Source organism: Budorcas taxicolor, chromosome 22, assembly GCF_023091745.1.
Source record: "Budorcas taxicolor isolate Tak-1 chromosome 22, Takin1.1, whole genome shotgun sequence".
NCBI classification, from domain to species: Eukaryota; Metazoa; Chordata; class Mammalia; order Artiodactyla; family Bovidae; genus Budorcas; species Budorcas taxicolor.
The window spans coordinates 54,216,489-54,279,121 of NC_068931.1; the positions used below are offsets into that span (position 1 = coordinate 54,216,489).

The 62,633-nt window shown below is 38.7% G+C and overlaps 2 protein-coding genes across 2 annotated transcripts; one reads left to right on the top strand and one right to left on the bottom strand.

Annotated features, from left to right (window-relative positions):
* Positions 1-2,422: 2,422 nt before the first annotated feature.
* Positions 2,423-19,504, bottom strand: STARD6 (StAR related lipid transfer domain containing 6). Its single transcript, XM_052660384.1, has 6 exons — positions 19,415-19,504; positions 19,168-19,217; positions 15,854-15,980; positions 12,341-12,458; positions 8,734-8,827; positions 2,423-2,624 (listed from the first exon to the last, which is right to left on the bottom strand). The coding sequence occupies exons 1-6, from the start codon at positions 19,502-19,504 to the stop codon at positions 2,423-2,425; spliced, it is 681 nt and encodes a 226-aa protein (XP_052516344.1).
* Positions 19,505-25,464: 5,960 nt separating this feature from the next.
* C22H18orf54 (chromosome 22 C18orf54 homolog) lies at positions 25,465-43,009 on the top strand. Its single transcript, XM_052660573.1, has 7 exons — positions 25,465-25,741; positions 27,010-27,255; positions 28,127-28,277; positions 30,744-30,846; positions 37,200-37,331; positions 37,685-37,755; positions 42,937-43,009. The coding sequence occupies exons 1-7, from the start codon at positions 25,465-25,467 to the stop codon at positions 43,007-43,009; spliced, it is 1,053 nt and encodes a 350-aa protein (XP_052516533.1).
* Positions 43,010-62,633: the final 19,624 nt, after the last annotated feature.

Below are 62,633 nucleotides of genomic sequence, written 5' to 3' on the forward strand. Positions count from 1 at the left end.
TAGCAAGCATGTGTTCCACTCTTGGCTAATGAGATGTGAGCATCTTTGACTAAATGAGGGGGTTTCCAAAAAAGCTACCATAACAGGGTGAAATCAAGTAAAATGTCTTAGCTTTTACCCTTCTTTGTCCTGCTTGTAACACTGGGGCAGAAAGGAGCTGCAAGCAAAGCAGAATTGATGTAGAGAGCCTCCCCGGTCTCAATTATCACTAGTTTTGTACTGTTCATTCCCAGACTTCTTGTATGAGAGCTGACTGGTGAGCAGCCCTTCCTTGAACTAGCTGGTAATTCATGGTGCTGCCAGGTGGGGCTGAAAGCTCATTTTGCCACTGGCTGTCACTGCCACCACCCCGGCCGGGATACCAAGGCTCGGAACCTGCCTCTGCCGGTGAAGGTGGACAGGGAGCTCCTGCTCAACCTTGCAGATGCCAGGAGGCGGGGCGGCTGTGGTTTTTAGGTTGCTGTTTGGCTACAGTTCTATGGACCAGCCTTCTGTGTGTGGTCACTGCTACATGAGGAGCAGGGTAACAGGCTCTTTCCTAAAGTCTCCCCCACCTCTTCTGATTTCTACCTGCCGTTAAGCAGTGCCAGGTTGGAGGCTTCTGCAGTGTCCCGTTTCGAATATACAGATGGTAATAAGGGAACCCAGAGAACTCTCTGCTAGGACATTCCTCAGGTTCCCAGGTCCTTGACCAGTTTGCAGCCTTCTTTCCATCTAAGCTGGAGTCTTCCTATGCTTGTCTGGTGAGTGCACGGTCATCTAATTTTAGGAGGAAAGACTTAGGAGGAACGGGCTGCTACATTCTGGCCAGACCAGAAATTGATTCATGATTCAGCTCCTGATGCCAGATTGTTGTTGTTTGGTCACTGTTGGGGTCCTTTAATGGACCGGGACCTGGCGGTCTGGAGGCGACGATAAGAAAGTGAAAGAGAGAAAGAGGCTGATACTCCTTGTTTTGTGCAGAAAACTGACAAAGTCCTTGACACAGGACTTAAGTCTCTCATGAAGGCAACAGGCGCCCTCTTGACGAGGGGTAAAGGCACAGGGCGCCTTCTCGAGAGAGTCTTAGAAGCCCGGGCAGGAGAGTGAGCGAGATGGGTCTCTGCGCTCCAAGGAATCAGCCAAAGACAGCGAGAGAGAAAGAAAGAAAGAAAGATATGGGGACCCAAGCTCTGATGGAGCAAAGTTTCTTTAATGATTTTTCTGAGTATATATAGGCTGTAGTACAAGAAGTTTCTTTCGTCAGTGATAAAGATCAGAAAACCAAACGTACAGTAACTGTTACCAAGGGAAGAAGGGATGATGATCACAAGGTCAGGAGACAATCCATATCTCAAGAAAGAGGATCAGAACTGAGCGGTTTTGTCGTAAAGAGAATGTTTACTAAAGGAGATTCAAGCCTGTCTCACACAATGACCGCAGGTCCTGGGAGCAGCCTGCTGTTCCGCTTAAAAAGAAACAAAGGACTTGTGAGAAACAGCACGCAGGATCCTCCTGTTAAACATTCCCCGACAGGTCACTAAGAGGTGTCCGAGATTTTTGTGACCTCATTAATAGCAGCCCGCTAGGCTTTTCTGTCCATAGGATTTCCCAGGCAAGAATACTGAAGTGAGTTGCCATGCAATCCTCCAGGGGATCTACCTGACCCAGGGATCGAACCAGCGTCTCCAATTGGTAGGTGGATTCTTTACCACTGATTCAGTAGGGAAGCCTGCACGTTCCAGACATCAACTGTCAAACATTCTAGCGGCTTCTTTTCAATTCTTACGTTCATGTTTCCTACAGTTATCGGTTTATGCAGTAAGTAAAACAATTTAACGGAGAAGGCGATGGCACCCCACTCCAGCACTCTTGCCGGGAAAATCCCATGGACGGAGGAGCCTGGTGGGCTGCAGTCCATGGGGTTGCGAAGAGTCAGACACGACTGAACGACTTCCCTTTCACTTTTCAATTCATGCATTGGAGAAGGAAATGGCAGCCCACTCCAGTGTTCTTGCCTGGAGAATCCCAAGGACGGGGGAGCCTGGTGGGCTGCCGTCTATGGGGTTGCAGAGAGCTGGACACGACTGAAGTGACTTAGCAGCAGCAATAGCAGCAAAACAATTTAAAGTATATTTTAATCTTTAATTAATGCTGACTTCTGATTGTATATGCTTTCTTACTGATGCTTTTTGCAGAGAATTTTCCAGGGCAAAAAGCAAAAGATAAAAGTGCATTAAGAACCCTTGTTATTTAACATTATTCTTATATGAGATTAAAAACTATATTTAATGCTGTTGTCTTGTACAACTGTGTGGTCTTATTTTCACAAAGTACCTTCAGTAATTTGTTCAAGAATACTGTTCAGAAGAGTGTCAGAGTATTTATGCATATTGACTTAAAAGCAAAAGGCTGTAACTGCCACACATGATTTTAAATGGCCTCATTTCTTCTTTAGGAATGATGAATGCCCATTATGATGATATCCACGTCTTGATGGAATTTTTTGTGTCTTTATTCCATCTTTTACATTGAGCATGAAGCTTACTAAATTGGAAGGCATGGTTGCTTCAATTATCGATGGGGCCAATTTTCCTCTCATTTCTGTCTGAACAAACATCACTAGTTTGGAATATGCTGGATTCCTGTAAACAAAGGAAGAGTTAAAAAATATAAAGAATTTTTAAGTTTATCTATTGAATTTAAAGTTTATAAGGAGCAGGATTCTTATTTACCATTGATTGCCAACACTGTGCTTATGACAGGGGAAATAGTGACTGAAGGAAGGAAAAAACGTGGAATGATTTGCACACTCAAAATTATTTTACATAAAAATATTAAGTAGTCAAACTATATCTTAAAGTCTTCAGTTTTAGTTATCATTTCTTTCTTGTCATTTATTGACTTTTTAAAATTATAAAAGTAATATATGCTTATGAAAATTTAAACAGTAGAGCATTTTCATAATTCCCCTTCATTCTGTTCCCCAGTCACTATTTATAGTGTTGACTGTATCTTTTCAGATTATTATCTATGGATATACAAAGATAACATGTGTGTACACATATGTTTATGTACCCTATATACATGTACATATACATTCTTACTTTTGCAAAAATGAGACATTTATTTTTCTGGAACTAGTTTCATTTTCCTCTTAGTATGATACATGCACCTCTGTGTCTGTACAGATCAGCTTATTGTTTTTAATGATTGCATATGGTATTTCATACTCTATTAACCAGTCCTCTGTTGACTATCATGGAGTTATTTCTTACTTTTTGCCACAATAAATAAAGCTGTAATAAAACATCTTGTAATATATCCATTTGCACCTCTAGAAATATTTATATTGAGTTTCTAGGTCAATGTTTTTGTGTATTTAACATTTTGAAATGTTATCTCCAAGAAGACTGTAGTATTTTATATTCTAACCCAGTGAACTTCAAACTAGAGGATATGAAGACTTTCCAAGGGGTATGAGAGGCTGAATAACATTTAAGGGAATAAGTTTTCAAATCTCTGACTTCCATGTACCTTTTCCTTAAACTGATCTGAGAATATCTCTCTGATGGACATGCCAGCTTTTGTTCCACCAGCCTGATCACACCAGCCTTCTTTATAGAACCTTCTGCTTTATAGAACCAAGGGATGTCTCTCATCTCCCCCAGCTAAGACTGAATAGTACTAAGGTGCTTTATCCTGGCATATAAATATAAACATGAGTTGCTAGAGGAAAAATTCAATCAATTGGAAGTGAGTTAAGAAAGTGAATGACGGATGATGGTAATAAAACCTTACCATGTCAATTCTTTCCTTTAAATAAAATTTAAGGATCTAATTGAGTTGTCAGCTGATAAGTCATTACAAACAATTTTTTATTATAGGTCACTACGTAATATGGAATATAACTCAAAAGAATGTCAAGGGATTGCATGATGGCACTAGCGTTCTACTCTCCAGTTTAACCCACCTGTTCATGTGAACAAAGTTTCTTACACTTACATTCATAAAAATGCAAAGTAGAAGTAGACTTGATGTTGCTCTATCTGATGGGATATCTAGAGTAGGCCTTTTGTCCCACGTTTTTTAGTTAAGTGAGTGTAAGTGATAGAAGCATGAACTCTAAAACCAGAATGCATAGTTTGAAGCTAAGCTTTGCTGTTACCTATGTGTGACCTTGAGAAAGTTACTTAATTTCTCTGGGTTTCCATTTTCTTTTCTGAAAAATAGGGATAGTAAGAGGACTACTTTATGGAGTTCTTGTGAGGATCAAATAGTTGACACTTGGTATCTGTAAATTGTAACAATGTCTCAGTTCAGTTCAGTTCAGTTGCTCAGTCATGTCTGACTCTTTGCGACCCCATGAATTGCAGCACGCCAGGCCTCCCTGTCCATCACCAACTCCTGGCCTTTATCCTAACTCATGTCCATTAAGTTGGTGATGACATCCAACCATCTCATCCTCTGTCGTCCCCTTCTCCTCCTGCCCTCAATCTTTCCCAGCATCAGGGTCTTTCCAAATGAGTCATCTCTTCGCATCAGGTGGCCAAAGTATTTGAGTTTCAGCTTCAACATCATTCCTTCCAATGAACACCCAAGACTGATCTCCTTTAGGATGGACTGGTTGGATCTCCTTGCAGTCCAAGCAACTCTCAAGAGTCTTCTCCAACACCACAGTTCAAAAGCATCAATTATTCGGCGCTCAGCTTTCTTTATAGTCCAACTCTCACATCTATACATGACCACTGGAAAAACCATAGCCTTGACTAGACGGACCTTTGTTGGCAAAGTAACGTCTCTGCTTTTCAATATGCTGTCTAGGTTGTCATAACTTTCCTTCCAAGGAGTAAGCGTCTTTTAATTTCATGGCTGCAGTCACCACCTGCAGTGATTTTGGAGCCCCCAAAAATAAAGTCTGACACTGTTTCTACTGTTTCCCCATCTATTTGTCATGAAGTGATGGGACCAGATGCCATGATCTTCGTTTTCTGAATGTCGAGCTTTAAGCCAACTTTTTCACTCTCCTCTTTCACTTTCATCAAGAGGTTCTTTAGTTCTTCTTCACTTTCTGCCATAAGGGTGATGTCATCTGCATATCTGAGGTGATTGATATTTCTCCCAGCAATCTTGATTCCAGCTTGTGCTTCCTCCAGCCCAGCATTTCTCTTGATGTACTCTGCATAGAAGTTAAATAAGCAGGGTGACAATATACAGGCTTGACGTACTCCTTTTCCTATTTGGAACCAGTCTGTTGTTCCATGTCCAGTTCTAATTGTTTCCTCCTAACCTGCATACAGGTTTCTCAAAAGACAGGTCAGGTGGTCTGATATGCCCATCTCTTTCAGAATTTTCCACAGTTTGTTGTGATTCACACAGTCAAAGGCTTTGGCATAGTCAATAAAGCAGAAATAGATGTTTTTCTGGAATTCTCTTGCTTTTTCAATCATCCAGCAGATGTTGGCAATTTTATCTCAGGTTCCTTTGCCTTTCCTAAAACAAGCTTGAACATCAGGAAGTTCACGGTTCATGTATTGCTGAAGCCTGGCTTGGAGAATTTTGAGCATTACTTTACTAGCGTGTGAGATGAGTGCAATTGTGCGGGAGTTTGAACATTCTTTGGCATTGCTTTTCTTTGCGATTGGAATGAAAACTGACCTTTTCCAGTCCTGTGGCCACTGCTGAGTTTTCCAAATTTGCTGGCATATTGAGTGCAGCACTTTCACAGCATCATCTTTTAGGATTTGAAATTGCTCAACTGGAATTCCATCACCTCCACTAGCTTTGTTTGTAGTGATGCTTCCTAAGACCCACCTCACTTCACATTCCAGAATGTCTGGCTCAAGGTGAGTGATCACACTATCGTGATTATCTGGGTCGTGTAGATCTTTTTTGTACAGTTTTTCTGTGTATTCTTGCCACCTCTTCTTAATATCTTCTGCTTCTTTTAAGTCTTTGCTGTTTTTGTCCTTATTGTACCCACCTTTGCATGAAATGTTCCCTTGGTATCTCTAATTTTCTTGAAGAGCTCTCTAGTCTTTCCCATTCTGTTGTTTTCCTCTGTTTCTTTGCACTGATCACTGAGGAAGGCTTTCTTACCTCTCCTTGCTATTCTTTGGAACTCTGCGTTCAAATGGGTATATCTTTTCTTTCCTCCTTTGCTTTTCACTTCTCTTCTTTTCACAGCTATTTGTAAGGCCTCCTCAGACAGCCTTTTTTGCATTTCTTTTTCTTGGGGATGGTCTTGATCCCTGTCTCCTGTACAGTGCCACGAACCTCATTCCATAGTTCATCGGGCACTCTATCAGATGTAGTCCCTTAAATCTATTTCTCACTTCTACTGTATAATCATAAGGGATTTGATTTAGGTCATACCTGAATGGTCTAGTGGTTTTCCCTACTTTCTTCAATTTAAGTCTGAATTTGGGAATAAGGAGTTCATGATCCGAGCCACAGTCAGCTCCTGGTCTTGTTTTTGCTGACCGTATAGAGCTTCTCCATCTTTGGCTGCAAAGAATACAATCAATCTGATTTTGGTGTTGACCATCTGGTGATGTCCATGTGTAGAGTCTTCTCTTGTGTTGTTGGAAGATGGTGTTTGCTTTGACTAGTGTGTTTTCTTGGCAAAACTCTATTAGCCTTTGCCCTGCTTCATTCTGTACTCCAAGGCCAATTTTGCCTGTTACTCCAGGCATTTCTTGACTTCCTACTTTTGTATTCCAGTCCCCTATAATGAAAAGGACATCGTTTTTGGGTGTTAGTTCTAAAAGGTCTTGTAGGTCTTCACAGGACTGTTCAGCTTCTTCAGTGTTAGATACTTAGGGTCACAGAAATTAAAACAAATTTTAAAAATTAGGTACTTATTCTTATAGAGGTATGATAGAAAATAAACAGTGATTGATAAAAGAACCCAAAGCATAAACACTGATTGACAAAAGAACCCAAAGCTTAAACACTGATTGATAAAAGAACCCAAAGCATAAAATATATTTTATTTGGATAAAATTATGCAAGGGAAAAAGAGTAAAAATATCAGATCAAGGAGAAAAGAAATGATATAATATTTCTGATTGTTAAAGGTTATATGTATTTTGAAACTGATAATGTAGTGGTAGGTTTCAAGTTGTTACGGTATTTAGGTTCTGATGAATGCACTTAAAAGGGTGATACAAGCATTTTTTTAAAGTGTCAAGATTTATAGTATGCTGGAAATTTCACCCTCTTGATATAATGCTATGCAAAATTTTAATATCAACTTAAAAATGTGCAAGGCAATATATGACTTTACAAAATTCTCTTAGAGGGGTTTGAAGACCACTGCTCCAACCAACCATATGAGCATCTATTTTCTTAAACCCTTTTCCATGCAGAGTTTAGACTGTTTTTACATTGTTGTAAATGGCTGGACTCATTAGCAATTTGTATGGCCTTAAATCTCTATGTGAATTTACTAGGGCTTTACACAGTTAACAAAGCTTTTTCAAGATTTATTGGAGAGTACGCTTACTGTAGATAATATGTTTTATAAATTTACTATAGGACTTGAGCTGCACAGAAGGAAAAGGTACAGAAGAATCACTTTTTTGTCAGTATCCTTCTCCAGCAGGTTGCTAGGCAGAGTTCCCACTCTGGGTAGAATATCTAAATTAGTTTCTCTCTCTCTCTCTCTCTTTTTTTTTTTTTTTTGCAGTGGAAAGGGAATGGTGACAAGGTGCAAGAAGGGGACTTTACCCGTGAAGCACACTTTAGGTGGTGTAACTTCCCAACCAGAGTCTCCACTAGCAGCTGATTCACCTACCTGATACGGAGTAATAATCTTTCCCTTGTTTTATCCTTTCCTGCTGTGGAGAATACAGTCTTGGCTATATGATCAAAATTGATAGATGGGGAGAAACACTACATTGTCATTGTCATCATCCTCTGAACCAATGATCCTGTCCATCAATGTAGATATTTGTGGATTTCTTTCAGTTCTCTAATTCAGTAGAAAATACTAAGGAATATGGGTCTAAATGTCATTTTATTTTGACTTCCTTCACATACACGTTTTTCTCCTACTGAGTGGTTTACATCTGACCAATATAAAGTTTTACATGTCGTTTTCGGTGCCAGTATCTTTTATTAAATGTAAACTCATTTAGCAAATATGTAAGGAAGCTGTAGAGTGATATATAATGAATTAATATATATATGCATTTACAGAATATGTGTATTGGATGTCACCATCTTATCCAGTGGCTGGCCACCTGTGGGCAGAGACTCATCTCTAATTTCTCCAGCTCTTCCCTCTCTGAATTTACCTACTGGGTGGCTTATTCTGCAGGTATCTGTTCACAGTAAGTAGTCCATTGGAAAGAATATATTCAAAGTAAAGCATGATTCATTGCTGATAAATGGAACTATTATACTTCTAGAGAAATTTATTTTTCATTTGCAAAAATCCTTTAATAATTCACAGAAGTGACTAATGGAGAAACACAAAGCATCAGGGTAAGGTTAACTGGAGGGCACGATGATGTCTGTGAACATGTGACTAGTGCCAGAAACCGCAAATTATACTTTACAGGGAATTATCTATTCTGATTATACTTAAGATGAAAAATACTTGAAAAATTATTTTAAAAATTGTATTTAGGGGCATTTTTTCCCCCCCACAACAGGATATACCAGAAAATATTTCTGGTGAGTTAGTTAGCAAGTTACAAACTGAACTAAAAAATGGTTAAACAATAAATATATGGAAATGACACTTACTCTTGCACAGGTAAACATATATAGCCACAAGCATGGTTATAACCTCGGATGTAACTTGAGGATGGAGGATATGCTGGAAAATCCACACTAGTAGCTAAGTGATCAAAAGAAACATTAAAATGAAACCTATGTCACAAAGATGAAAAATTCTGTTTCCAGTAGCATATTTTCAAAAATGTGTGACACAGCATTTGATTTGACACTGACATTAATTTTAACATAGGTATGCACGTTTGCACACTTGAGTGTGTACACAGGCCAAAAATGAAAAAGTACCATGCTACAAGTACTAGCATGAAAAAGGATCACTGCTGTCCTCTCCAACTTTTTCATGCTAGCACTTCTCAAGATGCTGCTACCTTTTACATACAGGAAGAGCTGTTAAAAGTATGATTTATTTACTTTCTGAGATCTGAAGCAGAAGTTACAAAGAAAAAAACTCATCTACTAGGATAGATTGTTTAGGTTTATCATTTTTAAAATAAAATATTTGATGTGTTATTTAGCCTGTCAATGGAGGCAGTTTAAATGCTCTTTTCTGCCAATTCCCTGTAGCTAACTTCACTGTATGATTAAAAATCAGTAGATTTTGTTTTAGGAGTTATGCAGTGTAGCTGCAATACTCCATGTGAAGGTAGAAGGGAGAAGATCTGATTATCATCACGTTTATGGTAATTATAGATACTCGTCCTAAAACCATTTTAAAATATGTATTTCTTTAGTCTGTGCAACTGAATCCTGCTCATCAGAGAATTTTCCTATATGATTTTAATATACATAATCACTTCAGTAGGAAATACAACATTAAGCTCTAGTTAGGAGACAAAATGTGGGAAATGTGTATGCATTTCCCATTTTCATGATCTGTTCCATCATCTTAATAGAGCCAGTGATGTTGGCAAAATGGTACTGCCAGAATTGATATTAACATATTTTTTCTCTGTTTAAAATATGGAGATTATATTTGTCTTTTTTTTTTTTTAATTTTGTTACATTCCACAAACAAGTATGGGTCTTTTGTGAGGCACACAGTGTGGTAGTTAGCACAGATTCCGGAAAATCAGAAAGACTTGAGCTGCTGATTAGCTATGTAACTTGATTTCTGTGAACTTCAGTTTCCTCACTGGTGAGAAAATGAATGCAAAACATTTAGCTAAAAGCAAAGTACACAGTAAGCTAAACAACAGTGGAAACATTAAGAAGAAAACTATCAGTGTTCATCAAAAACTCATTCAAAGAAAATCACTTAAAAGCAAATTCAGTAGTGATCACTGAATGACTGATTATAACTATTCATGGATTTTATCCTCTATACTTCTTTTTGACCTTCCCTCTGACCATCAAAAATGAGACACAAATAGAATGGTTTCAAGATAGACAATAAAAGATCAATAAGACATTTGACTGTGTGGATCACAATAAACTGTGGAAAATTCTGAGAGAGATGGGAATACCAGACCACCTGACCTGCCTCTTGAGAAATCTGTATGCAGGTCAGGAAGCAACAGTTAGAACTGGGCATGGAACAACAGACTGGTTCCAAATAGGAAAAGGAGTACATCAAGGCTGTATATTGTCATCTTGCTTATTTAACTTCTATGCAGAGTACATCAAGATAAACGCTGGACTGGAAGAAACTCAAGCTGGAATCAAGATTGCTGGGAGAAATATCAGTTACCTCAGATATGCAGATGACACCACCCTTATGGCAGAAAGTGAAGAGGAGCTAAAAAGCCTCTTGATGAAAGTGAAAGAGGAGAGTGAAAAAGTTGGCTTAAAGCTCAACATTCAGAAAACAAAGATCATGGCATCCAGTCCCGTCACTTTATGGGAAATAAATGGGGAAACAGTGGAAACAGTATCAGACTTTATTTTTTGGGGCTCCAAAATCACTGCAGGTGGTGACTGCAGCCATGAAATTAAAAGACGCTTACTCCTTGGAAGAAAAGTTATGACCAACCTAGATAGCATATTCAAAAGCAGAGACATTACTTTGCTGACTAAGGTCCATCTAGTCAAGGCTATGGTTTTTCCTGTAGTCATGTATGGATATGAGAGTTGGACTGTGAAGAAGGCTGAGCGCCAAAGAATTGATGTGTTTGAACTGTGGTGTTGGAGAAGACTCTTGAGAGTCTTCTTGGACTGCAAAGAGATCCAACCAGTCCATTCTGAAGGAGATGAGCCCTGGGATTTCTTTGGAAGGAATGATGCTAAAGCTGAAACTCCAGTACTTTGGCCACCTCATGCGAAGAGTTGCCTCATTGGAAAAGATTCTGATGCTGGGAGGGATTTGGGGCAGGAGAAGGGGATGACAGAGGATGAGATGGCTGGATGGCATCACTGACTCGATGGACGTGAGTCTGAGTGAACTCCGGGAGATGGTGATGGACAGGGAGGCCTGGCGTGCTGTGATTCAGGGGGTCGCAAAGAGTCGGAGACGACTGAGTGACTGAACTGAACTGAGCTGAAGAGATCTCTGATTCAAATGGACAGTATTTTGTGTTATAGGCAGTGAATAAGTTTTTAGGTGCCCTCATTTGAAAATGAGATGATTAAGGAAAGCTGTATGAAAATATGTGACACAAATATGTGAAAGTGGTGAACATCAGTCCCCAGTGGTATATATGGTCAACAGAGCTAATTGTGCGCGTGAGTGCTATTAGCAGAGCTATTACTCAGACTTGTACTCCGAAGCTTAAAGAGTCCTACAAGTGGAAAAGAGTAATTAGCAACAGTTAACTGTCCCTGTCCCCAAGTAGTTACAGTAGGGGAAACTGTTCACATAGGAATAGCGAGATTAAATTGAATTGCAGAGGAAAGAAAAGGACCCTAGTGTACTACTGTCCTACCAGAGTTCCTTCACCATAAATTATCTTGAGTTCTAGGAGTCCAAAGATCTCTGGGGTGTAAACTGGTATGTTTTAAGTGAATAATGCAAATAGGAAGTGGTTACACATTTGCATTTTACAGAGTGACACATTTTTGGCTGGGGGTGGGGGTAGGATAAGGACTGGAGAAGTAAATGGCAACCCACTCCAGTATTCTTGCCTGGGAAATCCCACGGACAGAGGAGCCTGGTGGGCTACAGTCCATGGGATCACGAAGAGTTGAACACAACTTAGTGACTGAGCAACAAGCAATGGATAAGAGTATGTTAAAACTTTCAGTTTTTAAAGGAATTGTAAGCACATTTATGAGAGCTATCTAGTGGAATTTTCTTCTGGAGTTTTATCAGTTTTTAGATATACCCATTCTACATATTCAAATAGAGAAGTATATATCCAAAGATCCATTTTGTTTCTTGCTAGTTTTGTGATGTATGCCGTGAAGGTTTAGCCTGCAAGTATCTATCTATATTCAGTGCTGCAGGGTATATGCTGCAAAAAGGCCAGGAGATGCCACAGTCTTTGGCTATGATGTAAATGGCATCTCCAGAATTAGGTTAAAAACTTCAGGCTTACCTACATTACACATGTATTTATTGGACTCACCAAATAAATATAAGAATAATTAATTGAAAATATTCTTTCAAACTGTGAGTTAAAAGAAAAAAAATTATTAATGACTCATAGTAATTCCCAAGTGTGGGCAAATTGTTTCAACTTACAACTGATAACATCCATATTTCTTTCGTAGTGCTTCAAAGAGACTAAGTCGATAAAGTCTCTGGGGGAAATTGAGCCCATGGCAAAACTTTGTGTAATGGTATGACACAGGAATGTATCCTGAAACAAATCAAATCATAAAGATTACAACAATTATTTAATATCTGTTCTTTGTACTGCTCCCCAAAGACTTTCACTGCCTAAGGTTGGCCTGTTTTTGGAAAAAGCAGGGCTTTGAGGTTTTAAGAATTTACCACCAAGTCAGCTTGCATTTTCAGTGTTAAAGAAATATTAGATGTGTAATTATAAATGCAAGGCAACAAAAGCAAAAATAAAAGAGTGGCACTACATTAAACTAAAATGCCTCTGCATAGCAAAGGAAACCATTAACAAAATGAAAAGGCGACCCACAGAGTGGGAGAAAATATTTGCAAATCATATATCTAACAAGGGGTTAATATAAATTGCAAATACAATAAAGTTAGAAAAGAATCTTGATATTAGCTACTATTTGAATTTTTAGATGAAGAAATTGAAGCCTAACATTAAGTTACATGTAGAACTAGAGAGATGTACAGAACTAGAACCCAGGTTTCCAGATTTCCAGTACAATAGTGTGTCTGCTACTCCACACTGACTAGGTAATATATTCAGAATAATATATTGACTTAGCAGCCTGTGGTGTAAAGCCTAAAATTAAAGACCAGTATATCGCTGCTTTGACATCTGTTAAATTTGGGTCTTGAATGGCCAAACGGCAAGATCCTCTCTTCACTCTGTTCCCATAGACAAGAGCCCTTAGTCCAACAACCCTCCTTATCAGCAGGACAAGACACAGCTCCTACTTATACCTGAGTAGTGGGTTTTAGTTCCCTGCTACCCTGTAGAATTAGTCCAACAATGAATCAGCTCCTCCTGCAAGAATCAGGGGTCACCTCAGCTTCCTGATACTACAGAGCCTGCCGTGCACAACCCCTGGTTATTAACTCTGTTCCTGAATGCAGCTCCCCGGTCACACTGCGGGGCATGGTGTGTCCTGGAGCACTTAGCTGAGCTACTCCATGTACTGCTGCCCCAGCTTCCATTTTGTTTGGCCAAGCAGCCTGCAGGGGATTAAACAAACACCAGCTCTCTCACGTTTAAGCATAGCCTAGATAATAGCCTGCAGAGTCACAAGCAAATGTAAGTTCCTGATATGACTTCCCCAACAGCCCTTCTGATCAGCAGTCTCCCACACTTCCCAGGACCTTCCCCTTGTGAGCCCCTTAGAGCAGACCCCCTGTGTTTACCAAAATCCTGTCCTGTTTGGTTCCAAATGATCAATCTGGCCTTAGCCTAGGAACCCCAAAGCACTCTACCCACAGACCCTAATAAAGGCGTGAGTCCACCTCTGTCTACACCCTGCCTTGACCTCCCCACGTGGGGCCCTTGATGTGTGCTGTGCACTTCCTCCAGGACTGTAATAAACTTCTCTATTTCAATTTCTTTTGTGGTCATTTGTTGAACCTGGCTCACCACTGGCATCCTGTGGCCCACCAACAAATGTTAATTTAACAAAGTCTTAACAGTCTTCCTTTCCTGGGCTGTAATTAGTATTAATAAATGGCTGTAGATCTTATTTGTCTAAGTGCTGGTGTCGAGTGTTTGTTTGACCACCGCCATAACCCTAGAGCAGGAATCCCTTCCTCACCAGTGGGGTGAATGAGTCAATTAAAATGCACCCTTGCAAAATGAATGCTACAAACATTCATAAGAAGGCAGGAAAAGTCTTCTCATTATGTAATGTGATTCAGAGATATTATGGTATACTGAAAAAGACATAAATCTGAATCAGGAGACCAGTATAAGTCCTGGTTCTACCATACACTGTGTTGACCTTGGGCAAATCTAAATTTCTCTGGCCACCTGATGTGAAGAACTGACTCATTTGAAAAGACCCTGATGCTGGGAAAGATTGAAGGCAGGAGGAGAAGGAGACGACAGAGGATGAGATGGTTGCGTGTCATCACTGACTCAATGGACATGAGTTTAAGTAAACTCTGGGAATTGGTGATGGACAGGGAGGCCTGGCGTGCTGCGATTCATGGGGTGGCAAAGAGTCAGACACGACTGAGTGACTGCACTGAACTGAACTGAAATTTCTCTGAATATGTTTTCAAGTCTTTTGATGCCAAATCTACTATACTTTCCATTATTGTAGCTGACTTGCAGCAAAAACTGAATATCTGAAAAAAACCTGAAATATCTGAAATGCTAATGAAACTATAATTAGTATCATACAATTATGAATGAAACAATACAATGTTTGCATTTTCATTTGTGATAGACCAAGTTCATATCCCAAGAGGGTCACAGACATGTGTTCTCTGTGGACAAGAACTCCAGAGCCTTTCTACAAGATGAAACTACTTTACCTTCCCGGGGTTTTCTACAACCTCACCCTCATCCCACATTTTAAAATCAGTTTAATAGAAGGAGGTACAGTTAATCTACAGAGTTCTAAATAAACGGTAAAATTATGGCAGTTATGTGGGACATTTGTCTGATGAGTGAAATGGGCTTGGAGACTTGAAGAACCAGACTCAGTAATCTGGAATATTACAAATGCAACTGTTTGTAAAAATCATAAAAGTTTGCATTCCACCAACATTCTTCACCTTTACCATTTCCTTCTAATAAAATTATTATTAGCCAAAATATAGAAGTCACTTTTTAAAAACAGCCTACTAAGGTGTAATTTACGTATCGTGACGTCTAGCAGGCTTCATAAGTACTGGAGTGACACGGTATTGCAGCAGAGTTCCGAGTCCCTCAGCGACTCCCATCTTCTGTTTCTCCCCCTTCCCGCCGCATCTCAGTCTCTCTCCTTTCACCCATTTCCTCTCCTCCTGTGCTCTCAGTGTGGCCTCGCCTCACCCTGCTCCTCTGCACTTCTCTGCCCTATTTGCCTCTTGCATTCTGTCTTCCTTCTCTCACCTCTAGGACTTTAACTTCCTACTCCATTACCTCTATTTTTCTTTTCTCTATTTTTATTCTTCCCTTTCATCTCTGAGATAATGTATTTGAAAGTGTTTCTAAAACCACAACCATCATAATGTTATTTCACACATGCTTTTAAAAAGTTACATGCTATTTGTTCTTAAGTCCTTAACAGTATCTACAATGTTATCTAGTGTGTTATGACTATGATAAATCTGCTGACTTCTATCAACAAGGCATGCTGAATTTTTTTTCCCCTTGATGGAGGAGACAAATCCACGAGTTCAGTCCTCTCAATAACCAAAGGCACACGTGTGCAGGAGAGCTGACCAGTTTCAGAATGTGGTATGTACTGAAAATAGAATAAAGCTAACTGGAATTGAACTCTTAATAAGGAAAAAAGTTTTAAGCTTTTTATAAAGATTTCAACTTGATTTGAATATATAAAATACAGATGTAATAAACTGAAATCACTACGATATAAAAGCTAAAAGTGCATTAATACAGTAAAAGTCCAACATTAAACAATAAATTACCGAATCAATCTTTAGTACCATGTTGTACATTTTCAATGAATTGTCCCATCTGACTCTGTTTTCAGGTTTGAAGAGGAAATCAGATAGTTTAGATGTCGATTCTGGAATCATTCCTTCAACACGATATCTATGGTTAACAAAATAAAGAAAATTCAAAATTTAATTGAATTTAGCCTAAGTTGAAAATATGGTATCACAGTATAAAGCACACTAATTTAACAATATAAAGAAAATTTGAAGGTAATATTAGCAATTTAAAATACTAATATTCAATTGTAAGTTGTTGCTTAGTTGCTAAGTCATGTCTGACTCTTTTGTGACCCCATGGACTACAGCTGGTCAGACTCCTCTGTCCATGGAATTCTCCAGGCAAGAATACTGGAGCAAGTTGCCGTTCCCTTCTCCAGGGGATCTTCCTGACCCAGAGATCAAGCCTGTGTCTCCTGCATTGGGAGGCGGATTCTTTACCACTGAGCCACCAGGGAAGCCAGTAACAGTTTTATTTAAATATGCATTGCAATAGTTAATATAAATTATTTAAAAATTCATTTTCAACAAATTTTGTTTGTACTGTTTCTATAGTTGTCTTTTTTTAAAATTATTTGGCTGCACCATGTCTTAGTCACAGCACCCAGGTGGGCTCTTTGTTGCTGTGTGTGTGTGGGCTTCCCTGTAGGTCTGGCTTGTCTCCAGAGTGCACATGCTCAGTGGTCATGGGGAGTGGGTGTAGTTGCCCTATGGCTTGTGGGATCTCAGTTCCCCAAGCAGGGATTGAACCATGTCCCCTGTATAGGGCGGTGGATGCTTAACCACTGGACTATTAGGGAAGTCCCTATCATTGTCTTTTTAAAAGGACTACTTTCATTTATAATTTTTCTAAATTCTTTCTCATAAACTTTCACGTGCTCTATTTATCATAAGCCTCAAGTAACTGACGAGACGCTTGTGTGGTTGTGCAGCATCTTGTGGCCTTAATTCTTAATTTAAGAATGTAATATGATATAAGCAGAGGTCAGAAAACTTTTCAGTAAAGAGCCAGATGGTAAATAATTTGGCTCTGCAGACTTCATGTTCTATGTTGCAATTATTCAACTTTATTAGTGCAGCAGTGAAAGAGCCATAGACAATATATATAATAAATGGGCCTGTCTGTATTATAATTAAACTGTCAGTTTTCACTCCAATCCCAAAGAAAGGCAATGCCAAAGAATGTTCAAACTACCATACAACTGCACTCATTTCACGTGCTAGCAAGGTAATGCTCAAAATCCCTCAAACTAGGCTTCAACAGTATGTGAACGGAGAACTTCAGATTTACAAGCTGGATTTAGAAAATGCAGGGTTTTAGAAAACCAGAGATCAAATTGCCAACATCTGTTGCATCAGAGAAAAAGCAAGGGAATTCCAGAAAAACATCTATTTCTGCTTCACTGCTGCTCCTACTAAGTCGCTGCAGTCGTGTCTGACTCTGTGTGACCCCATAGACGGCAACCCACCAGGCTCCCCCATCCCTGGGATTCTCTAGGCAAGAACACTGGAGAGGGTTATCATTTCCTTCTCCAATTTTCTGCTTCACTGACTTCTGCTAAAGGCTTTGACTGTGTGGATCACAACAAACTGTGGAAAATTCTTAAAGAGATGGGAATACCAGACCACTTTACCTGTCTCCTGAGAAATCTGTATGCAGGACAAGAATCAGCAGTTAGAACTGGACATGAAATGATGGACTGCTTTAAAGTTGGGAAAGGAATAAGGCAACACTGTATGTATATTGTCAGCCTGCTTATTTAACTTCTATGCAGAGTACATCATGTGAAATGGTGGGCTGGATGACTCACAAGCTCTAATCAAGATTGCTGGGAGAAATATCAACAACCTCAGATGTGCAGATGATACCACTCTAGAGGAAATTAACCCTGAATATTCATTGGAAGGATTGATGCTGAATCTGAAGCTCCAATACTTTGGCCACCTGATGGGAAGAACTGACTCATTAGAAAAGACCCTGATGCTGGGAAAGATTGAAGGCAGGAGGAGAAGGGGGTGACAGAGGATGAGATGGTTGAATGGCCTCAGTATGAGCAAGCTCCGGGAGATGGTGAAGGACCAGGAAGCCTCGCGTGCTACGGTCTGTGGGGTTGGAAAGAGTAGGACACGACTGAGCCACTGAACAACAACCATCCTCCGCCCCCTGCCCCGCCCCGCCGCCCCCGCCACCAAAAGAAACTGAATCAAATTTGGGTTTTCTAAATAACATATCATTATCAATAAATGAACAACTCTTAAAAATATGGTTTAAAAAATGTCTGCACAACTTCCCTTAGTGTATTTGAATTTGAAACAACAGGTTCCTAAAAAATATCCTTAAAAGCAGCTTACAGAAAAAATTATAAAAGAATCTGCCTGCCAATGCAAGAGACTCAGAAGACATGAGTTCGATCCCTGGGTCAGGAAGATCCCCTGGAGGAGGAAATGGCAACCCACTTCAGTATTCTTGCCAGGAAAATTCCATGGACAGAGGAGCCTAGAGGGTTACAGTTCATGGGGTTGCAAAGAGTCGGATACAACTGCGCAACTTAAATGTGCACACATGTGTACACACATACATACACAATATCCTTAAAAGCACTTACAGAAAAAATAATATCTATTTGCAAGAGAAACATATTGGGGAAATAAACTTTAAGTGGTTCACTTAATGGAAAGGTGAAATGTTGAAAAGACCACAAAATAAGAAAATACCAATCTATTTTTATAGTAATTAATTCTTGAAGTGTAAATTTCCTAGCTTTGTGAAGTATTCACTAGAAGTGATTTTTTTTTTCTACCTTCAAGTTTGAAAATTCGATGGCACATATTAGTCTATTTTTTTATCCACGTTTCAACAGTGACTTTATAAGTAATTTCTATTTCCTGTTCACTATCAAATAATGTCTTATTACTAATGAAGTAGCACTGAATTCTTGGAGAAGGCACTGGCAACCCACTCCAGAACTCTTGCCTGGAAAATCCCATCGAAGGGGGAGCCTGGTGGGCTGTAGTCCGTGGGGTCGCTAAGAGTCAGGCACGACTGAGCAACTTCACTTTCACTTTTCACTTTCATGCACTGGAGAGGGAAATGGCAACCCATTCCAGTGTTCTTGCCTGGAGAATCCCAGGGATGGGGGAGCCTGGTGGGCAGCCGTCTATGGGGCTGCACAGAGTCGGACACAACTGAAGTGATTTAGCAGCAGCAGCAGCAGCAGCAATGAATTCTAGATACATCAATGTCATTGAATTCAAAACCATGATTATAAATAGGAAATTGTACTCACAGATTTCCATGGAATTTTTTAGAAGCCTTGCTGGAAACAGTTATTTTTTTCTCAAAGAGGAATAAAAAGTCCACAAATAAATTAGCTGTCAGATACAGAAAGAAATGAAATATAAAAAACAAACAAAAAAAAAGAAAGTAAAATGTTTTTTGGTTTGTAAAAGAAAATATTTTTTAAAATGTCTTTGCAATGATTTGTTTTCCATTAAAAAACAAACTCTTGAAATATATTTAACTTGTTTTCTTACTGAATTCTTAACCACTTTCCAGCCTGATGTATCTTGATAGTAACCTAAAATTTCTTGAGCAGTTTGTTGGGCAAGTGCCTTATAGTCCATCTACCTGCAAATAGGCAAAGTATTAAAAGCAAATGACTGGTGAGAAAGAAATCATACAAAGATTTTTTAAAATGCTGTATTTCATTTTAATACTATTTCTAAATGTCTGTCACATAGCAATGAACAATAATTCTATTTTGAATGCATGCATGCATGCATCTTTTTTATTCAGTATTTCAAATGAGAAAATGTGATATATTACAAAGAGCAGGCTTTAGCTTTGGAGTCAGAGACTGGAGTCAAATCCTGTCTCTGCCACTGACAAATTGTAAACCACGTTATTTAAATATTTCTCTTTCCCCATTTTATCAAACTGTAAAACTGGGATAATACCTAACTCAGTAGAACTGATGTGAGGATTAAATGAAACAATGCACTTAAACATCTTTCCCCTTTACCTGGCACATATTATTTCTAAGAAAGTCTTGCTTCCTTTCTCCTGTGAAGCAACATAATCTGTTGATCAGGGGTTACTGGGGCTTTATCTCTTTTAAAGTGAGTGGCAGAGGCACTGAAGGACCTGACCCCTGGCTTCCTCTGCAAAGTCAACTTCTTCCTGTTTCCTTCTCTCCCTCTTAGCACCAATCATATTGAGCTTCCTGGTTGTTCCTCAGATACAACCAAGCAACTTCCTACCTCAGGGTCTTTGTACTTGCTGCTCCCTGTGCTTGTAATGTTCTTCGTCAGTGTGTTCACAACTGACTCCTCCTCATTAGTGTCTTTCCTTAAATATTCTCTTCAGAGAGGATCAAGTTCATATCCATTCAGATCAAACAGATGTATTGAACTCTTGCTAAGGGTTAAATATTGTGGTATCTGTGGCAAAAGCAGTTGAGTATGATCCTGTTTCTGCTTTGAACGAGCTCAGGAAGATGGTGTCTCATTGGTCCTTTGGCCCATCACTCAGTTTTCAGTTAAGGGAAGATGGCTGGTGTGGTGGAAAGAATGACAACACAGAAATGGATTCAAATCTTGGCTTTGCCATGTACCACCAACTTTATAATTTAGGGTAAACTGCTTAGCCTTTGGACTTCAATTTTCATTTCTATAGATGGGGGATCATAATACCTGTCTCATGGGGTTATTATGAGGATTAAGTGATTTAATATATGTAGAAGTGATTGAAACAGTGTCAGGCCCTTCTTGGTGAGCAAAGGTTAGTTTTTGCTTTTTCTTTAAATGGACATATTTAAATCTAGCTAAAAACAACCAAAAACTCTCCTAAGAGCTGCCTGAATAAACCTTCTCACAGTTTATCAGCACATGTCTTCCAGCTCTCACCTAAATGCCTTTAGATTGGATCATAAATCTACTTTTCTCTTGTTTTAGTTCTTCAGCAAGGCGTAGCACCTAATTGACATCTATACTTGAAAAATGTTGGTAAACTGTTATAATTCCTTCTTCTTAGGAGACTCTTGGTTTCTTTACCTTTCCTAGTAGATCTAATCCAGACTTTTAATAACTACTGGGACTCTTCTCCAAATCCTGATGGATATCTCCATATCTTTTAACCTGTGAAGGAATAAAAGTGGAAGCAGAATTATTTTGATCCATGAATTAGAAAATATATTTGATAATTTCCTTAATATTTTTTCAGTGTCTTTGATTTGTACTTTATGTACTCATTTGGAAACATATACTATGCTTCCTCAATGTAAGAAAAAGAAAGAACATAAAGATAATGTTTATGAAAAGAATTTTTAAGAAATTATCTTTTAAAAGGACAGGCTTAAAAGACACTTAAGTGTGAAATGTGGATTAAAATGTCTAAGTTTTTAAGCTCATGCCACTAACAATCCTTGGTTGGTCCCTGACCTGGGCCTCTCCCAGCGTATATATCACAGTCCTTTATTTCCTACCAACAACATACTTGATACTGAAGGACCATGAAATTGCAGATTTTTTGCAACATATCACTAGAATATAAGCTTTCTGCAAGGACTTTGTCTTATTCATTTTCAAATCGCTAGCACTGCTTACTGACACAACAAACATGTGCTTAACTGAACCACTCAGCTGAATTTTATAGCTTCTGGACCTTTTCGTTTGCCAAGAAAAAAAAAGGGGGATGGTTAAGCCTAGTGGGCTAGAGAGGATGAGGAGATGAAAAGAGCCAACGGCAAGACTCCAGTTGGACAGTATTACCTGGTGATGTAACACTGGCTGAGCAGGAACATGTTCAGATCCGGTAATGATCAAGGATATCTTCACCCACAGGGTCAGTGGAAAATAAACAAAAACCAATATTGAGATGGCATCTTTTTCTGATAACACCACTCGGTTGAAACTGGATTCTTCGCACCTCACATCCTGTCCCAGCCTTGTAAACAGGTTCCCATATGTTGTTAAGTGGCTCTTTACATCTGTTTGTATAATCTCCCTCTTTCTGGGCTGCCTGAGTGGGTCCCCAATCCGTGCTGGGTCACTGCCATTCTTCCCTGGGAACCAAGGTCCCCAAGGACTTTGTTAAGTCGCATCCGGGCCCAACTCCCTCCTCCAATTCCGCGTCTGCTTTGAACGCGAGGGAACTGGTGGGGAGACCAGGGGAGCCGGGTTCACGGAAGGGAAGGGGAAGGCGCAGACAGAGGGAGGGAAGAACGTGGTCCGGGGAGCGGCCCCCCGGGCCGAGTGGCTGTCTTATCCTGGGAGCGGGTTTCTGAAAGCGGGGAGGCCGAGCGTGTAGGGAGGACTGGATAGAGGGGCTGGTTCTCAAAAGACTGAAACAGAAGCCGCCAGGGTTCCAGGTCCCCCTTTCTGCCCAGTCCCCTCTTGAAGCCTCGGGAAACTGGCCGAAGTAAGCTCAGCCTGTCATCCGTGGAGACCGGCCGCACCGAGCCGTAACCAAGACCGGGAGGACCTAGCGCGTGCGGGTCAGCAACACTGAGGTAGCTTGGGATCTCCGCACCCCGGAACGGAAAACTACATTTCCCAGCGGCGATCGCGATCCGGCCCCTTTCTCTCCGCCCCGCCCCTCGCCCCGCCCCTCGCCCCGCCCTCTTCCGAGCACCACGCATGCGTACCGTAAGTCAGCGCCATGTTGGGTAAGTTTGAAAGCGAGCGCGGGCGTAGTGCTGGGCTGTGACGGCGGAGGGCGATCCGAGCGAGCTGAGGCGGAGGCGGGGCGGCAACCCGGTCGGGATGCTTTGTTGCGTCTCGCATCCGGTGACAGCTCAAGGCTTTCAGTGGAGAGTTGTGGACGTGTGCGCTTTTCTCGTGTTTTTTTTTTTGGCCCTTCGTCGGTGAGTTCGGCCCATTCCTTGACAGCCTGAAGGGACGGGAGGGGAGGGCTAAGGGAAGGATGGTGGGGTGGGAGAGGGACGGCGTCTCCGAGGCAAGGCGCGGCCTGAGAGGCCGGGTGGAAAGCGGGCAGCTTCAAGAGGAGAGGCTCGGAATGGGACGGAGGGGGCCTGACCTGGCCCTCGAGCGCTTCCGGAGGCTGAAGCGGGCCGGGGAGGGAGGCTCTCGGGCTTCGGGGGCCGCCGCCTCGCAAAGACTCGGCCCGCCCACTCCTGTTGTCTGATAACGGTTTAGAGAAACTGTGTCTGTGACCGCGGCGGTGGGTGGGTGGGCGGGGGATGCTGGAATCCCCGAGGGAGGTGGGTCCTAGTTCATTCAGGGCGCAAGCTTTGAACCCGAAGATGCCCCTCAGCAGGGGCGCCAGCGATCTTCGCTTTCCAGGGTCATTAAGTCTTGTTTTTGCGGCAACTGCAAACGTTCATTTTCCTAACATAAATCACAGAGCCGCTCAGTCATTTATTTCCTGTGAGCTATTACCATATTGGTTGGTTAACGCTGTACGTTCTGCGTTTGAATCAAAGGTAGTTGAAACCACTGGCCACTCGTTTCAGCATTATATTCGTCGGAATGATGGATTTCCTTTTGGAGCGGCGTGCTGAAATGTTTATGGAAGCAACGGTAAGAGACAGCGAATTTGCTTCCAAATAATTCTGTGGCGGACGTGAGGAAAAGTGAGTGGATAAAGAGTGTGGTTGTGTTGGTCACTGATGCAGAATGATGGGTGCCCAGGAGTTGACTTAAACTTTTTTCTTTTGTGTACTTTTGGAAAGTTTGCCCAGTAATAATTCAGTCTTGGGTTTTCTTTTTGCTTCCTGTGAATTAAGATAAATATTATTACCCACTCACTGAGAACTGTAATCCAAGAGCTTTCCCTTTTAGGGTTTTGTTTTTAAGATTTTGTAAAATAAAATATAAAATTGGTAATCTGTGCTGTGTTGGAATAAGGGAGGAAACGTTTGGTCAGGTTTGTCATCCAAGAAATATTTACTTGAGATTTAAAATCATTAGAGGGGTGAAGAAAGGGCAAAGCTGACTTGGTCTAGCCAGTCTTTAGAAGGTATACCAGTAGTATCAGAGCATTTGGGGGAAATAACAATTATCTTATGTTCTACTGATGCTTCGGTTGACTACTGTAAACTCTGACCTTTTTCTCGTCTTAAACTGAAGGCTTTCTCCGTGTTCTAAAATCAAATTTGACAGCTATTAAGATTACATTAAATATTGTTATAACATAAACGTTCCCAAAATTATAACCCCCGATTGAGGGCGGGAGGAGAAGGGGAGGACAGAGGATGAGATGGTTGAATGGCATCACCGACTCAATGGATATGAATTTGAGTAAACTGCAGGAGTTGGTGATGGAAGGGGAAGCCTGGCCTGCTGCAGTCCGTGGGGTAGCAAAGAGTCGGACATGACTGAGAGACTGAACTGAAACATGTTATAATATCATAGCATATGATAAGCCCTAGACCTTAAGCTTTCATTTTCACTTCAGAAAATCCATTGATTTAACTAAAAGAATATCATGTTATTTACTGAAGTAGTCCGTGTTCATTCTGTTACTTCTTAGGTTTTCAAATATAGATACTGTTGTTGCTAGATTAATGTAGACTGAAATTCTCTCAATTTTAATAATGGAAAAAAAGATGAGGGCATTGAGGCAATTTTTCCATACTGTTAAGTCTCCTTGGAGAGGAGGGCTGACTCTGTTTTACATGAGAATTGAAAATAGGGTAGTATCAAAAAACCAGTGTCAGAAAAGGATTGTTAAAACTGCATTATTTTAGGAAAAGAACATTTTGCCAGCTTATTTCACGGTAAGACTTGCAGTTTATTTCTTTATCGATGAATATTGTAAATTATTTTGTTTGCTTAAGTTTTTTGGGAAAAAGTTGCCTAAAGTTACATATTGGCATTTAAAATGTTGAAAGTGGATAATTAGTCTCCATTTTTCCTTCTTGTTTCAACTGTGTCATTTGATGCCTTTTAAAAATTTATCAGGCACCTACTGTGTGTAGTGTATGGTGGTGGGCTTATGAGTTGAACAATATTTTGTATAGGGGAATGTTATGTATTGTGATGTCACAGAGTGTATCAGCATAAGAAAAGACTACATCAGTAGTTTACAGGACTTTAAAAAAGTGAGTATTCTTCCCTTGACACTTTCTATATAGTCTTAGATGATTTTTTAAAAAATGTATTTGTTTTTAGTTGGAGGATAATTACAATATTGTGTTAGTTTCTGCCATATCAACATGAATCAGCCATGCATATGTCCCCTCCTTCTTAAATCCCCTCCCACTTTCCACCCCATCTCATACCTCTAGGTTATCACAGAGCAGCAGATCTGAGCTCCCTGCATCATTCATCAGATGGTTTTTGTATATATAATTGAGCATATATTAGGTGCTCAGTACATGTTTTCTAAATCGATGATGAAAGAATTTACAGTAATTAAAATGGAAAATATATAATGTGCATTGCCTAAAAATAACTAATAGATAATGGGTTTTATTTTTTAAAGTTGTAAAAAGCTTATACAAATTTAGTGGTTTCTCTGTGTGTGGCCTATTACTCATTTTAATTGGAACTTTAATCTTTTCTTTTTGTATTGTAGTTGTTTTTAGGAGAAATGAATAGAAGTAACCAGTTTTGAGGAAGCCATGGCAAAATCAAATACAAAACACAGAGTTTGTTCTCGGCAATCTTCAGTATCTTCTCTGTTAAGCTGCAACCTGAATGGCAGTAATTCCTCTAACTCTGGCGCTTTTCAATATAAGGATAAACTGTACAGTTCTGCATCTCAGGCTCTACAGGCCTATATTGATGATTTTGATCTAAGCCAAATGTGTCTTGGGGCAAGCACTGGAAAGAGTAACATTGTTAAATGTCCTGCTAATATGCCGGACTTCTCCAATTACATTTGTAAACCAAACAATGGTATGCTTTTATCCTTTGTTTTCTTTTTGCCTGTTGATTTAAAGCATTTTGAGAGATGTATAGTAGTCTTAGAAAACTAAATGCTTCATTTTGTTCTTTTGGAGTAAAAAATGACTTGTAATGTTGTGATCTGTATATATTTCTTAAATGATTCTGTGATTTTTTGGTTCTCTGGAGTTTTGGGGTAAAGATCCTCTTTTGACTTTGGAGTAGAAGCTCATAAAATGCAACTAGTAATAGCAGATGGCTGATTCTAAACCCTTAAGCCATTCTGTTACAGTGTAATGGAAAGAACATTGAGTTGGTGGTTCTAGCTTCCATTACCTAGCTTAATGACTTTAAACAAATCTCAGCCTTTCAGAATTTATACTTAATCAGTTCAGTTGAGAGGATAGGGCTGTGTTCGTCTTCTTGTCTATATTCTTGGGGCGGTAACATTCACAGGATGTTAAGGATTATTCCTTGGTCAGAGGTCCATTGGGGCTTCCCTGGTAGATCAGTTGGTAAAGATTCCATCTACAGTGCGCGAGACCTGGGTTCGATCCCTTGGTTGGGAAGATCCCCTGGAAGAAGACATGGCAACCCACTCCACTGTTCTTGCCTAGAGAATCCCCGTGGACAGAGGAGCCTGGCAGGCTGCAGTCCATGGGGTTGATAAGAGTCGGACATGACTGACTAAGCACAGCACAGCACGGTATCGAGGTCCATGAAAACAAGTTTGGAAAATGCATCTGTTGATAACCCAGTTAACACTTGACTGACCCCTAGGGTGAAAAAAGTTTACATCAACTGTTAGAAAGAAGTGGGCAGTATATTCCAGAAGAGGAGAATTAGAACAGCTGTTCTGTGTGTGTGAATGCTATTTCAGGGTTAGCAAGCAAGAAAGCAAATTATTTTTTCATCTAATTTAATGACTTGTTTTTTTCCTGTGTTGCAGCCAGTTGAGTAACTGGTATTCATGTGAGTGTATTAGTGCTTTGGGTATGTCTAGATGAAGAAACTGTAAATGAAAGAATACGTGAATATTTAGGAGGCTGGAGAGAAAAAAGTGTATCAAGTAGTTAAATTGAAGAGATGTGAAGGAAAAAAAAAACACATCCTATTACATAAACCTATACGTTTCAGGCTTTTAATCAAAGCTTGAGTAAAGATAAAGGAAAAACAGCAAACATGATTCTTAATTCTCAATTCTCATTTACTGTTGAATATTATGAAGTATTTTTATATGTGATACAGGAAGATAAACAGAATTCTGCTTTGTTTTTCAGCTTTTGAAAATCTTGATGACAAAAGACATTTATCCTTATCCTATAGAGGACAGACTCTTAATGACATAGACTCCATTAGTCTAACAACTGATGATCTGTTAAAGCTTCCAGCAGATGGATCATTTTCTTTCACTTATTTTGAATCAGGTCACGGAAGTAGCAAGAAAAACAGGAAACACATTGGAAGACTGAGTTCATCTGACAGAGAAAAGAATCAGAATTTTCGAGAACCAACTGCTCTCCAGGGCAAGGATAACTTAGTTACCCCACTTGTATACACAAATATAAAAGGAAGGCATTGTGGCAGGCTAAAAACCCCAAAACTCATGAATAAGGCTAGTAAAAGCGTTTCTGTACCATCTTTATCTTTTTCCAAAAAATTATCTTTTAGGGACAGTTCAGAACACAATCTTGAAAAGAATTATCCAAGATGGCTCACTAGCCAGAAGTCTGACCTTAATATTTCAGGGATAACTAGTATACCGGACTTCAAGTACCCAGTCTGGCTCTACAATCAAGACTTGTTACCTGATACAGATAGTCAAAGAATACATCAAATGTGTAAAGAAGATCAGTGTTCTCCTAGGCATAGTTACCAGGCACAAAGAACTTCTCGGCTAATGAATAAATTAGATTGTTTTGAATATTCTTTTGAACCTTCAAACATTTCACATTCCTTGAGTGAGGATAAAGGATTACTGACTGAATATAAATGTGGTCCTGAACCTAGCCAATGTCTGTGTGAGAATCCGCTTCTTCCAGGATCCAAACAGCCATTCAGTGGTAATTGTTGTTTTTTTGTGGTTTTACTGTTTTTAAGAACCAAAGAAAGTGCTGTAAATTTGACTAGCATCTAGGATCTGTTATATTCTTGATATAATGCTCAAATGATGTTTTTGTTTTGAACTCTTATCACCTTTATTTATGTCGTATTCTGTGACTAGAAAAATGTCTTATTTTTTTCTTTGTGTCATAACAAATGTCACATTTTAACATAGCTTGCTATTGTGGATATGTTTATATTCCAAATAATGTAAATTCTTGTTGCCTTTATAAGATTTTACTCTGCTTTGCATTTATTTTTTTCTTACAGAATTAATGTAATCTTTTAAATTAGGTGACAAAATTGAATTGCTTATCCTGAAGGCCAAGAGAAATCTAGAGCATTGTACTGAAGAGTTACCAAAGTCTATGAAAAAGGATGACAGTCCTTGTTCATTAGATAAACTTGAAGCGGAAAGATCATGGGAAAATATTCCTGTTACTTTGTAAGTTAAAATGCAGCATTCAGTTTTCCAAATGAAGAATGCCATGTACACATCTGATTTCATCTTTAACTTAATGATAATTAACAATGGTAGTATCATGGTATTTTTATAGAGCATAACTTTCAGTGTTGTTTGCTTTAGATCGCATTTTTCATTAGTTACCACAAGATGGTGATAACTTTAGGTACCTTATATAACTTTTGTCTTTGTTACATGATCCTTTCGTTGCGCTATAAAATATTGATATATGTTTAATAGGAATTAGAACCAAAAGCAACTATTTTGCAAATGGAGAAGGCTATTAAAATTTTACTGCTTTCTTTTTTTACTTTTAAGTTTTATCTTCCTCTATATTCTCTTTATATTTTAGAATATTCATCATTTACATTTTAATATTTTTCAATTATTATTTTCCATAAATGATGGTACAATTTTTGTATGGTAAATGTTTGAAGTTTCTAAGAGTGTTTTCATTTGTGTGTTAAACCTCTCTGTGATACAGTTGCTCAGAATAATTTAAAAAGTGTTCACCCATGAATGTGAGTGTAGAGGAAGAATCTAGGAAAGCTGCTTTTCTCAGTGATATTAATTCCATGTCAGAAATGCATTCTTTGTAATCCTATATCCTGTCCTAGGCTCTGATAATTTAATAGTTGTCTAAACCTTCATTCTGTTTAGAGTTTATTTCCTGACTCCTTCTTTGATTACTTCTCAGTTGAGCATCTTATTTTCTTAAATGTGGACATTGACTGTAATTGCAGTTTAGAATCTTGATTCTGTCATTTCCTTGCTGAGATTTTGTATAGGTTGCTTCTACTTTGGGGTTGTGAGGATTCAGTTGATTAGAAAATAAATATGAGGTACTTAGGACAGTTTCTGATTTATGACACTCCCTTGTAAATTGTAATAGTGGTGGTGATCATCCAGAATATTTTTTGTTTGTTCAGCTTCATTTCTCAACTGTTGGTTCATTAATGTGTTTAAAAAAAATCAGCAACAACTAGGATTAATAATTAGTTCACTTAATTCTTACAGTTCTCTATTTTTCATATTTACTAATTTCTTATTTTCTTATCAGTTGGTTTTATTGTGTCTGTATTTGTAAAGTCCTATAGGGTGAGCAAATATCAGAGGTGCTTAAATTGAGTAAAGCTTTTGAATATACTAGATGTATTTTGTAATTAGATACTATGACTTCTGACTTGTATACCATCATATTATGATGGATATGTTTTACATAAAATTATTGATGGTATGATAAGGTGTAGATCTGACTTCAGTGTGATATTGACAAATTATTAATCTGTCATCAAAAACAAAATTGACTAGGTAGTAGTGTGCTAAAAGAATAACCACAGCCAGAAAGTTGTTTTTGTTTTTTTGGTATAACTTTCTGTAATAGAAAATGTCAAACACATACAAAAGTAGAGGAATAGTATGATGATTCCATATATATCCAGCAGTCGTTTTTTATAATCAGATAAATGCTTTTTTGATGATAGTTGGTGGATGTACAAACTCTTTGGTAAAGAATGGGAGGAAAAACTACTTGGGAACAAGAAAAAGTTCATAGTAAATTACAAATCAGATGAGTGAATAATGAAGAACGGCTAATTACTGAGAAAAAAATTTGCATTATGATGTTCACGTGTTTTAAGAGTCTTAGATGTGTGAATACTTGAGTTAGATACACATATTGATATATAAATGAGAGAGATAGAATGAGTTTATTCTCTGCAGCTAATGGAATTTTGTTTTGAGAAAATTTTTACTTTTGCTGGGGATGCACTTTTCTTCCCCTTGAACATTAAGAAAAAAACATTTATTTATTGAACTTCTTTTAAATGTCCCAGGTATGGAGAGTTAAATTTATGTAGTGTATGAGATAAGAAGGACTGCAGATGTAGAAACTGAAGTGAAGGGGAAGTTTTGTGAAGTCATCCCATGAGTGGGATTGGGATTTGCACAGGAATCTTAGTTTCAGAATTAACCCTTCTCCCACTTCACTCTGTCCTTAGTGCCAGTCCTGGAGGAGAAGTCTCTTCTGTTGCTTTGATTAGAAGCATGTAGTTGCATCTTAATAGAAACTTATAAATTTGTGGGGGCTTTGTGTATTAATATTGAGTGACCAAAAATGTTTAATTGGAAAAATGTACTGCTTGTTTCAAACAAATGTGCTTTTGGAGGATACATATATTTGAAGGCTCATTTATTTAATTAAAGACTAATGTCTTCAGTTTCTTTATCTTTTTCCTTAAAGCTTTACAGGAGAAGCAAGGAGATAGGGAGTGATGAAGGAAGAAGTTAAGGGAGAAGATAAAAAGAAATTATCAAGCAACATCCATAGGAATCCTATCTATAATGGTTACTTCATGGTGACTATTTAAAATGATAACAGTCAGTTATATACTGTCTAACTTTTATCAATTGGGAACTTATATGCTGTCTTGTATCCTTAAATCCTAGCAAATCTCCTGTTCCTGTTAACACTGATGATAGTCCTCAAGAAATTCCAAAGACAAAGTATGCTAATGAATTCCTTGAAGATTTTTTAAATGATGATAATCAGGTGGGTGACATTAAATCTTTTTATCTTATTAAAGGAATAGTTATGACTAATGTATTAATTTCTTTAAGTTATTTGGATATAATAATTAATTATAATTAAAACAGAAAATGGCTCAAATCCTCTTTTCCCCAGCACATATCTATGAGACCATCACTCCTAGAATTACTGATAATTTTAGTATTCTGAAGTAGAGGGACCTGGAATTGAACTCTCTGGGGAGCCTAAATTGTCATTACAGTGATTTCTTTTTTTTCCCCCCCTGGAAAACATGTAAAACAGCACCTTACAGAGTAAATTATATTTTCCCATAGGGCAGTTGCTTATTGACAGTTGTGTTTCTAAGATACAGTTATACATCTGTTTAATTTAAAATGAGAAATTTATCACTCAGCTTTAAAGAATCAGCACATGTACATCTCGCAAGTAATCCTGAAATAAACTGTAAATACATAAGGAATGATTATAATATTTATAATTTTAATTCATGGCTGTTAAATATTGAATACACTTTTGAGATACATCTGAAAGAGTTGAGAGATTGAACATTCCAGACAAAAATTAGCTAAAAATTTTAATATATATCTTTTCCTTCAGTGAAATTTACTAGAGAAAGTAGAGGTTGTCAGAACGTGTCTGACCTTAGTGCTCTAATAAGATACTATAGCAAATCCTGGGTAAGTGAAACTTAATTATCAAATATTTATTTGCCAGATAAATTTGAGTACCAAACACTTTTCTAGGAATTGTACTCCTAATAGTGAATAAGAGAAGAATCCTTGCCTCTTGGATTTTTTATTCCAAGTTGGACAGAGGAGCTATATCAAAATGAAATAGGCAATGGTGACTGAATAACAACAGCAAACAGTCATACATAAGTGCTGTGCTCAGACATGTCTGACTCTTTGCAGCCCCATGAACTACAGCCCACCCGTCTCCTCTGTTCATGGGATTTCTCAGGCAAGAATACTGGAGTGGGTTGCCATTTCCTACTCCAGGGGATCTTCCCAACCCAGGGATTGAACCTGTGTCTCCTGCATTGGCAGATGGATTCTTTACACCATTGTGCTACCTGGGAAGCCCATGTATAAAGGAGAGTCTTACAGATGTTGTGAAGAAAAACTGATTGAGATAGAGAAACGAGGGCAGAGAAATTGTAGCTGGAGTGGGCAGGAACAGCCTCTCTTCTGAGGTGATGTTTGCACCCAAACCTAAAATGAGTGAGTAAGTGATACATACACTCATAGGGAAATAACTTTTCATTTAGAGGGAATCGTAAGTGCAGAAACCCCAAGGCAGAAAAATGTTCAAGGAAAATCAGAGTCCAGTCAGTGTAGCTCAGTCAGAATGAGCAAGGAAGAATGGTTAAGAGATAAGATGGTAACCAGGAGTCAGATCGTGTCGGTATGTAAGCAATGGAATGAAGATTTTACATTTTAAGTGAGATGAAAAGTGCCTGGAGTACTTTGGAGGAATGAAATGAGCAGATCTACACCTTAAAATATAAAGTGGCGGTGGTATGGAACATAGACTTGAGAGGAGCTGGAGAAGGACAAGGAACCCAGTTAGGAGGCTTTAGCCATCTTCCAGAATAGGGATAGTCAAGGCTTGGGTTAGGTGGGAATGTTAGAAGTGGTCAGATATAGTTAGATTTGTGATGTGTTCTTAAGGTGACTGGGTAGGATGGAGACAGGAGATTCAAAGAGTGAGTCCAAGATGTTTGAGCCAAACAACTAAAGCAGTGGGTGGTACAGTTCACTTAGTTGAGGTGAACCCTGGTAAAGGAACAGGTCTGTGTGAATTTTGTAAAGTTTGAGATGGACGGGAAGGGAAGGAAGGGAAGGTGTAGCCGCTCAGTCGTGTCCGACTCTTGCGACCCCGTGGACTGGAGCCTACCAGGCTTCTCCATCCATGGGATTCTCCAGGCAAGAATACTGGAGTGGGTTACCATTTCCTTCTCCAGGGGATCTTCCCGACCCAGGGATCGAACCCGGGTCTCCCGCATTTGAGGCAAACGCTTTAACCTCTGAGCCACCAGAGAAGACCATTAAATACTAACCAGCCAATTCCTTTTCTTCTGCCTTTACACACACACCACCTCACTACCACTGTGGTTTTCAATTTTTAAATAGTTTTAAATTTATAGAAGGTTGCAAAAATAATACAGATAGTTCCTGCCACCCTTCTCTCAGCTTCCCTCATGTTAACATCTCACTGACCATAGTGTAATTTTCACATTGGCAAAATACTGTTACTGAAACCACAGACCTTATTCTGATTTCACCAGTTTTCCTGCCAATGTCCTGTTGCAAGATGTAGCATTGCATTTAGTTGTCATATCTCCTCAATCTGCTTCAGTCTTGACAATTCCTCAGTCTTGTCTGTCATGATCTTGACACTTTTGAAGACTTAATAGTCAGTTGGTTTTTTTCTGTAGATTGTTCCTCAGTGGGGTTTATCTGAAGTTTTGTTGTGATTAGAATGGAGTTATGAATTTTTGGCAAGAATCCAACAGAAGTCATGCTGTGCCCTTCTCAGTGCATCATATCAGAGGGGTCATGATGTCATTGATAATACTGATGATGTGTCTTAGTTCAGACTGCTGTAGTAAATATGCTGTAGACCAGGTGGCTTAACAGCAGACATTTGTTTCTCACGTTTCTGGAGGCTGAGAAGTTCAGATGAAGGTGTCTGATGAGATCCTGCTTCCTCGATTTCAAGTGGCCATCTTCTGGTATCCTCATGTGGCAGAGAGCAGAGAGGGAGCAAGCTTTCTGTGTCTTTTCCTGTAAGGGCACTAATCCCGCTCTTGAGAATTCCACCTTCATGACCTAGTTCCTTCATAGAAGCCCCTCCTCCAAGTGCTGTCACGTTGGGATTAATTCAGATTGCACATTTGAATTGTAGGGGGCACACACATTCAGTCCAGAGCAGTATACTGATACGATAATATGTAATTATCATAGAAATTTATTTTTATATTTATTTATAGATAATTTATATTTATTATAGATAAAACTATAATAATATGTTAGTACTGGTGATATTAGTCTTGAACATATGGTGCCTACTGGCTTTCTTTTTAGTAAAATTACAGTTTCCCCTTGTAATTAATAAATATCTCAGAGGAGATGCTATGAGACTGTGCAAATATTAATAGTCTCAGACTTCTGTCCACTGTTTTTAGCATCATTGGTGGATCTTGTTTTTTCGTCTCAATTATTAGTTGAAATTCTTGTGTAATGAGCTCTTCCTCCCCTCCCCATTTATTAAACTTTTTATTGGGATTCAGATTTTTTTAAAACTTCTTATTTTGTATTGGGGTATAGCTGATGAACAATTTTGTGAAAGTTTCAGGTGACTGGCAAAGGGACTCAGTCATATATATACACGTATCCATTCTCCCCCAAATTCCCCTCCCATCCAGGCTGTTACATAACATTGAGCAGAGTTCCATGTGCTGTACAATAGGTCCTTGTTGGTTATCTGTTTTAAATAGATAGTGTGTACATGTCCATCCAAACTCCCTAACTATCCCTTCCCTCCAACATCCCCCCCCAACCCTCTAAGCAACCATAAGTTCGTTCTCTAAATCTGGGGACTTATAGATATTTAATTCTTGGTTTGAAAGAAAGAAAAGTGAAAGTGAAGTTGCTCAGTTGTGTCCGACTCTTTGTTACCCCATGGACTGTAACTTGCCAGGCTCCTTTGTCCATGGGATTTTCCAAGCAAGAATACCGGAGTGAGTTGCCATTTCCTTCTTCAGGGGATCTTCTCTACCCAGGGATCGAACCTGGATCTCCCACACTGCAGGCAGATGCTTTATACAGTCTGAGCTACCAGGGAAGCCTGGTGTTATTTTCTAGGTTTACAATATAATATTATTTTGCTGCTTAAATTGTTCCAGTTGAGGCCATAAGAGTTGCTTCAGGTTGGCTCTTGTGTCCTTTTGACATGTCCCTATCATTTTTTGAGGACTTCTTTGAGGAGCCATGGTTTCTCTTTATTTGGAAACTGTGTTTAGAAACTAAGACCTAGGCGTGAGTTGTGCTTATTGCTCCTGGGTTGTTCTTTATGCTAGACTTTCTCAGCAGGCAGACTTAGAAAACATGTTTACTAACCCACATATACAGGTATACATGTTTCTATATCTATTTATATATGTATTAATATATTTTGTGTGTAGGTATAAAATCATGAGTTCATACTAATACTAATTCCAGTTCAATACCACGGTATTAGTTTTAGCCCTTTCTGTTCTTTATTTGTAACTTCTTTCTCCTCTGGTAAGAATCTCTGCCCTTATTATCTATAATAGATTTACTTGTTTTTTCAGGCTTAGCATATGCATAGTTTCAGAATTGCTGTAAGAAATAGATTTACTAGCTGTGTTATATTGTTTATGTGTGATTCTTTTTGTCTTTGAGGCTTCCCTAGTAGCTCAGACAGTAAAGCATCTGCCTGCAGTGGAGGAGACCTAGGTTTGATTCCCGGGTCGGGAATATCCCCTGGAGAAGGAAATGGCAACCCACTCCAGTATTCTTGCCTGGAGAATTCCATGGACAGAGGAGCCTGGTGGGCTGTAGTCCATGGGGTCTCAAAGAGTCGGACACGACTGAGTGACTAACACACACATACTTTTTGTCTTTAGCCGTATGATATCCAGTCAAAGTATTCTTTTCCAAAGTTACCTTGGTTAATTATTTTCTGCTCAGCTCCTTTCAGTGTGGTCATGTTGTTCGTTTGTAATACTGTTAGGTCATTTTCTTATTGTGTAAATTGGGTTTTTCCCACATTTTGTGTGGTTTAAATGGTTGTTTTTTGAATATGTGAAACAGTACTATAGTTCTAAGAGTCAAAGCTATACCAAAAGATGTACTCAGGCATTCACTCCCAGGATTTAATACCAAGTCTCAGAACAAATTCTATCAAACGTACTGAACAGCATTTATTAAACATTCTTTAGTTTTCTTGTTTTTGGTACTCTGACCACAATTTTGCCTGAAAGGTTCACTTAAGGCAGACACCAAATTTCAGAGGCAAGCTTTTGTAACTTACGATTAGCATTAGGCAACTAGAATTTCTTCTAAACCAGTGACTGGATGCATATCGTTTAGAGATAACGCCTCAAGTGCTGTCTCCGAGGTTGCAGGAGTATAAACCAAACTGAATCCTTATGCTGTTTCTTTTTCTTCTTTTTTAAAATTTTGGTAAAGTATTCATAGTATTTTGACCATTTTTAAGGGTATAGTATATAGTTCCATGCGATAAGTATCTTTACATTGTGTATCCATCATCTCTATCGCTAGGACTTTTTCATCTTTACCCACTGAAACTCTGTACACATGAAACACTTAACTACCCATGCCTGTTTACCCCCATGCCTATTTACTACCCTCTGCTGGCACCATTCTACTTTCTCTTGATAAACTTGATTATTCTGGAAACCATGTATGTTTTAGTCTGCTGAGGCTTTCATAACAAAATGCCATAGGCTAGATGGCTTAAACAACAGATATTCAGTTCTCAAAGTTTTGGAGGTGGGATTATCTCAGATCAAGATGCTAACTTATTATTTTACTGGTGAAGGCCCTTTCCCTAACTTGCAGACAAACCACCTTCCCACTGTGTCCTCACATGGCCTTTGCTTGGTCTCTTAATCCTATAGTTATCAGAGTCCCACCTTTAAGACCTCACTAAACTTAATTACCTCCTTATAGCCCTCTCTCTCAATACAGCCACATTCAGAGTTAGGTCATGAATTTCGGGGGTGGGGTGGGGTGAGGTGGGGTCTGGGGGGAGGACACAGATTCAATCCATAGCATAGTATAAGATGAATCATACTATATTTTTCTTTTTGTTATCGACTTATTTCATTTAGTGTAATGTTGTCAAGGTTCATCCATGTTGTATCAGAATTTCCTTCCTTTCTTAGAATGAAGAGAACACCATTGTGTATTTGAAATGCTAGTTCTTGTTCAGTTGATATCAGCTTCATTTACACACTTGAAAGGAGCATGTTGGCTTACCTGCTTCTAAGGACCTTTCACTTGTAAAAATCTATGATTTTAAATGTGGTAAATCAGTGTGTTGCAAATGTAAACATGCACCATTCATTGTAAAAGAACAAGGGCTAGAAAGGATATGCCAACATTTTAATAATGATTGTCTTTAAGTGACTCCATCTGGGGACTGGGAAAGAGGAAGTTGAGTTACAGTTTTGATTTGGTAAAACACTTTATTGACATGTATTATTTGGATTTTGCATTAATTTTATATTGTGGGGAAATAATGCAGAATATAACTTTTCCCCTTATGAATTTGAGTGGTTTATTATTCATGTGTTTTAACTTTAGAGCTGTACCCTTTCTGGAGGGAAACATCATGGACCTGTTGAAGCCCTGAAGCAAATGTTATTTAATCTTCAGGCAGTGCAAGAAAGTTTCAATCAGAATAAAACTACAGAGCCAAAAGGAGAAATTAAACAAGTAAGCATAAACGTAATTTATGAACTGAAATCTATGAATGCAAATTGAGATCTGTGAAGGATATGATTTCCTCCTAGATCTTTTTGTAGTTTTTCCCTCTAGTTTTATGTTAATAAGCATGGTATATAGTGAACAAACATTTAGAGGCATACTTTAGGACCATTGCAGAATAAAGTTATATTTTTGGAATTAAAAGTTTAAGCTTTACTGAAAATTATTTACTAAATTTATTTCCTTGGGAATACGGATGATATTTTTAATGTGTTCTTATTAATCACATATTAAATAACATTTACGTTTGTAATTATATAATATTTTCACTCTTTCATTATATTTGGTGTTTTCAATAATAGATCTCAGAAGATGATCTCTCTAAGTTACAGTTGAAGGAAAGTATGGCTCCTATTACTAGGTCACTTCAAAAGTAAGTGTTCTCTGTTAATTTCTGAGTATGCTATGAATACAAATCTGTTTTAGTCATTGCTTTGATTGAAATCAGAAGGTTACAGGATGGAATTAAGTAGCTCTAAGAAGGAAGACATGTACTAGGTATATTTCAGCTTCCTAGAGCATGTTGTTTAACCCTGAGACTTTTCTCTTAAACGTGTGCTATTTTCTATTTAAAATATTCTTAGGGCTTAATGAGATAACTGTGGACACTTAAAATATAATAGATGGGAATGGCCTGGAGAAATTTTCTTTTTCCCTTCTGAGTAACATCAACAGTTTGAGAGAGCATTGGTGTGGGTATTCTGGATGAACAGCTTGTGCTTGAAACGAGTTGTCCTGTGTTCTCTCTAGAAGAGATAAGTAATCATATCATTGTTTGATAATGTCTCCGAAGAATTCTAAAGGGAATATAATGGCCTGGAAGATAGGTCCAGATGCCCTAAGGTGTTAATCTACTTATTTTCTTAGTTACATTATCTTAAAAGTTGGAAAGAATACAGTCTTTCCTATAGTCATGATGTTGATAGACGAGAAGGTTCTATTTTATGGATTTGGTTATGTGAATATGAGGTGTCCTCAAAAGATGGAATATGCAGTTTAGTAAACACTAAGATTAAAATTTTTTACTTTGTAACATTATTTTGCTTGGCTGTAAGTGGGCTAGACAAATACTGACTACCTTTTGTCCTTTCAGAATTGCTTAGGATTCTCTTATGTAAGGAAGCAGTAAAAAAGTGAAACCCTAGACATGTAAATTTATAATTGTCATGAGAAAGATATGTATATCATTTTTGTTTTCATACTTTAAAAAATATGTATGAATTTCTGCCTCTATTCTGGGTAGAAATGATCCCTCTTTCTTTGTTGCTTGCCATAGTCTTGGCTATAATGTTTCATATCTAATAGGATTCAGTGAGTAATGATACTAATAACTAACCTTTATTGAACATTTACCAAGTATCAGTGTTCTTAGTGCTTTTGTATGTAATTCATGTGATTTTTTTCAACCCTGTGAGGTAAGTACTATTATTTGTTTCATAATACAGATCAAGTAATAAAGTAACTTGCCCAAGGCTGCCTGGCTAGTAATTCAAACCAGACAGATTCTAGTCTGTGTTCCTAATACTACTCTCTAATGATAGTGGTGCAGTGCCTCAGTTGATTATCTTGGATAAAGACCTCGTTCTGCTTTAAAATTTAAAGTAGATGACCTCAAGCTTTCCACAGTTCTTAAAAACATTGATATTGAACTTGTGTCACAAGACTTAAGTGTATTTTCCGAGTTAAAGTACATAGCCCAGAAGATGTTTTTCTTGGTGGAAATGAACTCTTAACCATACGTAATTAACCACAAAAATTGATAATGATTGTATAGGACCATTTTCTATAATTTTTTTTATAGTAATAACTTTTTTCTAGCTTAGATCATTAGTAATCTTGTCTACAGAAGGCCAGTTTTAGAGAGTAAGAGTCCAGTTTTGTTAGATGGGTCTTAGCTGTTGATTCTTTTGGATTAGCTGAAGCAACCTTAATTTGGCTTTTATTTTACATTTTGAAAGTATTATCAGTAAAGCATTTGTAGTATTATGAAGTAAGTTTAGATTTTTGAAGAAAGCATGTCATTTCCCCTCTCCCCCTTATTTTCAGTCTTTAGATAAGACTGATTTAAGGACAAGTTAAAATTAATTCAGTCTCAGAATTCCTCTTACTAGACTGCAAAATATTCTGTTTCGGATTATGGTCATCTTTTCATACTTTAAAGGAACCCAACTTTTGCAGAAGTTATAGATTGTATTTTAGGTGCTTTAATTACTTTTCTAGGGTGTTTCTCCCCAATCCTCAAATAACTGGATTTTCTTTCTAACAGTTTGGATTGCTAACCAGTTCATTAAAATATCTTTTCTAGCTTTAGAAAACTCCCAAGATCTTAGTATGGGTTCTGTTTACTCCCCTGGACACAGTTTTCTTAGGTTCTCCTATTAGAAATAACAGAGACAAGGATTCACTGGACCTGAAGTATAAATGGCTGATACAGCTTAAGATGTTATTTTTTCCAGAAAGATTTTGCTATTAGTAGGAATCAAAGTTATATTTGTTTTGTATCCCTATAATACTTAGTTTTGTCTTATGTATTTGCATATTAAAATTATCATCTTTAAGCAAATGAAAGAATTGGGTTTTGAGCGAGTACCTTTTCTAAGATCTTTTGTTATGTCGTATAAGCTTAGGCTGATTGTAAAAAAATATAAGCTTAGGCTGATTGTAAAAAATGAGCAGTTGCATATTGTTCACACGCTATAAAGGTGAGCAATGGTGGATGATTACAGAATTATCAGTCCTCCAAAAATAATTTGGTTTTGGCCTCAGGACATGTAGTTTTATATATTAATTGGAGATGAATGTGTAAGAATTCTCAATAATAAAGGTCATGCTGTGAAGACCATGCTTAATGATAGCTGGAAAATTGTCTTGTTTCTCAGATCTCCTTTCCTGCTCAGTTTTCTGGTGTTCGTTCTATACTAGGGATAGACAGAATTAGCTCTCAGACTTGCAAAACATGACCCTAAAGCAAAGATTTTTCTTTATTCTAATGTGCTCGTATGTCACTTAGATCTAGAAAATAGTAGGCATTTTGTCCTGAAAAGCCTTTTGTTCAGTTCTTGCTGAATACTAGGCTGAATATTGGTCAGTAAACATAGTATTTAAGAGAACAACCAATATAGTAGTACTAATAGAAAAGCAAATGCAAGATATCAATCAGTAAATTAAAATATAGCTGAATTGTCGTCATATAATCAGTGTTGCTGAGTTCCTGGGGGTTGATTTGTATGTATTTGAATGGTCATTGGTAGATGCATTGTCACAATAAGAAATGAGTTTTTAAATTTCAGTTTTTAAGGTGAGTGATTACTCAGTGTTGTAATATAATCCTTAAGTTGATCTTTTCCCATTAACCTGTTTTTTCACTTTTTAACAGAAGAAAATCAAGAAAAATTTCCTTTTGTAATTTTATCCTTCCCTTCTCCTTTACTTACCTTTGAAATACCAATCACTTTTGATAGTCTCTTTTCTAAGTAAATGGCTCTATTCTCAAAAGAATTAGATGAAAGGAACTGCCAACTGGTTGTATAACTGAGGCAGAGCGACTAACGCGTTCGCATTTCTACTTGGCTTTTTTATTCCTTTCCATTATTACCCACCACCCCCCCTTTCTACCTGACATTGTGTTTTGAAGGCATAAAATATACTACATGGGATTAGAAAGGAAACCAGTTATAGTGAATTAATTATCAAAATATTTAAATACATTTCTGATCAGTAATAATATATGCTTCTCTATTGCATTTAAAATAAGACAATACATTTAAAATACAGGTAAGTTAAAATTCATTTTGTAAAAACGTGTTATTGTGAAGGTCTTTTTCATAACTTGAATAAAAGCATTAAACAATTGTGTGGTCTTTTACTTAACCTTCACATGTTGATCAGCAAACAGTTAAAGAGAATATTGGAAGACGTTGATGTCTGGGTCACCACTGAGACTTCTCTGTTTGGTGAATGAACAAATAGACTTAAAATTTTCTAATAGTTACCTAGGTATGTCATATGAACTTTTGGACTGAGACGGAAAGAATGAGAGTACCTGTGTTATAGCAGTGGATTTAATAACTTGTAATTTTGTAACTATTATATAACTTGTAATTTTGGAATAGTCATGAGTATAGAACATACCTGCAGTGACTATGTGATATGAAAATATCTCTGACTTCTGTAGCATATGAGATCACTTTGGTCTGTTGCTTACATTCATAATGGAAGGAAATGCTAATTTAGAGATAGCGTTTAGTGAAAATAAAGATAATCCCCCCCCCCCATCCCTTTGTATAGATCCTTAAAATCTAAAGAATCTGTGGTCCTCCAATTTGTAAACAATAAGATTGGATTCTAGCCACTTGTCTTTCTGTCTCTTGAATCACAGCCTGAAAAGAAAAAGGAAGATAAGCCCCAAGTATTATATTTACAGGTTATATTCTTCCTCATAAATGTGTGTCTAGGAAGAAGAAAATTCTTTAAGTAGAGAGAGATTACTATAGGATGTAGAAATAATGAAGTCTAGTTTGACCTGTAATTGCTTAGTAATAACCCTGGGTAAGTTATTGTCATTTAGTTAATGAAGATGACAATCTCAAAAATTAACAGAAGCTGTTGAATGGGTGCCAGAATTCAGATTCTTATTACATTTGAGTGTCTGAGAGATAGAGTACGGGGAAATAGATGTGATGTAATATAGTAATTAACGCTACTCGTTTTCTCCATCTTACTCTTGGTAAAGTGGAGGATGTATTTTATTTATTATACATCATTGCAACTTTTCACTAATTTCTCACCTTAAAGATTACTGTACCTCATAATTGTTATATTATTTCTGTTTTTCTTAGTCTCTTGTTTATCAGAGACATATTTTTGGATGGTTGATTAACTTATATTTTCTGAGTGATCCTCAAGGATCTGAAGGGTAGGGGAGAGGGAAAGCTGGAAGAATACTTTGAGTGGAAGACTGGAGAGCTAAGGGTCCCTGTCTTGTTGGTTTGTCTGAGGAATGATTGGGAAGACCAGGTTGCTGGTATTATTGAATGTAATTATCATTTGTTTTCCCCATGCTCAATAAAAATGAGTTTTCCTCAATTGTAACTGATTCTTTAGTGCTATTTTTAAAATTTTAGCTGCCTTGAATGTATATGTTAAAAATGAATTATGTCCTTTATTCTTAAATGCTATACATAGTATATCAAAAGGCATCATCTCACTCTGAAAATCACATGGAAAAGATGTTTTAAGTGTGATACAAATGGTACCTGTTACTGTTTTTTATTAGGCTACTTGGTACACTTAAAAAGAAAATCTTTAAATGTCATACATAAGTTTTTATATGTGTATAGAATTTTAGGTGAGTTATTTTAGCCCTGAGTAACTCAGATTGCAAGGTCTTGTAAAGAAAAACTTTCGTAGTTTTGATGCTAAACATTTTCCGTAAGTTTATCTCTCATACTGATTTTGAAGTTAATAAACAATGTAATGACCCTTTCTTACTGTCTGCATTACCTATTCAGTCCTTGATGTTGGTTGATAATGTGTTTTATACTTTTTAATGAAGGGCTTTGCACCATTTATCTCGCCTGAGAGACCTGGTTGATGATACCAGTGGGAAACAGTCACCGAAAATATGAAGAGGAAAATAAAAGTTTAACCAATAAATAGTCACCACAGAACAAAATGTATTTTTTTCATATCGCTTAAACTGACAGTTAACTATAAGCCATACGTTATTCTATGATTGGTTCAAGTATTACATATTTTTTAAAAACCTGACTTGAAAACGTCCGTATATTTTTTTGTGGCCTCTCCTCATTTTGTGCCAAAATACCAGAGGTGAATTGGGAGGACCCATAGTCCTAGTCTGACTTTGGTCTTCAGGCTGTATGTGTCGAATAGTCAAAGATGGATGATTTCTGTTCTTGAAGCTTACATGGACTTAAACCTTCTTCAGCATCCTCATGATTTTATTATCTGATTCTGGATCATTTAGAAGCTTTTCTTGGTTTCTATACAAAATCTTTTAAGTTAAATAGACTCATAAAGGTAATATCCAATGTAAGGAACTTAAGGAATATCAAAATTGTTGATATATCTTATCCATATGGAAATATGTTACTTTCAAGTTTCATAAAGCAAACATTTAAGAATATGTTGTATTTGCAAATAACATTAATTGATGCAGTGCTAAAAGGAATGTTTTTTTTTTTTGAGAGCACATAAATTTTATTTACAAGTAATAACTATATATTTTTGTTACATATGGCATTTATATACAGTAGCATAAATATTTTTTAAATATACACATATGCACTTAAAATTTTTTTACTGATGAAATACACAGCCAACAAACTTTGGAGAGGCCTGCTCTAAAATAAGCAGCAAGGCAAGCACTGGGGGGTAGCATGTTCAATTTTATACGTGGAGATCCAGGAGCCAGCCAAGGGTGGTGAACTGAACCCTCGGCCTGACCAAGGGTCATGTGAGTTACACATGATATATGGCTCTCTGCTGTACGGGTTATACTGGAACAAGTCCTGTTGCTGGGCGCCGCCAGGAATGTTGTTTTATATTGTGAATTCCAGGAAAACCTCATTTAATTAATGCTTTGATTTTATGTGAGAATATTTGACAGTACTTGACAGTTTTTAAAACATTTTGCGGGGGATATTTAAGAATTTAACATTTTGATATTTCTTAGATTTAAATTTTGAGGTTAGCTAAAACTAGTAAAAACTATATTTGACCGATTGCTTTATGAAATTTGGTAACTGAAATGACTATGGAAAATGAGTAACTGTATTAAAGCTATTTTGTAAATGCTGAACTTTATTTAAAGCAATCTGTAGTCTTGAAGATTGGTCACTAGCTAGAACTAAACAGAACTCTCTAATTTTGCAACTTCTATCAAGTGGACTTCTGATAAGCAGGAGGCATGTTTACTAACAAAATGAAGAAATGTCATAATACGTGGCAAAGTATATTTAAAAAGCCTGATGAAATTAAAGAGTGAGTATGTATGTATACAAATGAACACTACTCAGATTTTGGAGCATTTTTTGCTAGTACCTTTACTGTCAAATAAGAATTTCGAAGCATATTGGGTGAAAGAATTCCTGCCCCCTGCCCCCACCACCTCAATTTAAAACACCACATAAGACCTTTGTTGCAGAAATTACATGTCAAAGACGGTGGAGTGAATCCTGTCTTTTTTCCCTTGCCTAGTGAATCAGATTGACTACTGTTCTTTTTGCCCAGTTGGAGAGTCACTTGCTAGTAAGTTTGTTTTGGTTACTCTGGATGTGTTTTTGCCACCGACATTCAATTTTCTGGTTATGGTCTTTTGCTTCACAGCAAATAGTTTGCATACAATGAAACAAGACATTACTTTGATGATTGTAATGTGGTTGGCTGTTAAGTGTGGATGGGTTGATTTTAAGTTGGATGAATTGAGCTTTTTAAGTGGATGAATGAATGGATCTGAGTTGAGCATGTTTCAGGGAAATCCAGGATTTGACAAATTCTAAAGGCACAGCAGATACCAGATAATTGTGTATTACATGTTGATCAGATGTGATATATTTAGTATACATAGAAGGAATCTGCAAAGGGACTGTGCTTAATGACTCTGTAACACTGATTTGGTTAGTGCTTCATTTGCGAAAACATATCTCCAATACTAAATAAGATAAACTTGTTCTAGAATTTTAACTAATATTTTAAGAAACTTGATGATACTTATCCCAAAGTGTTTTTTGTACTAAATATGGAAGTTTTAAGTTTTTAGCAAAAAAGAGAAAACTTTAAATGATTAATTGTAACCTTTTAAAAATATATCAGTGATTCAATAAGAAAAATGTAAATGATAAATGTTCAATAAATTATTTAAGGAAGTTAATTAATTAAATATTTTAGCATTTATTATTTTGAGATTTCCAAAGGACAAAAGATGACAACAGTATTGAGACAACTGAGTTGGGAATTTAAGGCAATTAGATAGCGTTGTGAATATAAGGCTTTATCAAACCTTTTTCTCTTTTAGGTGTATTGGAAAATATTGAATAGAATAAGTGATAAAACTTTAATGACATTTCAAGTTTTTAATTGAGTATGAAAAAATTGAACAAACCTAATTACAAAAATTATCTGAGATCCAGAGATAAAACTGTGATGAATATGTGAAGACTTGAACTTAACTACATTTTCTTTATTATCAGTAGGAACTCTTCAGTTTTTTCTGGGATAATTTATTTCAGATTTGTAGAGATTTCTGACCACATTGAGGAACTCTGTGTTGGGTTAATTTGGGTTACGTGTTTCTCTCTAGTTTTGTTATTTTTTGTTGAAATTTATAAATGTGGGTTTTGGTGGGTATTTTGTATATTTAGTGTTTGGGATAATGTTAAATCATATGTAGTTACACCAAAATGTTGCCTGAAGTTAAGTCAAGTCATGGCAAGACTTTCTTCCCCCAGTGTTTTGAATTTGTGGAATCACTCATAGTTTTGATTTTATGTTTCCTCTTTTTCTGTCCCGCTTTTCACAATGTCTCAAAATCTCTTTGGTACAAGTGCTCTCAGAAGTAAACTTGCCAAGGGGGTGGGCTGAATTGCGGGGTTGGGATTGACCTGTGTAATACACTGTGCTGTGCTGTGCTTAGTCGCTCAGTCATGTCTGACTCTGGCTCCATGGACTAGCCTGCCAGGCTTCTCTGTCCATGGGGATTCTCCAGACAAGAATATTGGATGGGTTGTCATGCCCTCCTCCAGGGGAATCTTCCCAACCCAGGGATCAAACCCAGGTCTTGCACACTGCAGGTGGATTCAGTACCTTCGGAGCTACCAGGGAAGCCCAGGAATAATGAAGTGGGTAGTCTATCTTGTCTTCAAGGGATCTTCTGACCCAGGAGTGGAATGGGAGTCTCCTGCATTGCAGGCAGATTCTTTACCAGCTGAGCTACCAGGGAAGCCCATATAATTACAATGTATAAAGTAGGTAACTAATGAAAACCTACTATATAGCACAGGGAAACTGCTCAGTGCTCTGTGGTGACCTAAAGGGGAAGGAAATCCAAGAAAGAGAGGGGATATGTACAGTTGATTCACTTTGCTGTTCAGCAGAATCTTATACAACATTGTAAAGCAACTTTTCCAATAAAACTAATTAAAAATAAATGGCTAAAAGGCAAGTAGCATGAAAGGGAGCAAAACTGATCTATGGCTAAGATATTTTTTGAACAAAAACTAGTTTTTTATCTTCCCAGTTTATTCTACATCGTCCTTACTGTAGACCAGACCTGACCAATTCACAGTGTAGCAGCCTCTTTGCTGAGACTAGTCCATTTGCCTCCTAATAGCTGTTTCAACCTTAACCATTCTGCCTCTCATTTTTGGTTCAAAGATATCCTGACTAGTCTTTGCAAGACACTGTTACACATACCACTATTATAATCTTACTGATTTATTTCAGCAAGTTTGCTGTAGCTAAATTGCTTTACTCAGATTCTCCCAAACTTAATATGTGTGTTTTCATTTTCACCTTTGTACATATTGTTTCCCGTACTTGAAATACTGTGCCATTTCTTTAAAGCTCTGACAGAGCTTATCCTTTATTCCCCAGACACTTTAACCTTCCAAACTGGTAGACTGGCTCTCCTTTTTCTCTCCCCATCACGTGTTTAACTGTTAGATTTCTTATTTTAAGTATTGGATGTACCTCTTGTAGTAAGATTTGTATCCCTAGGGGAGAAAATGTCTTAAAAAATATTAGAAGATTGATTTTGTTTTGTCTCCTTGACAGTGTCTCTTACATAGTGATGTAATAACCAGAGACATGTTAATCGATTATTTTGAGCCAGGTTTCCTGTATAAGATTGTAAGTTCATGGCAGAAACCACATCATGGCAGAAACCACATCCTCTATGTGATGGCCTACAAATCCTTTTTAAAATGAGGTAAATTAAACCTATTTTGGAAGAGATTTCTTTTTTGATAACTGCAGTTTATCAAACAAGATTAACATTTATGTATTTTGGATGACTTGGCTGTAAGCTTTCTAACGTCTTGAGCCTTCAGGACTTTTATGGTTTGGTGGTTTTTCTTTTTTTTAAAAAATTTTATTTTTACTTTATTTTACTTTACAATACTGTATTGGTTTTGCCATACATTGACATGAATCCACCACGGGTGTATACAAGCTCCCAATCCTGAATCCCCCTCCCACCTCCCACCCCATATCATCTCTCTGGATCATCCTCATGCACCAGCCCCAAGCATCCTGTATCCTGTATCGAACATAGACTGGCACTTCGTTTCTTACATGATAGTATACATGTTTCAGTGCCATTCTCCTGAATCATCCCACCCTCTCCCTCTCCCTCAGAGTCCGAAAGTCCATTCTATACATCTGTGTCTCTTTTGCTGTCTCGCATACAGGGTCATCATTACCATCTTTCTAAATTCCATATATATGTGTTAGTATATTGTATTGGTGTTTTTCTTTCTGGCTTACTTCACTCTGTATAATTGGCTCCAGTTTCATCCATCTCATTAGAACTGATTCAAATATATTCTTTATAATGGCTGAGTAATACTCCATTGTGTATATGTACCACAGCTTTCTTATCCATTCATCTGCTGATGGACATCTAGGTTGCTTCCATGTCCTGGCTATTATAAACAGTGCTGCGATGAACATTGGGGTACATGTGTCTCTTTCAGTTCTGGTTTCCTTGGTGTGTATGCCCAGCAGTGGGATTGCTGGGTCATAAGGCAGCTCTATTTGCAATTTTTTAAGGAATCTCCACACTGTTTTCCATAGTGGCTGAACTGGACAAATTCTTAGAAAAGTACAACTTTCCAAAACTGAACCAGGAAGAAATAGAAAATCTTAACAGACCCATCACAAGCATAGAAATTCAAACTGTAATCAGAAATCTTCCAGCAAACAAAAGCCCAGGTCCAGACGGCTTCACAGCTGAATTCTACCAAAAATTTCAAGAAGAGCTAACACCTATCCTACTGAAACTCTTCCAGAAAATTGCAGAAGAGGGTAAACTTCCAAACTCATTCTATGAGGCCACCATCACCCTAATACCAAAACCTGACTAAGACGCCACAAAAAAAACTACAGGCCAATATCACTGATGAACATAGATGCAAAAATCCTTAACAAAATTCTAGCAATCAGAATCCAACAACACATTAAAAAGATCATACACCATGACCAAGTGGGCTTTATCCCAGGGATGCAAGGATTCTTCAGTATCTGCAAATCAATCAATGTAATTCACCACATTAACAAATTGAAAAATAAAAGCCATATGATTATCTCAATAGATGCAGAGAAGGCCTTTGACAAAATTCAACATCCATTTATGATAAAAACTCATAAAGCAGGAATAGAAGGAACATACCTCAACATAATAAAAGCTATATATGACAAACCCACAGCAAACATCATCCTCAATGGTGAAAAATTGAAAGCATTTCCCCTAAAGTCAGGAACAAGACAAGGGTGCCCACTTTCACTGCTACTATTCAACATAGTTTGGAAGTTTTGGCCACAGCAGTCAGAGCAGAAAAAGAAAAGGAATCCAAATTGGAAAAGAAGAAGTAAAACTCTCACTGTTTGCAGATGACATGATCCTCTACATAGAAAATCCTAAAGACTCCACCAGAAAATTACTAGAGCTAATCAATGAATATAGTAAAGTGGCAGGATATAAAATCATCACTCAGAAATCCCTTGCATTCCTATACACTAATAATGAGAAAGTAGAAAAAGAAATTAAGGAAACAGTTCCATTCACCATTGCAACGAAAAGAATAAAATACTTAGGAATATACCTACCTAAAGAAACTAAAGACCTATATATCGAAAACTATAAAACACTGATGAAAGAAATCAAAGAGGACACTAATAGATGGGGTTTTTCTATATTCTGCATTTCATCAGGTACATGACCTATGTTTCAAATCTGTTCCCCAGACTAAGTCTAGGGAAACTTTCAGTGGCTGGTTTTCATTGTGTTGCTTCTGTGAGCCTGGCTAGACGGGAACCTGTCAGTCTGGGTCCAGTCTAGAAACAAACCGCACAGTGATTTTAAACAGGAGCAACTCAACATACAAAAGTTTTAAACTAGTCAGACCCACTGGAGTTCAGTGCAGCAGCTGATGAAGTGATGTTTCCCTGGACCTGGCTGCCTGCCTGCCTCCCAGGTTCCGCAGAGTGGGGGGAAAAGTTCTAAATTATGACAAAATCTTATCTGGTACCCCAGAACTAAGGGAGAGGACTCAAGAAGGGACAAGCCTGCAAGTACTCAAGGACAAGGGATCTCAAATGGGAGTCTGGTCTTGTTGAAGGGGCAGCCCACTGGATGGCAGAGAAGTTTACAGGCTTGCCCAGACCAGAGTCTGTTTGCAGTCACTGGGCAAGCAAGAAGCCACCCTCGAAGATTCAGGGAAGCTGCAGCTAGTGACCAAGTGTGGGCCTGGAGAGGGAGTGAGGGAGCCTTCCACATGCTGGACGGTGCTGGCTGGATGCCAGGAGCAAAAGGGGTTTGTATTGAGAATGTTGAAAGAAGGTGATCACCAGCCTGGGCCAGGTCTGTGTGACATTGCCAGGGAGAACCATACATTCTGGGACTGTGACTGGGCCAGAGAACCACTGGGTTTCTTCACAGCCGTCTAGATAACTGATGTTGGAGCTGCTGGAAAGCCGCGAATGAGCCCCTTCAGGGTGAATTTGGAGCTGAGAGACTGAATTGATGACTGGCTCGGAAACTTGTCAGATTCTTGAAAGGTTTTGGTGGGAAAAAACATCACAAAGGGAAATTTAAAATTGCTTCACCTGTCCATCTCTGACATCCTGTTTTGCAGTATAGCCTGTCCAAACCAATAACCTGGCATAAAGGTAAAATAACAAAAATGTCAGCTCATTTAGGAAACAGGCCCAATAAGAAACCTTGGGTCAATATTTTAAAAATAATTTGATAATTTCATAGAAAAAAACAACTAGAAATCTGGGACTATTATAAACATTCTGGAATTATACAAATGAAGGTCAGAATTTCAGAGGAGTAGATTACATTCAATTTTTCATCGTGGTAGCCACATAGGTTTTATATGAGTGTTTCTTGAAATGGAGCATTTCTTGCAATTGGAATACTTTGCATTGTAGTATATTGCTTCAATTAAGCCATGATTTGTTTTTTTCTGTGTCTTCCACATATTACCCTTATTTAATTTTGCCTTTCAAGGCAATCTCATATACACATTTTGGTCTTAAAATACAGAAACCAGCAAAAATAATGCTACTTCCATCTTTCAGGCTGTTTTTAATTTCTAAATACTTCAGACACAATTTTATGTTCATAAGTGCCTCACTTGTAATAATGCCATCTGGCTTTCCTTTTATTGTTTAAATGTCTAAATCGTACAGGTGATCCAGAGCCCTACTTAACAGAATGCTGGAGTATGTATTTATTTTGCACATTGATAAGAGGATTAACATATATTAGTTTCAGGTGTATGACAATGATTGAACATTTATGTGTAAATATAGTTAATATCCACCCACTTTTTTTTTTTCCTATTGCCACCCATAGCTAATTTTTTCCAGCTTTGTTGAGGTATAATTGACAAATTGTAAAGATATTTAAAGTGTATGTTATGTATACACATTGTGAAAAGATTCTCCCATCTTGTTAATATAGTCACCAATTACTTTTTTTTGACAGTTAATTTTTTAAAAATATGGCATCAGATGTCCAAGATGTGTAGAATAGGTGCATGAAATATCTACGTATGATTCTTCGATGATTTATAATTCCATTCAGCTAGCATGCATTTGACTTCCCTGGTGGCTCAGATGGTAAAGTGCCTACAATGCGGGAGACTCAGGTTCAACCCCTGGGTCGGGAAGATCCTCTGGAGAAGGAAACGGCAACCCACTCCAGTACCCTTGCCTGGAAAATCCCATGGACGGAGGAGCGTGGTAGGCTTCAGTCCATGGGGTCACAAAGAGCCGGGCACGACTGAGCGACTTCACTTTCACTTTTCAGCATGCATTTGGTTCTTTGTGGAGGTGGGAAGGAGGAGAGGAGAGGGTAGGGGTAGGAGAGATGATGGCAAATAAGGTATGACTTACCAAGAGGAACTCGATGGAAATATGTAAACGGATACAGTTGTATTACCACCAGGTAAGTATCATTTCAGAGAAATGAAGCTGGAGCGATAGCTATTACAGCACAGACAATGGAGCAGCTAAGTGGCTGGAAGAATCAGGAACAAATTCACTTGGGAGGGGATGCCTGAATTGATCTCCAAAATGAGTAAGTTTGTCATCAAAGAAATTGGACTGAAGGATGTTTAGACAGAGTGAGACATTCAGAGGGTCTTCCTTGGTGGCTCAGTGGTAAAAAATCTGCCTGCTAATGCAGGAGATGTGAGTTCAATCCCTGGGCCAGGAGATCCCCTGTAAATGGCAGCCCACTCCAGTATTTGTGCCTGGGAAATCCCATGGACAGAGGAGCCAGACATAACGACTAAAAGGCAACAGCAACAAGACGTGCAAACACTTGAGTTGTTAAAAAAGCCTGATACAAAATTTTTTATTGAGTTGGGTATATTGTGTGTGGTAGTGGAGGAAACCTGTGCTTTAATATCAGGCAGATGTGTTTTATGATTCTACCGTTTATTAGCTTGTGAACAAGCTCCTTGATCCTGCTTGAAGCTTCATTTAAAATTTCCCTTTCATTTGTAACAGCTGCTTCGAAGTTTTATTTCAAGGATTGGATGACAACACCTGGCATCTGTGATCTTAGTAAACACTAGCTGCTAATAATGCTAATACGCTGAGGTAAGGGAGGTGCTAGGAATAAGGCATAGGCTGATTCTACCCTTGTGGTTCCCCCTTCTACTCTACGTTATTAAGTTGCGCAGTTGGGTCCAACTCTGCGACCCCATGGACTGCAAACTCATGAGATCAGTTAGACTCAAACTCAAACCCCAGAGTTTGAGTCAGTGATGCCATCCAGCCATTTCATCCTCACTGTTGTCCCCTTCTGCCTTCAGTCTTTCCCAGCATCAGGGTCTTTTCCAATAAGTTGGGTCTTCGCAGCAAGTGCCAAAGTATTGGAGCTTCAGCTTGGGTATCAGTCTTCCCAGTGAATATTCAGGGTTGATTTCCTTTAGGATTGCCTGGTTTGATCTTGCTGTCCCAGGGACACTCAAGAGCCTTCAACACCACAGCTGGAAGGCAGGTTTTCAGAGCTCTGCCTGCTTTATGGTAGAGCTATATGCTCTACATTACACGGAGAATTACTGAAAAACGTGTCTGATGATGTACCCCTTAAGCTTTCCAGTGGCTTCCTGCTGGAAGAGTAGTTGTGAAGTTCCCACCGTACCCTGAAAAGCCAACGCCCCTCCCGTGACTCCTCAAGGCCGAAACCTTTGCTACCACTCTTCTTGCTCTGATTCAGTCACACTGGTTTGGCTGTTACCAAATAACCACAAATATGCCTCTGCATCCAGGCCTCTGCAGTGTTCTCCATCTTGTCAGTCTTTCCACAGATGCCTCTTAATTCCCTCCCTCACTTCAGGTGTCTGCTCAAATGCCACTTTATCAGACAAGCCTGCCCTCCTCCCCACCCCGCTATTATACTTTACTCTCTGGTGGTGGTGGTGGTTTAGTCACTAAGTCATGTCCGACTCTTGGAACCCCATGGACTAGCCTGCCAGACTCCTCTCTCCATGGGATTTCCCAGGCAAGAATACTGGGATGGGTTGCCGCTTCCTTCTGGGGATCTTCCTGACCCAGGGATTGAACCCACATCTCTTTGTGTGTCCTGCTTTGGCAGGTGGATTCTTTTATCAACTGAACCACCAGGGAAACTCCTACCTTATTTTTCTTCACTGAATCTTCAGGGCCGGAACTTTGTATTATTCACTATTTACTCCTCAACAACTAGGATAGTGCCTAGCAGTAATTTAAAGAGCTACATAAATATTTCTCTGAATGAGGACCAGAGAGTGGCTTGGGGACCCTTCTGAGGCAATTAGTGTGCTCAGCTGAGAATTTTGGATTTTATTCCCTAGGCAAAAGGGACCTATGTTTTTGATGCAGCCTTGAGTGAATATTAATTTTTGTTGTTAGTCTCTACATTGATTTATGGCTGCAGTCAGACTGAACTGTTTTCCAAATAACTAAAACCAACAGTTTTTCTTCCTTCTGATAGTTAAATCTTTAAAATCTGATACCACAGCATAAATGTATTATGTTGGTAATTTTTTTTAGGAAGTAAACTATAAAGCAGGCCTTATTTAGTTTTTTGCTCAGAATTAGTTTTACTGATGTTCCTATGATGTTTTATTGTAAAATAAGTCCCTAGAATATAGGTTGTGTGTTTTTAAAATAATGTTTAGAGGACTATTTATTTGTCTCAGGTTGAAGTACTAGACGCTATTTGATTTACTGAATGATTTATGTGGGATTTTGGACACGAGTATAAGAAGATGAGAAAGAAGCACGAAGAAGTCTCTTGGAGTGGGATCCAGGAGCCCACTCCAAGACAGGAGCCCTGGAAGGACCTTGATAATGCCCCCGACAAACGGACCACTCAGCACTCCCTCAAATCATTTCAGTCTTCACTTATTTTTGGACCTGAGGGACATATGAAAAATTTTATTTAGGTTTCTTTCATCATCTCCAGTTAAAGCGTATCAATTTTCTATTAAAAGTGACCAAAGTTCAGCAAACGTTTCCCAACTTTCTGCTGTAGTTCTCATTCATTGTGTGTGTGTTTCTGAGATTTCTGACGAGGGCTTAAGCTTTAAATGTCTTACTCCCTCCTGCCCCTTCTTAGTTGGGGTGCCTTGAGCAAGTTAGAGCTGTAAGATTGAATTTATAAAGCAGAGCTAATGGGGATGCTTCAGAACACAGTTGAAGGGATTGAGAGAACGCCTGTAAAACAATTCCATAGCACAGTGCCTCACCTTAGGGCAGTGCCCAGTGTAAACTATTACTGCTAAATACAGTTATGTCAGTACTTGTTTTCAGAATTTCAGCTAGTTATAATTGTTGCCATTTAGCTGTCTGTGTATGGGTGTTTTGTAGAAGCCAATCCAAGTCGTAGTAAGGACTGTCTAAATTTTTTTTCCCCACTAGAGGGCACTGCCTGCTTTGGCAGTAACAAGATTAAGAAATTTTGTCATTGGCCTTGTTCAGTCGCTGAGTCGTGTCCAGCTGTTTGTGACCCCGTGGACTGCAGCACACCAGGCTTCCCTGTCGTTCACTATTTCCCAGAGATTGCTCAAACTCAATGTCTGTTGAGGCAATGATGCCATCCAAACATCTCATCCTCTGTCATCCCCTTCTGCCCTCAATCTTTCCCAGCATCAGGGTCTTTTCCGATGAATCCTGCTACTCCTTAATCTGGTTTTGAGCTTGTGAAAGTCACTCAGTTGTGTCTGACTCTCTGCAACACCATGGACTATACACAGTCCATGGAATTCTCCAGGTCAGAATACTGGAGTGGGTGGCCTTTCCCTTCTTCAGGGTTTTGAGCTTAGTGTCTGGCGTTCATTCTCAGTTACAGCTCTTGAAAGCCGATGGGGTGTTAGGAGACGATCTTATCTCCCTCTTCCTTCCCACATCAAGTTACAGCCTTTTAGAAAGAAGCATCTCTCACCAGTCTGTAAACCAGATGTATTCTTTAGACTGTAGTCATTATGATTTGGACCCCTGTTCTCTTCTCCCTCTTCAGGAGGCTTCAGTCCTGAAGTGGTTCCTGTTAGACCACTAATGTCCTTTGTGTTCTGTCTCTCCCTAGTTACTGTCCCAACACTCACATGATGGAAAGGTGTTTTAGCCTAGGCTCAGGCATTTGCCATTGTAAAGTGGTGGCCCTTAGAAGGAACACCTGGCTTTGGGTCTTCAACAAGATACAGGCTTGACATCTTGAGTTGGGAGTGGAGGTTCAAGGGAAGTACCCTTGTCTCTTATCCTTCAGGCCTCTTTCCCATACATAAAGCAAGTTTAGTTGGTAGACTAAGCCAGTGACCATAGTTTCCCCAACAGTCTTAATTTCAAGTCAGAGAAAAGGTGTGAGATGGGGAAGGAGTGTGTGTGTGCTCAATTGCTTCAGTCATGTCTGACTCTGCAACCCTAGGGACGGTAGCCCACAATGCTCTTCTGTCCACGGGATTTTCCTGGGAAGAATACTGGAGTGGGTTGCCATGCCCACTTCCCAGTTGATTTTCCTGACGCAGGGATCAAACCCATGTCTCTGTCTCCTGCATTGCAGGCTGATTCTTTACCCGTTCAGCCACTTGAGAAGCCCTGGGGAAGGAGAGAAAGCAAAAAAACGCAGAAAGGTGAAATATGAACAAACGTTGATAGCACCACTATTTGGAACTAACAAACCTTGCTTAGGTTAATCTTTTCATGGATTAGTAGAAACTTCAGTTTGCTAGCTAGTGACCATGCCTACAATGTAACCTTACACAGGGGAGGTTATAACCTCCTAGTTTGCTTGTGACTTTGGATTTGTTTTCCGTATACAATGGAATGTCAAATTTGAGGGTCCTGGTTTCTATGTCAGGCCTCTACTTGGCCATGGCCACAAAGAGGAACCCCCACACACGAAAGAGTGAGTAAGGTATAGAGGTGAGGGATGAGGAGAAGAGGGGAGGATCTTCCAGAATGTTCAAAAGGTGGCAGTTTCTATTGTCCACTAGGGATAGACGGGGAGCTCCCCTTTGAGTCACCTTTGTAGAGTTCTGAATTGTAAAATTGGAGTCTCTGTATTCTAGTTCTAGATTCTAGAAATCTCTAGATTTTATAGCATGAAATTTTTATAGCATTCTCCATGACCCAGAGTCTCAGATTCAGTAATACTGGTTTGCCATCTCCTTCTCCAGGGCATCTTCCTGACCCAGGGATTGAACCGTGTCTCCTGCATTGGCAGGTGGATTCTTTACCACTGAACCACCAGGGAAGCCTTTTGTCTAGAGTAGGGATGGGCAAATTATGGCTCACTCTTGGAATTTAGCCTGCCGCTGGTTTTCTGTACAGTCCATAGTTAAGAATGTATGTTTTTAAATGATTGAATAAAATTTAAAAGATGAATATTTTATGACACATAAAGAATGCAGCCTCTGCCAACATTACTAGACCAAGCACTCAATATTTCCAACTTATACAGAAAAGCAAATTAGAGACAATTTTTTAAAAAATCACAGCATAATTTTTTCAAAAATATAGAAAATGAAAATGAGGCTGAAGTCATAGTAAGTTTAGAATGGCTTGTTAGCCAAATAAGGAAAACTGTTTACTGACAGTGGGTTTATTAAATTCTACTTAATTGAAACAACTGAAGAAATGTGTCCAGAGGAGATAAACTTGTCTAATACTATTACCCTCTTAGGGAGAGCAGTTGACCAAAGAGTTGATGATTTTGGGGAGCAACATTGGTAGTTAAAAATTTGTTTAGTGAGGTTGATAGAGATTCTTTGGTTTTTCTTGTCTCTTGATGAGTCCAAAAGGTATTATTGATACTATTAAATTGCTTGCTGTTTTATTCCAGGGGTCAAAGATAAGTTTAAAGTGTCAAAGAATTAGCTTCTATGAATAGTCTGCATGTTACAACTAAAAAGGGAATAGTTCAAAGAATTTTAGAAAAACTAATCAGCAAACATGAAGTGGAATCTGCTAAGATGTATTACAACTTACAGTGACAAAACCATGCCTCAAGCAGAGGAAAAAAGCTTAGTTGAACAAATTGACAAACGTTGTGAATTGTAAGATGTTTATAGCTTGCCTGTGGTGTTATTCGTTAGCAGGTACTTTGCAGAAAATATTTGCGTCTACCACGTGTTACTGCACCAGTAGCATCAATGGTGAACCATTTGCTCTTGTGGACTTAACCTTTATCAGTTCTGTGAATTTTTATCAGAAATAGAAGCAGAATGTTCTTTCTTGCCCTATCACACTTCAATTTGATGACTCAGCAGTGATAAAGTTTTACTGTGATTTTTTTTTTTAATCTTAGGGCCCAAATCGAAATTTGTTGATGAGAAGAGCCAGTGTTCCTTTACTGTAAACACTGAATGGCTTTGGAAATTAGCTTTTGAGACAGTTAAACTGTTTAATGAGTTCAACCTAAAGTTGCAAGGTAAAACATCAGCTATATGCAAATCTTATATGTGATATCATCATTTTGATGGCAACTAATGTGGCTTGCATTTTAATATCAAACACTGCTTGTGCTTTCAAACGTTAACACAAGAAAGGAGAACTCTACTCCTCCACAAATTTAATAGACAGATTTTAATGCAGCAGCACTTTTTGGACCTCCCTGCAAGTACAAAGATTTCCACTTTTTTTTTGATAGGCTCTTAAAATGTATTTTATTTTCATTTTTTAAAGCTTTCTATTTTGTATTGGGGTATAGCCAATTAACAATATTGTGATAGTTTCAGCTGAACATCAAAGGGATTCAGCCATGTATCCATTCTCCCCCGAAGTCCCTTCCAATCCAGGCTGCCACATAACGTTGAGTGAAGTTCCATGTGCTATAAATAGGTCCTTGTTGGTTATCCATTTTAAATATAGCGGTGTGCACATGTCCATCCCAAACTCCCTAACTATCCCTTCCCCCAAGTCCTTCCCTACTCCAACCCTCCAACCGTAAGTTCATCCTCTAAGTCTGTGAGTCTGTTTCGTGAGTTCATTTGTATCATTTCTTTTTAGATTCCACATATAAGGGATGCCATACAGTATTTCTTCTTCTCTGTTTGACTTACGAAAACTTCCAAATTTAAAAACCTATTTAATTGTACAGCTGAAGAGCTTTCACCTGGTCGTCAATGGGAGGTGATCTCACACGCTAGTAAAGTAATGCCCCAAATTCTCCAAGCCAGGCTTCAGCAATACGTGAACTGTGAACTTCCAGCTGTTCAAGCTCGTTTTAGAAAAGGCAGAGGAACCAGAGATCAAATTGCCAACATCTGCTGGGTCATGGAAAAAGCAAGAGAGTTCCAGAAAAGCATCTATTTCTGCTTTATTGACTATGCCAAAGCCTTTGACTGTGTGGATCACAATCAACTGGAAAATTCTGAAAGAGATGGGAATACCAGACCACCTGACCTGCCTCTTGAGAAACCTATATGCAGGTCAGGAAGCAACAGTTAGAACTGGACATGGAATAACAGACTGGTTCCAAATAGGAAAAGGAGTATGTCAAGGCTGTATATTGTCACCCTGCTAGCTCAGACGGTAAAAGCGTCTCCCTGTAATGTGAGAAACCTGGGTTTGATCCCTGGGTCAGGAAGATCCCCTGGAGAAGGAAATGGCAACCCACTCCAGTACTCTTGCCTAGAAAATTCCATGGATGGAGGAGCCTGGTGGGCTACAGTCCATGGGGTCACAAAGAGTCGAACATGACTGAGCGACTTCACTCACTCTTACTTATCTTATATGCAGAGTACATCATGAGAAACGCTGGGCTGGAAGAAGCACAAGCTGGAATCTAAGATTGCCGGGAGAAATATCAATAACCTCAGATATGCAGATGACACCACCCTTATGGCAGAAAGTGAAGAGGAACTAAAAAGCCTCTTGATGAAAGTGAAGAGGAGAGTAAAAAAGGTGGCTTAAAGCTCAACATTCAGAAAGCGAAGATGATGGCATCTGGTCCCATCACTTCATGGCAAATAGATGGGGAAACAGTGGAAACAGTGTCAGACTTTATTTTTTTGGGCTCCAAAATCACTGCAGATGGTGACTGCAGCCATGAAATTAAAAGATGCTTACACCTTGGAAGGAAAGTTATGACCAACCTAGATAGTATATTCAAAAGCAGAGACGTTACTTTGCCAACAAAGGTCCGTCTAGTCAAGGCTATAGTTTTTCCAGTGGTCATGTATGGATGTGAGAGTTGGACTGTGAAGAAAGCTGAGCGCCTAAGAATTGATGCTTTTGAACTGTGGTGTTGGAGAAGACTCTTGAGAGTCCCTTGGACTGCAAGGAGATCCAACCAGTCCATCCTAAAGGAGATGAGTCCTGGGTGTTCATTGGAAGGACTGATGCTGAAGCTGAAACTCCAATACTTTGGCCACCTCATGGGAAGAGTTGACTCATGGAAGAGACTCTGATGCTGGGAGGGATTGGGGGCAGGAGGAGAAGGGGATGGATGAGATGGCTGGATGGCATCACTGACTCAATGGACATGAGTTTGAGTGAACTTCAGGAGTTGGTGATGGACAGGGAGGCCTGGTGTGCTGCAATTCATGAGGTGGCAAAGAGACATGACTGAGCGACTGAACTGAACTGAATGTATTTTAAAAAGGCAACTAGCAGGAAAAGACACTAATAGAACTATCTACATGCTTTCCAAATGGTGAATATTCTCAATTAAAATAGTGTGCTTGGTATCAGTGTTTGTCAGTAACTATCTATGTGAAAAGTATATTTAAAGATGAAATATGTAAAATCTCAAATAGGTCAGCATTAACAAATGAACATTTGTAATTGGTTTTGCTGATAAGGAGCAATAACTTTGGATCCTAATGAAGCAAAATGTTGTAGGAACTGAGTATCAACAGTCAATTATTGGTTGTGATAATGGGCCTACTTATAGGAGCATTAGAGTCCTCTTTTTTATTTTTTAAATGGTTACATAGGGCTTCCCTGATAGCTCAGTTGGTAAAGAATCCGCCTGCAATGCAGGAGACCCCGGTTTGAGTCCTGGGTAGGGAAGATCCCCTGGAGAAGGGATAGCCTACCCACTCCAGTATTCTGGCCTAGAGAATTCCATGGACAGTATAGTCCATGGGGCCCCAAAGACTTGGACATGACTGAGTGACTTCACTTTTCATGAGTTTTGCCTGTCATATTATGAGACCTTAAAGTACTTGTTTTTCCATACAGATTTGACTTGTGAAACTTGGTATTTATCCCAGAAATAATTCAGTCTTTAAATTTCCCATGGCCAGCAGTACCTGAGCCATTGTCCTGTTATATTTTGTTGACCTGGTATGTTGACATTTTAAAAACATACATTCCTCCAATAATTTTATTGTGATTAATAGGGCCACCTAGGGATTTTTCTTCTCATAGTAGATGAGGATTGGCCCTGTAATTATCTATTCTCTTCAGAAATTTAGCTAACCAGTATTTTTGAAATACAGAATTGGAACCCTTCTTTTGACAAGTAATTGTGTATAATGCTGCTGCTGCTGCTGCTGCTGCTAAGTCGCTTCAGTCGTGTCCAACTCTGTGTGACCCCAGAGACGGCAGCCCACCAGGCTCCCCCGTCCCTGGGATTCTCTAGGCAAGAACACTGGAGTGGGTTGCCATTTCCTTCTCCAATGCATGAAAGTGAAAATTGAAAGTGAAGTCCCTCAGTCGTGTACGACTAGTAGCGACCCCATGGACTATAGCCTACCAGGCTCCTCCATCCATGGGATTTTCCAGGCCAGAGTACTGGAGTGGGATGCCATTGCCTTCTCCGGTGTGTAATGATAGGTGCTGATTATCTGTTGAACCTTCCTCCTTCTACTTATTATGTGGCCATTGGTGCGTCTCAGCCCTTCCTGATTTGGGTACAGTATCTATTTGTCTCAGGATTCCTCATCTCATTCGTTGTTCTTTTTCTTATGTTTAGTTCAGTATCTTCGTAGAAGTAATATACCTGTAATTTATAAACTGATATATCATTTTAAGATTATGTTCTATTAATTCAGTTTTCTTTCATATAAGTTGATACTGAAAAATGTGATGAAATTTTTTTTAACATGAGTCTTGCATGAGAGAAATGTGGCAAAAATCTTTGAATATACATTTTGTATAAAAGTCTTTTAGAGCCGCAAGCAAGATTTGGGTAGAGCCATAAGTAGTATTTGAGCTTCCGTGGCTCAGATGGCAAAGAATCTGCCTGCAGTGGTGGGGGACCCAGGTTTGATCCCTGGGTTGGGAAGATCACCTGGAGAAGGGAATGGCACCACTCCAGTATTCTTGCCTGGGAAATCCCATGGATTTAGGAGCCTGGCGGGCTGCAGTCCATGGGATGGCAAAGAGTTGGACACGACTAAGCGACTGACACTTTCACTTTCATGAGTAGTATTGCTCACAAATAAAGAGATGGGCGTGTATACTGTGGAATTCTCAAGATAGGTGTATCAGGATTGGCTAGGTGGTATTCCTTCCTCAACTCCATCACTGGGTTGTGAGGAAGGATCATATGTGGCACGTGTCAGTCTCTGGAGACAAAAAGAAGTTGACACCCCCTTTTATGCTGTAAATTTTCATGCTTTAATGCTGACCAATGAGATCTTCATAGTTACATATGTTTCAGAAAACCAGGGTTGTGTTTAACAAGAAATGATGGGGATTTCTTTGTTTCTAAGGGCTAGGTGGGGACTCTGGAGTCAGACCTGTCTTTGTTTGAGGCTCTACTGCATGCTAGCTATATGACCTTGGTTTAGTTAACTTCTCTACACTTTGCCTTTCATATCTGTACAGTGGGACTAGTGATCGTAGCTACAGCCTAGGATTGTCATAAATATCTCATGGAACAGTAAAATAGATCATAAAGGAAACCTCAATAAATGTTAACTAGTACGTTAGTTTTCAATATTATTATTGTTATTAGTAACTAGGTATAGTGTTTCTATGGAGAAAGCAATGGCACCCCACTCCAGTACTCTTGCCTGGAAAATCCATGGACGGAGGAGCCTGGTGGGCTGCAGTCCATGGGGTCACTAAGAGTCGGACACGACTGAGTGACTTCACTTTCACTTTTCTCTTTCATGCATTGGAGAAGGAAATGGCAACCCACTCCAGTGTTCTTGCCTGGAGAATCCCAGGGACACCTGGTGGGCTGCCGTCTCTGGGGTCGCACAGAGTTGGACACAACTGAAGCGACTTAGCAGCAGCATAGTGTTTCTGTGTCTCTTTTGCATCGGAGCAATAGAGTGTTGATCATACTTAAGTAAGATCATTGTTATTCCTCATGATTTTTCTGTTGTCTGCTACTTGGAGATGTTTACCATGCCCTTCTAAACAGATATACCATTAATAGAATAAACAAGGTTCCTATGTATTAATATTCTTCTGCTTATTACAGTGGGCTTTCCAGGTGGCACTAGTGGTGAAGAACCCACCTGCCAGTGCAGGAGATGTAAGAGATGTGAGTTTGATCCTTAAGTTGGGAAGATTCCCCTGGAGAAGGGAATGGCAACCCCCAATATTCTTGCC

Coding starts and splice junctions, on each gene's coding strand:
- C22H18orf54 (XM_052660573.1), top strand. CDS start 25,465: ATGGCAAAATCAAATACAAAACACAGAGTTTGTTCTCGGCAATCTTCA. Junction 28,278..30,743: donor GAAAATATTCCTGTTACTTT/GTAAGTTAAAAT, acceptor CTTAAATCCTAG/CAAATCTCCTGTTCCTGTTA. Junction 37,332..37,684: donor CAAAAGGAGAAATTAAACAA/GTAAGCATAAAC, acceptor TTTCAATAATAG/ATCTCAGAAGATGATCTCTC.
- STARD6 (XM_052660384.1), bottom strand. CDS start 19,504: ATGGACTATAAGGCACTTGCCCAACAAACTGCTCAAGAAATTTTAGGT. Junction 8,828..12,340: donor AAATATGGATGTTATCAGTT/GTAAGTTGAAAC, acceptor TTGATCACTTAG/CTACTAGTGTGGATTTTCCA. Junction 2,625..8,733: donor ATATGTTTACCTGTGCAAGA/GTAAGTGTCATT, acceptor CTTTGTTTACAG/GAATCCAGCATATTCCAAAC.